Source organism: Phyllobates terribilis, unplaced genomic scaffold (assembly GCF_046119375.1).
Source record: "Phyllobates terribilis strain yellow unplaced genomic scaffold, ASM4611937v1 Scaffold_31__1_contigs__length_13893835, whole genome shotgun sequence".
Taxonomy (NCBI): Eukaryota; Metazoa; Chordata; class Amphibia; order Anura; family Dendrobatidae; genus Phyllobates; species Phyllobates terribilis.
In genome coordinates this window covers 12828912-12901000 of record NW_027362791.1, presented here as the reverse complement: position 1 = coordinate 12901000, position 72089 = coordinate 12828912, and positions in this window count along the sequence as shown.

The window sequence follows — 72089 nt, the reverse complement described above, 5'->3', positions numbered from 1 at the left end:
GAGGGAATAATATGTGTGAGGGTACCCCAGGAGAGTTCCAAATGTGTGTGGGTAGAATATATATCCCACGGGGGTAAAATTGAAAAAAGTTGAACAAAAAATTTTTTGGGGACTTAGGCATTTTTCCGGCATTTATCAGACTTTCAGATAGGGGAAATGTCAGTGAGCGTTCCGATTTCAGTTCCTGAGCGATTCGCCCAATGAGTCCTTGATATTTAGTCGTTTTCAGCCAATATTTTGGATTTTTGAAAATTTCACTTTTTTGTGAAAATATATACTAAATGAGAGAGTAATATGTGTGAGGGTACCACAGGAGAGTTCCAAATGTGTGTGGGTAGAATATACATCCCACGAGGGTAAAATTGAAAAAAGTTGAAACAATTTTTTTTTGGACTTAGTCATTTTTCCTTCGTTTATCAGACTTTCAGATAGGGGAAATGTCAGTGAGCATTCCGATTTCAGTTCCAGAGCAATTTGCCCAATGAGTCCTTGATATTTACTCATTTTCAGCCAATATTTTGGATTTTTGAAAATTTCACTTTTTTGTGAAAATATCCACTAAATGAGGGAATAATATGTGTGAGGGTACCCCAGGAGAGTTCCAAATGTGTGTGGGTAGAATATATATCCCACGGGGGTAAAATTGAAAAAAGTTGAAACAATTTTTTTTTTGGATTTAGTCATTTTTCCGGTGTTTATCAGACTTTCAGATAGGGGAAATGTCAGTGAGCATTCCGATTTCAGTTCCAGAGCGATTCGACCAATGAGTCCTTGATATTCAGTCATTTTCAGCCAATCTTCTGGATTTTTGAAAATTTCACTTTTTTGTGAAAATATCCACTAAATGAGGGAATAATATGTGTGAGGGTACCCCAGGAGAGTTCCAAATGTGTGTGGGTAGAATATATATCCCACGGGGGTAAAATTGAAAAAAGTTGAAACAATTTTTTTTTGGATTTAGTCATTTTTCTGGCGTTTATCAGACTTTCAGATAGGGGAAATGCCAGTGAGCGTTCCGATTTCAGTTCCTGAGCGATTCGCCCAATGAGTCCTTGATATTTAGTCGTTTTCAGCCAATTTTCTGGATTTTTGAAAATTTCACTTTTTTGTGAAAATATCCACTAAATGAGGGAATAATATGTGTGAGGGTACCCCAGGAGGGTTCCAAATGTGTGTGGGTAAAATATATATCCCACGGGGGTAAAATTGAAAAAAGTTAAAAAATATTTTTTTTGGACTTAGTCATTTTTCCGGCGTTTATCAGACTTTCAGATAGGGGAAATGTCAGTGAGCATTCCGATTTCAGTTCCTGAGCGATTCACCCAATGAGTCCTTGATATTTAGTTGTTTTCAGCCAATTTTCTGGATTTTTGAAAATTTCACTTTTTTGTGAAAATATCCACTAAATGAGGGAATAATATGTGTGAGGGTACCCCAGGAGAGTTCCAAATGTGTGTGGGTAGAATATATATCCCACGGGGGTAAAATTGAAAAAAGTTGAACAAAAAATTTTTTGGGGACTTAGGCATTTTTCCGGCATTTATCAGACTTTCAGATAGGGAAAATGTCAGTGAGCGTTCCGATTTCAGTTCCTGAGCGATTCGCCCAATGAGTCCTTGATATTTAGTCGTTTTCAGCCAATATTTTGGATTTTTGAAAATTTCACTTTTTTGTGAAAATATCCACTAAATGAGGGAATAATATGTGTGAGGGTACCCCAGGAGAGTTCCAAATGTGTGTGGGTAGAATATATATCCCACGGGGGTAAAATTGAAAAAAGTTGAAACAATTTTTTTTTTGGACTTGGTCATTTTTCCGGCGTTTATCAGACTTTCAGATAGGGGAAATGTCAGTGAGCGTTCCGATTTCAGTTCCTGAGCGACTCGCCCAATGAGTCCTTGATATTTAGTCGTTTTCAGCCAATTTTCTAGATTTTTGAAAATTTCACTTTTTTGTGAAAATATCCACTAAATGAGGGAATAATATGTGTGAGGGTACCCCAGGAGAGTTCCAAATGTGTGTGGGTAGAATATATCTCCCACGGGGGTAAAATTGAAAAAAGTTTAACATTTTTTTTTTTTTGGACTTAGTCATTTTTAAGGCGTTTATCAGACTTTCAGATAGGGGAAATGTCAGTGAGCATTCCGATTTCAGTTCCAGAGCGATTTGCCCAATGAGTCCTTGATATTTAGTCGTTTTCAGCCAATATTTTGGATTTTTGAAAATTTCACTTTTTTGTGAAAATATCCACTAAATGAGGGAATAATATGTGTGAGGGTACCCCAGGAGAGTTCCAAATGTGTGTGGGTAGAATATATATCCCACGGGGGTAAAATTGAAAAAAGTTGAAACAATTTTTTTTTTGGACTTAGTCATTTTTCCGGCGTTTATCAGACTTTCAGATAGGGGAAATGTCAGTGAGCGTTCCGATTTCAGTTCCAGAGCGATTCGCCCAATGAGTACTTGATATTTAGTCGTTTTCAGACAATTTTCTGGATTTTTGAAAATTTCACTTTTTTCTGAAAATATCCACTAAATGAGGGAATAATATGTGTGAGGGTACCCCAGGAGAGTTCCAAATGTGTGTAGGTAGAATATATATCCCACGGTGGTAAAATTGAAAAAAGTTGAAAAAAATTTTTTTTTGGACTTAGTCATTTTTCTGGCTTTTATCAGACTTTCAGATAGGGGAAATGTCAGTGAGCATTCCGATTTCAGTTTCTGAGCGATTCGCCCAATGAGTCCTTGATATTTAGTCGTTTTCAGCCAATTTTCTGGATTTTTGAAAATTTCACTTTTTTGTGAAAATATCCACTAAATGAGGGAATAATATGTGTGAGGGTACCCCAGGAGAGTTCCAAATGTGTGTAGGTAGAATATATATCAAACGGGGTTAAAATTGAAAAAAGTTGAACAAAAAATTTTTTTTGGACTTAGTCATTTTTCCGGCGTTTATCAGACTTTCAGATAGGGGAAATGTCAGTGAGCATTCCGATTTCAGTTCCAGAGCGATTCGCCCAATGAGTCCTTGATATTTAGTCGTTTTCAGCCAATTTTCTGGATTTTTGAAAATTTCACTTTTTTGTGAAAATATCCACTAAATGAGGGAATAATATGTGTGAGGGTACCCCAGGAGAGTTCCAAATGTGTGTGGGTAGAATATATATCCCACGGGGGTAAAATTGATAAAAGTTGAAAAAAATTTTTTTTGGACTTAGTCATTTTTCCGGTGTTTATCAGACTTTGAGATAGGGGAAATGTCAGTGAGCATTCCGATTTCAGTTCCAGAGCGATTCGACCAATGAGTCTTTGATATTTAGTAATTTTCAGCCAATCTTCTGGATTTTTGAAAATTTCACTTTTTTGAGAAAATATCCACTAAATGAGAGAATAATATATGTGAAGGTACCCCAGGAGAGTTCCAAATGTGTGTAGGTAGAATATATATCCCACGGGGGTAAAATTGAAAAAAGTTGAAAAAAATTTTTTTTGGACTTAGTTATTTTTCCGTTGTTTATCAAACTTTCAGATAGGGCAAATGTCAGTAAGCGTTCCGATTTCAGTTCCAGAGCGATTTGCCCAATGAGTCCTTGATATTTACTCGTTTTCAGCCAATATTTTGGATTTTTGAAAATTTCACTTTTTTGTGAAAATATCCACTAAATGAGGGAATAATATGTGTGAGGGTACCCCAGGAGAGTTCCAAATGTGCGTGGGTAGAATATATATCCCACGGGGGTAAAATTGAAAAAAGTTGAAACAATTTTTTTTTTGGATTTAGTCATTTTTCTGGCGTTTATCAGACTTTCAGATAGGGGAAATGTCAGTGAGCATTCCGATTTCAGTTCAGAGCGATTTACCCAATGAGACCTTGATATTTAGTCGTTTTCAGCCAATATTTTGGATTTTTGAAAATTTCACTTTTTTGTGAAAATATCCACTAAATGAGAGAATAATATGTGTGAAGGTACCCCAGGAGATTTCCAAATGTGTGTGGGTAGAATATATATCCCACGGGGGTAAAATTGAAAAAAGTTGAAAAAAATTTTTTTGGGACTTAGTTATTTTTCCGGTGTTTATCAAACTTTCAGATAGGGCAAATGTCAGTGAGCATTCCGATTTCAGTTCCAGAGCGATTCGCCCAATGAGTCCTTGATATTTACTCGTTTTCAGCCAATATTTTAGATTTTTGAAAATTTCACTTTTTTGTGAAAATATCCACTAAATGAGAGAATAATATGTGTGAGGGTACCCCAGGAGAGTTCCAAATGTGTGTGGGTAGAATATATATCCCACGGGGGTAAAATTGAAAAAAGTTGAAACAATTTTTTTTTGGATTTAGTCATTTTTCTGGCGTTTATCAGACTTTCAGATAGGGGAAATGCCAGTGAGCGTTCCGATTTCAGTTCCTGAGCGATTCGCCCAATGAGTCCTTGATATTTAGTCGTTTTCAGCCAATTTTCTGGATTTTTGAAAATTTCACTTTTTTGTGAAAATATCCACTAAATGAGGGAATAATATGTGTGAGGGTACCCCAGGAGCGTTCCAAATGTGTGTGGGTAAAATATATATCCCACGAGGGTAAAATTGAAAAATGTTGAAAACATTTTTTTTTTGGACTTAGTCATTATTCCTAAGTTTATCAGGCTTTCAGATAGGGGACATGTCAGTGAGCATTCCGATTTCAGTTCCAGAGCGATTTGCCCAATGAGTCCTTGATATTTAGTCGTTTTCAGCCAATATTTTGGATTTTTGAAAATTTCACTTTTTTGTGAAAATATCCACTAAATGAGGGAATAATATGTGTGAGGGTACCCCAGGAGGGTTCCAAATGTGTGTGGGTAGAATATATATCCCACGGGGGTAAAATTGAAAAAATTTGAAAAAAAAATATTTTTTGGACTTAGTCATTTTTCCCGCGTTTATCAGACTTTCAGATAGGGGAAATGTCAGTAAGCTTTCCGATTTCAGTTCCAGAGCGATTCGCCCAATGAGTCCTTGATATTTAGTCGTTTTCAGCCAATTTTCTGGATTTTTGAAAATTTAACTTTTTTGTGAAAATATCCACTAAATGAGAGAATAATATGTGTGAAGGTACCCCAGGAGAGTTCCAAATGTGTGTGGGTAGAATATATATCCCACGGGGGTAAAATTGAAAAAAGTTGAAAGATTTTTTTTTTTGGACTTAGTCATTTTTCCGGCGTTTATCAGACTTTCAGATAGGGGAAATGTCAGTGAGCGTTCCGATTTCATTTCCAGAGCGATTCGACCAATGAGTCCTTGATATTTAGTCATTTTCAGCCAATCTTCTGGATTTTTGAAAATTTCACTTTTTTGTGAAAATATCCACTAAATGAGGGAATAATATGTGTGAGGGTACCCCAGGAGGGTTCCAAATGTGTGTGGGTAAAATATATATCCCACGGGGGTAAAATTGAAAAAAGTTAAAAAATATTTTTTTTGGACTTAGTCATTTTTCCGGCGTTTATCAGACTTTCAGATAGGGGAAATGTCAGTGAGCATTCCGATTTCAGTTCCTGAGCGATTCACCCAATGAGTCCTTGATATTTAGTTGTTTTCAGCCAATTTTCTGGATTTTTGAAAATTTCACTTTTTTGTGAAAATATCCACTAAATGAGGGAATAATATGTGTGAGGGTACCCCAGGAGAGTTCCAAATGTGTGTGGGTAGAATATATATCCCACGGGGTAAAATTGAAAAAAGTTGAACAAAAAATTTTTTGGGGACTTAGGCATTTTTCCGGCATTTATCAGACTTTCAGATAGGGAAAATGTCAGTGAGCGTTCCGATTTCAGTTCCTGAGCGATTCGCCCAATGAGTCCTTGATATTTAGTCGTTTTCAGCCAATATTTTGGATTTTTGAAAATTTCACTTTTTTGTGAAAATATCCACTAAATGAGGGAATAATATGTGTGAGGGTACCCCAGGAGAGTTCCAAATGTGTGTGGGTAGAATATATATCCCACGGGGGTAAAATTGAAAAAAGTTGAAACAATTTTTTTTTTGGACTTGGTCATTTTTCCGGCGTTTATCAGACTTTCAGATAGGGGAAATGTCAGTGAGCGTTCCGATTTCAGTTCCTGAGCGACTCGCCCAATGAGTCCTTGATATTTAGTCGTTTTCAGCCAATTTTCTAGATTTTTGAAAATTTCACTTTTTTGTGAAAATATCCACTAAATGAGGGAATAATATGTGTGAGGGTACCCCAGGAGAGTTCCAAATGTGTGTGGGTAGAATATATCTCCCACGGGGGTAAAATTGAAAAAAGTTTAACATTTTTTTTTTTTTGGACTTAGTCATTTTTAAGGCGTTTATCAGACTTTCAGATAGGGGAAATGTCAGTGAGCATTCCGATTTCAGTTCCAGAGCGATTTGCCCAATGAGTCCTTGATATTTAGTCGTTTTCAGCCAATATTTTGGATTTTTGAAAATTTCACTTTTTTGTGAAAATATCCACTAAATGAGGGAATAATATGTGTGAGGGTACCCCAGGAGAGTTCCAAATGTGTGTGGGTAGAATATATATCCCACGGGGGTAAAATTGAAAAAAGTTGAAACAATTTTTTTTTTGGACTTAGTCATTTTTCCGGCGTTTATCAGACTTTCAGATAGGGGAAATGTCAGTGAGCATTCCGATTTCAGTTCCAGAGCGATTTGCCCAATGAGTCCTTGATATTTACTCGTTTTCAGCCAATATTTTGGATTTTTGAAAATTTCACTTTTTTGTGAAAATATACACTAAATGAGAGAATAATATGTGTGAAGGTACCCCAGGAGAGTTCCAAATGTGTGTGGGTAGAATATATATCCCACGGGGGTAAAATTGAAAAAAGTTAAAAAATATTTTTTTTTGGACTTAGTCATTTTTCCGGCGTTTATCAGACTTTCAGATAGGGGAAATGTCAGGGAGCGTTCCGATTTCAGTTCCAGAGCGATTCGCCCAATGAGTACTTGATATTTAGTCGTTTTCAGACAATTTTCTGGATTTTTGAAAATTTCACTTTTTTCTGAAAATATCCACTAAATGAGGGAATAATATGTGTGAGGGTACCCCAGGAGAGTTCCAAATGTGTGTAGGAAGAATATATATCCCACGGTGGTAAAATTGAAAAAAGTTGAAAAAAATTTTTTTTTGGACTTAGTCATTTTTCTGGCTTTTATCAGACTTTCAGATAGGGGAAATGTCAGTGAGCATTCCGATTTCAGTTTCTGAGCGATTCGCCCAATGAGTCCTTGATATTTAGTCGTTTTCAGCCAATTTTCTGGATTTTTGAAAATTTCACTTTTTTGTGAAAATATCCACTAAATGAGGGAATAATATGTGTGAGGGTACCCCAGGAGAGTTCCAAATGTGTGTAGGTAGAATATATATCAAACGGGGTTAAAATTGAAAAAAGTTGAACAAAAAATTTTTTTTGGACTTAGTCATTTTTCCGGCGTTTATCAGACTTTCAGATAGGGGAAATGTCAGTGAGCATTCCGATTTCAGTTCCAGAGCGATTCGCCCAATGAGTCCTTGATATTTAGTCGTTTTCAGCCAATTTTCTGGATTTTTGAAAATTTCACTTTTTTGTGAAAATATCCACTAAATGAGGGAATAATATGTGTGAGGGTACCCCAGGAGAGTTCCCAATGTGTGTGGGTAGAATATATATCCCACGGGGGTAAAATTGATAAAAGTTGAAAAATATTTTTTTTGGACTTAGTCATTTTTCCGGTGTTTATCAGACTTTGAGATAGGGGAAATGTCAGTGAGCATTCCGATTTCAGTTCCAGAGCGATTCGACCAATGAGTCTTTGATATTTAGTAATTTTCAGCCAATCTTCTGGATTTTTGAAAATTTCACTTTTTTGAGAAAATATCCACTAAATGAGAGAATAATATATGTGAAGGTACCCCAGGAGAGTTCCAAATGTGTGTAGGTAGAATATATATCCCACGGGGGTAAAATTGAAAAAAGTTTAAAAAAATTTTTTTTGGACTTAGTTATTTTTCCGGTGTTTATCAAACTTTCAGATAGGGCAAATGTCAGTAAGCGTTCCGATTTCAGTTCCAGAGCGATTTGCCCAATGAGTCCTTGATATTTACTCGTTTTCAGCCAATATTTTGGATTTTTGAAAATTTCACTTTTTTGTGAAAATATCCACTAAATGAGGGAATAATATGTGTGAGGGTACCCCAGTAGAGTTCCAAATGTGCGTGGGTAGAATATATATCCCACGGGGGTAAAATTGAAAAAAGTTGAAACAATTTTTTTTTGGGATTTAGTCATTTTTCTGGCGTTTATCAGACTTTCAGATAGGGGAAATGTCAGTGAGCATTCCGATTTCAGTTCAGAGCGATTTACCCAATGAGACCTTGATATTTAGTCGTTTTCAGCCAATATTTTGGATTTTTGAAAATTTCACTTTTTTGTGAAAATATCCACTAAATGAGAGAATAATATGTGTGAAGGTACCCCAGGAGATTTCCAAATGTGTGTGGGTAGAATATATATCCCACGGGGGTAAAATTGAAAAAAGTTGAAAAAAATTTTTTTTGGACTTAGTTATTTTTCCGGTGTTTATCAAACTTTCAGATAGGGCAAATGTCAGTGAGCATTCCGATTTCAGTTCCAGAGCGATTCGCCCAATGAGTCCTTGATATTTACTCGTTTTCAGCCAATATTTTAGATTTTTGAAAATTTCACTTTTTTGTGAAAATATCCACTAAATGAGAGAGTAATATGTGTGAGGGTACCACAGGAGAGTTCCAAATGTGTGTGGGTAGAATATACATCCCACGAGGGTAAAATTGAAAAAAGTTGAAACAATTTTTTTTTGGGATTTAGTCATTTTTCCGGTGTTTATCAGACTTTCAGATAGGGGAAATGTCAGTGAGCATTCCGATTTCAGTTCCAGAGCGATTCGACCAATGAGTCCTTGATATTCAGTCATTTTCAGCCAATCTTCTGGATTTTTGAAAATTTCACTTTTTTGTGAAAATATCCACTAAATGAGAGAATAATATATGTGAAGGTACCCCAGGAGAGTTCCAAATGTGTGTAGGTAGAATATATATCCCACGGGGGTAAAATTGAAAAAAGTTGAAAAAAATTTTTTTTGGACTTAGTTATTTTTCCGGTGTTTATCAAACTTTCAGATAGGGGAAATGTCAGTGAGCATTCCGATTTCAGTTCCAGAGCGATTTGCCCAATGAGTCCTTGATATTTACTCGTTTTCAGCCAATATTTTGGATTTTTGAAAATTTCACTTTTTTGTGAAAATATCCACTAAATGAGGGAATAATATGTGTGAGGGTACCCCAGGAGAGTTCCAAATGTGTGTGGGTAGAATATATATCCCACGGGGGTAAAATTGAAAAAAGTTGAAACAATTTTTTTTTGGATTTAGTCATTTTTCTGGCGTTTATCAGACTTTCAGATAGGGGAAATGCCAGTGAGCGTTCCGATTTCAGTTCCTGAGCGATTCGCCCAATGAGTCCTTGATATTTAGTCGTTTTCAGCCAATTTTCTGGATTTTTGAAAATTTCACTTTTTTGTGAAAATATCCACTAAATGAGGGAATAATATGTGTGAGGGTACCCCAGGAGCGTTCCAAATGTGTGTGGGTAAAATATATATCCCACGAGGGTAAAATTGAAAAAAGTTGAAAACATTTTTTTTTTGGACTTAGTCATTATTCCAAAGTTTATCAGGCTTTCAGATAGGGGACATGTCAGTGAGCATTCCGATTTCAGTTCCAGAGCGATTTGCCCAATGAGTCCTTGATATTTAGTCGTTTTCAGCCAATATTTTGGATTTTTGAAAATTTCACTTTTTTGTGAAAATATCCACTAAATGAGGGAATAATATGTGTGAGGGTACCCCAGGAGGTTCCAAATGTGTGTGGGTAGAATATATATCCCACGGGGGTAAAATTGAAAAAATTTGAAAAAAAAATATTTTTTGGACTTAGTCATTTTTCCCGCGTTTATCAGACTTTCAGATAGGGGAAATGTCAGTAAGCTTTCCGATTTCAGTTCCAGAGCGATTCGCCCAATGAGTCCTTGATATTTAGTCGTTTTCAGCCAATTTTCTGGATTTTTGAAAATTTAACTTTTTTGTGAAAATATCCACTAAATGAGAGAATAATATGTGTGAAGGTACCCCAGGAGAGTTCCAAATGTGTGTGGGTAGAATATATATCCCACGGGGGTAAAATTGAAAAAAATTAAAAAATATTTTTTTTGGACTTAGTCATTTTTCCGGCGTTTATCAGACTTTCAGATAGGGGAAATGTCAGTGAGCATTCCGATTTCAGTTCCTGAGCGATTCACCCAATGAGTCCTTGATATTTAGTTGTTTTCAGCCAATTTTCTGGATTTTTGAAAATTTCACTTTTTTGTGAAAATATCCACTAAATGAGGGAATAATATGTGTGAGGGTACCCCAGGAGAGTTCCAAATGTGTGTGGGTAGAATATATATCCCACGGGGGTAAAATTGAAAAAAGTTGAACAAAAAATTTTTTGGGGACTTAGGCATTTTTCCGGCATTTATCAGACTTTCAGATAGGGGAAATGTCAGTGAGCGTTCCGATTTCAGTTCCTGAGCGATTCGCCCAATGAGTCCTTGATATTTAGTCGTTTTCAGCCAATATTTTGGATTTTTGAAAATTTCACTTTTTTGTGAAAATATATACTAAATGAGAGAGTAATATGTGTGAGGGTACCACAGGAGAGTTCCAAATGTGTGTGGGTAGAATATACATCCCACGAGGGTAAAATTGAAAAAAGTTGAAACAATTTTTTTTTGGACTTAGTCATTTTTCCTTCGTTTATCAGACTTTCAGATAGGGGAAATGTCAGTGAGCATTCCGATTTCAGTTCCAGAGCAATTTGCCCAATGAGTCCTTGATATTTACTCGTTTTCAGCCAATATTTTGGATTTTTGAAAATTTCACTTTTTTGTGAAAATATCCACTAAATGAGGGAATAATATGTGTGAGGGTACCCCAGGAGAGTTCCAAATGTGTGTGGGTAGAATATATATCCCACGGGGTTAAAATTGAAAAAAGTTGAAACAATTTTTTTTTTGGATTTAGTCATTTTTCCGGTGTTTATCAGACTTTCAGATAGGGGAAATGTCAGTGAGCATTCCGATTTCAGTTCCAGAGCGATTCGACCAATGAGTCCTTGATATTCAGTCATTTTCAGCCAATCTTCTGGATTTTTGAAAATTTCACTTTTTTGTGAAAATATCCACTAAATGAGAGAATAATATATGTGAAGGTACCCCAGGAGAGTTCCAAATGTGTGTAGGTAGAATATATATCCCACGGGGGTATAATTGAAAAAAGTTTAAAAAAATTTTTTTTGGACTTAGTTATTTTTCCGGTGTTTATCAAACTTTCAGATAGGGGAAATGTCAGTGAGCATTCCGATTTCAGTTCCAGAGCGATTTGCCCAATGAGTCCTTGATATTTACTCGTTTTCAGCCAATATTTTGGATTTTTGAAAATTTCACTTTTTTGTGAAAATATCCACTAAATGAGGGAATAATATGTGTGAGGGTACCCCAGGAGAGTTCCAAATGTGTGTGGGTAGAATATATATCCCACGAGGGTAAAATTGAAAAAAGTTGAAAACATTTTTTTTTTGGACTTAGTCATTATTCCTAAGTTTATCAGGCTTTCAGATAGGGGACATGTCAGTGAGCATTCCGATTTCAGTTCCAGAGCGATTTGCCCAATGAGTCCTTGATATTTAGTCGTTTTCAGCCAATATTTTGGATTTTTGAAAATTTCACTTTTTTGTGAAAATATCCACTAAATGAGGGAATAATATGTGTGAGGGTACCCCAGGAGGGTTCCAAATGTGTGTGGGTAGAATATATATCCCACGGGGGTAAAATTGAAAAAATTTGAAAAAAAAATATTTTTTGGACTTAGTCATTTTTCCGGCGTTTATCAGACTTTCAGATAGGGGAAATGTCAGTGAGCGTTCCGATTTCAGTTCCAGAGCGATTCGACCAATGAGTCCTTGATATTTAGTCATTTTCAGCCAATCTTCTGGATTTTTGAAAATTTCACTTTTTTGTGAAAATATCCACTAAATGAGGGAATAATATGTGTGAGGGTACCCCAGGAGAGTTCCAAATGTGTGTGGGTAGAATATATATCCCACGGGGGTAAAATTGAAAAAAGTTAAAAAATATTTTTTTTGGACTTAGTCATTTTTCCGGCGTTTATCAGACTTTCAGATAGGGGAAATGTCAGTGAGCATTCCGATTTCAGTTCCTGAGCGATTCACCCAATGAGTCCTTGATATTTAGTTGTTTTCAGCCAATTTTCTGGATTTTTGAAAATTTCACTTTTTTGTGAAAATATCCACTAAATGAGGGAATAATATGTGTGAGGGTACCCCAGGAGAGTTCCAAATGTGTGTGGGTAGAATATATATCCCACGGGGGTAAAATTGAAAAAAGTTGAAACAATTTTTTTTTGGATTTAGTCATTTTTCTGGCGTTTATCAGACTTTCAGATAGGGGAAATGCCAGTGAGCGTTCCGATTTCAGTTCCTGAGCGATTCGCCCAATGAGTCCTTGATATTTAGTCGTTTTCAGCCAATTTTCTGGATTTTTGAAAATTTCACTTTTTTGTGAAAATATCCACTAAATGAGGGAATAATATGTGTGAGGGTACCCCAGGAGCGTTCCAAATGTGTTTGGGTAAAATATATATCCCACGAGGGTAAAATTGAAAAAAGTTGAAAACATTTTTTTTTTGGACTTAGTCATTATTCCTAAGTTTATCAGGCTTTCAGATAGGGGACATGTCAGTGAGCATTCCGATTTCAGTTCCAGAGCGATTTGCCCAATGAGTCCTTGATATTTAGTCGTTTTCAGCCAATATTTTGGATTTTTGAAAATTTCACTTTTTTGTGAAAATATCCACTAAATGAGGGAATAATATGTGTGAGGGTACCCCAGGAGGGTTCCAAATGTGTGTGGGTAGAATATATATCCCACGGGGGTAAAATTGAAAAAATTTGAAAAAAAAATATTTTTTGGACTTAGTCATTTTTCCCGCGTTTATCAGACTTTCAGATAGGGGAAATGTCAGTAAGCTTTCCGATTTCAGTTCCAGAGCGATTCGCCCAATGAGTCCTTGATATTTAGTCGTTTTCAGCCAATTTTCTGGATTTTTGAAAATTTAACTTTTTTGTGAAAATATCCACTAAATGAGAGAATAATATGTGTGAAGGTACCCCAGGAGAGTTCCAAATGTGTGTGGGTAGAATATATATCCCACGGGGGTAAAATTGAAAAAAGTTGAAAGATTTTTTTTTTTGGACTTAGTCATTTTTCCGGCGTTTATCAGACTTTCAGATAGGGGAAATGTCAGTGAGCGTTCCGATTTCATTTCCAGAGCGATTCGACCAATGAGTCCTTGATATTTAGTCATTTTCAGCCAATCTTCTGGATTTTTGAAAATTTCACTTTTTTGTGAAAATATCCACTAAATGAGGGAATAATATGTGTGAGGGTACCCCAGGAGAGTTCCAAATGTGTGTGGGTAGAATATATATCCCACGGGGGTAAAATTGAAAAAAATTAAAAAATATTTTTTTTGGACTTAGTCATTTTTCCGGCGTTTATCAGACTTTCAGATAGGGGAAATGTCAGTGAGCATTCCGATTTCAGTTCCTGAGCGATTCACCCAATGAGTCCTTGATATTTAGTTGTTTTCAGCCAATTTTCTGGATTTTTGAAAATTTCACTTTTTTGTGAAAATATCCACTAAATGAGGGAATAATATGTGTGAGGGTACCCCAGGAGAGTTCCAAATGTGTGTGGGTAGAATATATATCCCACGGGGGTAAAATTGAAAAAAGTTGAACAAAAAATTTTTTGGGGACTTAGGCATTTTTCCGGCATTTATCAGACTTTCAGATAGGGGAATTGTCAGTGAGCGTTCCGATTTCAGTTCCTGAGCGATTCGCCCAATGAGTCCTTGATATTTAGTCGTTTTCAGCCAATATTTTGGATTTTTGAAAATTTCACTTTTTTGTGAAAATATATACTAAATGAGAGAGTAATATGTGTGAGGGTACCACAGGAGAGTTCCAAATGTGTGTGGGTAGAATATACATCCCACGAGGGTAAAATTGAAAAAAGTTGAAACAATTTTTTTTTGGACTTAGTCATTTTTCCTTCGTTTATCAGACTTTCAGATAGGGGAAATGTCAGTGAGCATTCCGATTTCAGTTCCAGAGCAATTTGCCCAATGAGTCCTTGATATTTACTCGTTTTCAGCCAATATTTTGGATTTTTGAAAATTTCACTTTTTTGTGAAAATATCCACTAAATGAGGGAATAATATGTGTGAGGGTACCCCAGGAGAGTTCCAAATGTGTGTGGGTAGAATATATATCCCACGGGGGTAAAATTGAAAAAAGTTGAAACAATTTTTTTTTTGGATTTAGTCATTTTTCCGGTGTTTATCAGACTTTCAGATAGGGGAAATGTCAGTGAGCATTCCGATTTCAGTTCCAGAGCGATTCGACCAATGAGTCCTTGATATTCAGTCATTTTCAGCCAATCTTCTGGATTTTTGAAAATTTCACTTTTTTGTGAAAATATCCACTAAATGAGAGAATAATATATGTGAAGGTACCCCAGGAGAGTTCCAAATGTGTGTAGGTAGAATATATATCCCACGGGGGTAAAATTGAAAAAAGTTGAAAAAAATTTTTTTTGGACTTAGTTATTTTTCCGGTGTTTATCAAACTTTCAGATAGGGGAAATGTCAGTGAGCATTCCGATTTCAGTTCCAGAGCGATTTGCCCAATGAGTCCTTGATATTTACTCGTTTTCAGCCAATATTTTGGATTTTTGAAAATTTCACTTTTTTGTGAAAATATCCACTAAATGAGGGAATAATATGTGTGAGGGTACCCCAGGAGAGTTCCAAATGTGTGTGGGTAGAATATATATCCCACGGGGGTAAAATTGAAAAAAGTTAAAAAATATTTTTTTTGGACTTAGTCATTTTTCCGGCGTTTATAAGACTTTCAGATAGGGGAAATGTCAGTGAGCATTCCGATTTCAGTTCCTGAGCGATTCACCCAATGAGTCCTTGATATTTAGTTGTTTTCAGCCAATTTTCTGGATTTTTGAAAATTTCACTTTTTTGTGAAAATATCCACTAAATGAGGGAATAATATGTGTGAGGGTACCCCAGGAGAGTTCCAAATGTGTGTGGGTAGAATATATATCCCACGGGGGTAAAATTGAAAAAAGTTGAACAAAAAATTTTTTGGGGACTTAGGCATTTTTCCGGCATTTATCAGACTTTCAGATAGGGAAAATGTCAGTGAGCGTTCCGATTTCAGTTCCTGAGCGATTCGCCCAATGAGTCCTTGATATTTAGTCAATTTCAGCCAATATTTTGGATTTTTGAAAATTTCACTTTTTTGTGAAAATATCCACTAAATGAGGGAATAATATGTGTGAGGGTACCCCAGGAGAGTTCCAAATGTGTGTGGGTAGAATATATATCCCACGAGGGTAAAATTGAAAAAAGTTGAAACAATTTTTTTTTTGGACTTGGTCATTTTTCCGGCGTTTATCAGACTTTCAGATAGGGGAAATGTCAGTGAGCGTTCCGATTTCAGTTCCTGAGCGACTCGCCCAATGAGTCCTTGATATTTAGTCGTTTTCAGCCAATTTTCTAGATTTTTGAAAATTTCACTTTTTTGTGAAAATATCCACTAAATGAGGGAATAATATGTGTGAGGGTACCCCAGGAGAGTTCCAAATGTGTGTGGGTAGAATATATCTCCCACGGGGGTAAAATTGAAAAAAGTTTAACATTTTTTTTTTTTTGGACTTAGTCATTTTTAAGGCGTTTATCAGACTTTCAGATAGGGGAAATGTCAGTGAGCATTCCGATTTCAGTTCCAGAGCGATTTGCCCAATGAGTCCTTGATATTTAGTCGTTTTCAGACAATTTTCTGGATTTTTGAAAATTTCACTTTTTTCTGAAAATATCCACTAAATGAGGGAATAATATGTGTGAGGGTACCCCAGGAGAGTTCCAAATGTGTGTAGGTAGAATATATATCCCACGGTGGTAAAATTGAAAAAAGTTGAAAAAAATTTTTTTTTGGACTTAGTCATTTTTCCGGCCTTTATCAGACTTTCAGATAGGGGAAATGTCAGTGAGCATTCCGATTTCAGTTCCAAAGCGATTTGCCCAATGAGTCCTTGATATTTATTCGTTTTCAGCCAATAATTTGGATTTTTGAAAATTTCACTTTTTTGTGAAAATATCCACTAAATGAGGGAATAATATGTGTGAGGGTACCCCAGGAGGGTTCCAAATGTGTGTGGGTAGAATATATATCCCACGGGGGTAAAATTGAAAAAATTTGAAAAAAAAATTTTTTTTGGACTTAGTCATTTTTCCCGCGTTTATCAGACTTTCATATAGGGGAAATGTCAGTGAGCATTCCGATTTCAGTTCCTGAGCGATTAGCCCAATGAGTCCTTGATATTTAGTTGTTTTCAGCCAATTTTCTGGATTTTTGAAAATTTCACTTTTTTGTGAAAATATCCACTAAATGAGGGAATAATATGTGTGAGGGTACCCCAGGAGAGTTCCAAATGTGTGTGGGTAGAATATATATCCCACGGGGGTAAAATTGAAAAAAGTTGAACAAAAAATTTTTTGGGGACTTAGTCATTTTTACGGCGTTTATCAGACTTTCAGATAGGGGAAATGTCAGTGAGCATTCCGATTTCAGTTCCAGAGCGATTCGACCAATGAGTCCTTGATATTTAGTCGTTTTCAGCCAATATTTTGGATTTTTGAAAATTTCACTTTTTTGTGAAAATATCCACTAAATGAGGGAATAATATGTGTGAGGGTACCCCAGGAGGGTTCCAAATGTGTGTGGGTAGAATATATATCCCACGGGGGTATAATTGAAAAAAGTTGAAAACATTTTTTTTTTGGACTTAGTCATTATTCCTAAGTTTATCAGGCTTTCAGATAGGGGACATGTCAGTGAGCATTCCGATTTCAGTTCCAGAGCGATTTGCCCAATGAGTCCTTGATATTTAGTCGTTTTCAGCCAATATTTTGGATTTTTGAAAATTTCACTTTTTTGTGAAAATATCCACTAAATGAGGGAATAATATGTGTGAGGGTACCCCAGGAGGGTTCCAAATGTGTGTGGGTAGAATATATATCCCACGGGGGTAAAATTGAAAAAATTTGAAAAAAAATAATTTTTTGGACTTAGTCATTTTTCCCGCGTTTATCAGACTTTCAGATAGGGGAAATGTCAATAAGCTTTCCGATTTCAGTTCCAGAGCGATTCGCCCAATGAGTCCTTGATATTTAGTCGTTTTCAGCCAATTTTCTGGATTTTTGAAAATTTCACTTTTTTGTGAAAATATCCACTAAATGAGAGAATAATATGTGTGAAGGTACCCCAGGAGAGTTCCAAATGTGTGTGGGTAGAATATATATCCCACGGGGGTAAAATTGAAAAAAGTTGAAAGATTTTTTTTTTTGGACTTAGTCATTTTTCCGGCGTTTATCAGACTTTCAGATAGGGGAAATGTCAGTGAGCGTTCCGATTTCAGTTCCAGAGCGATTCGACCAATGAGTCCTTGATATTTAGGCGTTTTCAGCCAATTTTCTGGATTTTTGAAAATTTCACTTTTTTGTGAAAATATCCACTAAATGAGAGAATAATATGTGTGAGGGTACCCCAGGAGAGTTCCAAATGTGTGTGGGTAGAATATATATCCCACGGGGGTAAAATTGAAAAAAGTTGAAACAATTTTTTTTTTGGACTTAGTCATTTTTCCGGCGTTTATCAGACTTTCAGATAGGGGAAATGTCAGTGAGCGTTCCGATTTCAGTTCCAGAGCTATTAGACCAATGAGTCCTTGATATTTAGTCGTTTTCAGCCAATCTTCTGGATTTTTGAAAATTTCACTTTTTTGTGAAAATATCCACTAAATGAGGGAATAATATGTGTGAGGGTACCCCAGGAGAGTTCCAAATGTGTGTGGGTAGAATATATATCCCACGGGGGTAAAATTGAAAAAAGTTGAAACAATTTTTTTTTTGGACTTAGTCATTTTTCCGGCGTTTATCAGACTTTCAGATAGGGGAAATGTCAGTGAGCGTTCCGATTTCAGTTCCAGAGCGATTCGACCAATGAGTCCTTGATATTTAGTCGTTTTCAGCCAATCTTCTGGATTTTTGAAAATTTCACTTTTTTGTGAAAATATCCACTAAATGAGGGAATAATATGTGTGAGGCTACCCCAGGAGAGTTCCAAATGTGTGTGGGTAGAATATATATCCCACGGGGTTAAAATTGAAAAAAGTTGAACAAAAAATTTTTTTTGGACTTAGTCATTTTTCCGGCGTTTATCAGACTTTCAGATAGGGGAAATGTCAGTGAGCATTCCGATTTCAGTTCCAGAGCAATTTGCCCAATGAGTCCTTGATATTTAGTCGTTTTCAGCCAATTTTCTGGATTTTTGAAAATTTCACTTTTTTGTGAAAATATCCACTAAATGAGAGAATAATATGTGTTAAAGTACCCCAGGAGAGTTCCAAATGTGTGTGGGTAGAATATATATCCCACCGGGGTAAAATTGAAAAAAGTTGAAAAAAATTTTTTTTTGGACTTAGTCATTTTTCCGGCGTTTATCAGACTTTCAGATAGTGGAAATGTCAGTGAGCATTCCGATTTCAGTTCCAGAGCGATTTGCCCAATGAGTCCTTGATATTTAGTCGTTTTCAGCCAATATTTTGGATTTTTGAAAATTTCACTTTTTTGTGAAAATATCCACTAAATGAGGGAATAATATGTGTGAGGGTACCCAAGGAGAGTTCCAAATGTGTGTGGGTAGAATATATATCCCACGGGGGAAAAATTGAAAAAAGTTGAAAAATTTTTTTTTTGGACTTAGTCATTTTTCCGGCATTTATCAGACTTTCAGATAGGGGAAATGTCAGTGAGCATTCCGATTTCAGTTCCAGAGCAATTTGCCCAATGAGTCCTTGATATTTAGTCGTTTTCAGCCAATATTTTGGATTTTTCAAAATTTCACTTTTTTGTGAAAATATCCACTAAATGAGGGAATAATATGTGTGAGGGTACCCCAGGAGAGTTCCAAATGTGTTTGGGTAGAATATATATCCCACGGGGGAAAAATTGAAAAAAGTTGAAAAATATTTTTTTTTGGACTTAGTCATTTTTCCGGCGTTTATCAGACTTTCAGATAGAGGAAATGTCAGTGAGCATTCCGTTTTCAGTTCCAGAGCGATTCGACCAATGAGTACTTGATATTTAGTCGTTTTCAGCCAATATTTTGGATTTTTGAAAATTTCACTTTTTTGTGAAAATGTCCACTAAATGAGGGAATAATATGTGTGAGGGTACCCCAGGAGAGTTCCAATTGGGTGTGGGTAGAATATATATCCCACGGGGGTAAAATTGAAAAAAGTTGAAAAAAATTTTTTTTTGGACTTAGTAATTTTTCCGGCGTTTATCAGACTTTCAGATAGGGGAAATGTCAGTGAGCTTTCCGATTTCAGTTCCAGAGCGATTAGCCCAATGAATCCTTGTAATTTAGTCTTTTTCAGCTAATTTTCTGGATTTTTGAAAATGTCACTTTTTTGTGAAAATATCCACTAAATGAGGGAATAATATGTGTGAGGGTACCCCAGGAGAGTTCCAAATGTGTGTGGGTAGAATATAAATCCCACGTGGGTAAAATTGAAAAAAGTTGAAACAATTTTTTTTTTGGACTTAGTCATTTTTCCGGCGTTTACCAGACTTTCAGATAGGGGAAATGTCAGTGAGCTTTCCGATTTCAGTTTCAGAGCGATTCGCCCAATGAGTCCTTGATATTTAGTCATTTTCAGCCAATTTTCTGGATTTTTGAAAATTTCACTTTTTTGTGAAAATATCCACTAAATGAGGGAATAATATGTGTGAGGGTACCCCAGGAGAGTTCCAAATATGTGTGGGAAGAATATATATCCCACGGGGGTAAAATTGAAAAAAGTTGTAGAAAATTATTTTTTGGACTTAGTCATTTTTCCGGCGTTTATCAGACTTTCAGATAGGGGAAATGTCAGTGAGCTTTCCGATTTCAGTTCCAGAGCGATTAGCCCAATGAATCCTTGTAATTTAGTCTTTTTCAGCTAATTTTCTGGATTTTTGAAAATGTCACTTTTTTTGTGAAAATATCCACTAAATGAGGGAATAATATGTGTGAGGGTACCCCAGGAGAGTTCCAAATGTGTGTGGGTAGAATATATATCCCACGGGGGTAAAATTGAAAAAAGTTAAAACAAATTTTTTTTTGGACTTAGTAATTTTACCGGCGTTTATCAGACTTTCAGATAGGGCAAATGTCAGTGATCGTTCCGATTTCAGTTCCAGAGCGATTCGCCCAATGAGTCCTTGATATTTAGTTGTTTTCAGCCAATCTTCTGGATTTTTGAAAATTTAACTTTTTTGTGAAAAAATCCACTAAATGAAGGAATAATATGTGTGAGGGTACTCCAGGAGAGTTCCAAATGTGTGTGGGTAGAATATATATCCCACGGGGGTAAAATTGAAAAAATTTGAAAAAAATTTTTTTTGGACTTAGTCATTTTTCCGGCGTTTATCTGAAATTCAGATAGGGGAAATGTCAGTGAGCGTTCCGATTTCAGTTCCAGAGCGATTCGACCAATGAGTCCTTGATATTTAGTCATTTTCAGCCAATCTTCTGGATTTTTGAAAATTTCACTTTTTTGTGAAAATATCCACTAAATGAGGGCTTAATATGTGTGAGGGTACCCCAGGAGAGTTCCAAATGTGTGTGGGTAGAATATATATCCCACGGGGGTAAAATTGAAAAAAGTTGAAACAATTTTTTTTTGGACTTAGTCATTTTTCCGGCGTTTATCAGACTTTCAGATAGGGGAAATGTCAGTAAGCGTTCCGATTTCAGTTCCAGAGCGATTCGCCCAATGAGTCCTTGATATTTACTCGTTTTCAGCCAATATTTTGGATTTTTGAAAATTTCACTTTTTTGTGAAAATATCCACTAAATGAGAGAATAATATGTGTGAAGGTACCCCAGGAGAGTTCCAAATGTGTGTGGGTAGATCATATATCCCACGGGGGTAAAATTGAAAAAAGTTGAAAAAAAAATTTTTTTGGGACTTAGTCATTTTTCTGGCGTTTATCAGACTTTAAGATAGGGGAAATGTCAGTAAGTGTACCGATTTCAGTTCCAGAACGATTCGCCCAATGTGTCCTTGATATTTAGTCGTTTTCAGCCAATTTTCTGGATTTTTGAAAATTTCACTTTTTTGTGAAAATATCCACTAAATGAGAGAATAATATGTGTGAAGGTACCCCAGGAGAGTTCCAAATGTGTGTGGGTAGAATATATATCCCACGGGGGTAAAATTGAAAAAAGTTTAAAAAATTTTTTTTTGGACTTAGTCATTATTCCTAAGTTTATCAGACTTTCAGATAGGGGAAATGTCAGTGAGCATTCCGATTTCAGTTCCAGAGCGATTTGCCCAATGAGTCCTTGATATTTAGTCGTTTTCAGCCAATTTTCTGGATTTTTGAAAATTTCACTTTTTTGTGAAAATATCCACTAAATGAGGGAATAATATGTGTGAGGGTACCCCAGGAGAGTTCCAAATATGTGTGGGTAGAATATATATCCCACGTGGGTAAAATTGAAAAAAGTTGAAAAAAATTTTTTTTGGACTTAGTCATTTTTCCGGCATTTATCAGACTTTCAGATAGGGGAAATGTCAGTGAGCATTCCGATTTCAGTTCCAGAGCGATTCGCCCAATGAGTCCTTGATATTTAGTCATTTTCTGCCAATTTTCTGGATTTTTGAAAATTTCACTTTTTTGTGAAAATATCCACTAAATGAGGGAATAATATGTGTGAGGGTACCCCAGGAGAGTTGCAAATGTGTGTGGGTAGAATATATATCCCACGGGGGTAAAATTGAAAAATGTTGAAACAATTTTTTTTTGGACTTAGTCATTTTTCCGGCGTTTATCAGACTTTCAGATAGGGGAAATGTCAGTAAGTGTTCCGATTTCAGTTCCAGAGCGATTCGCCCAATGAGTCCTTGATATTTACTCGTTTTCAGCCAATATTTTGGATTTTTGAAAATTTCACTTTTTTGTGAAAATATCCACTAAATGAGAGAATAATATGTGTGAAGGAACCCCAGGAGAGTTCCAAATGTGTGTGGGTAGAATATATATCCCACGGGGGTAAAATTGAAAAAGTTGAAAAAAAAATTTTTTTGGGACTTAGTTATTTTTCTGGCGTTTATCAGACTTTAAGATAGGGGAAATGTCAGTAAGTGTACCGATTTCAGTTCCAGAACGATTCGCCCAATGAGTCCTTGATATTTAGTCGTTTTCAGGCAATTTTCTGGATTTTTGAAAATTTCACTTTTTTGTGAAAATATCCACTAAATGAGAGAATAATATGTGTGAAGGTACCCCAGGAGAGTTCCAAATGTGTGTGGGTAGAATATATATCCCACGGGGGTAAAATTGAAAAAAGTTGAAAAAAATATTTTTTGGACTTAGTCATTTTTCTGCCGTTTATCAGACTTTCAGATAGGGGAAATGTTAGTGAGCGTTCCGATTTCAGTTCCAGAGCGATTCACCCAATGAGTACTTGATATTTAGTCGTTTTCAGCCAATTTTCTGGATTTTTGAAAATTTCACTTTTTTGTGAAAATATCCACTAAATGAGAGAATAATATGTGTAAGGGTACCCCAGGAGAGTTCCAAATGTGTGTGTTTAGAATATATATCCCACGGGGGTAAAATTGAAAAAAGTTGAAACAATTTTTTTTTTGGACTTCGTCATTATTCCTAAGTTTATCAGACTTTCAGATAGGGGAAATGTCAGTGAGCGTTCCGATTTCAGTTCCTGAGCGATTCGACCAATGAGTCCTTGATATTTAGTCGTTTTCAGCCAATTTTCTGGATTTTTGAAAATTTCACTTTTTGGTGAAAATATCCACTAAATGAGAGAATAATATGTGTGAAGGTACCCCAGGAGAGTTCCAAATGTGTGTGGGTAGAATATATATCCCACGGGGGTAAAATTGAAAAAAGTTGAAAAAAATTTTTTTTGGACTTAGTCATTTTTCTGCCGTTTATCAGACTTTCAGATAGGGGAAATGTCAGTGAGCGTTCCGATTTCAGTTCCAGAGCGATTCACCCAATGAGTACTTGATATTTAGTCGTTTTCAGCCAATTTTCTGGATTTTTGAAAATTTCACTTTTTTGTGAAAATATCCACTAAATGAGAGAATAATATGTGTAAGGATACCCCAGGAGAGTTCCAAATGTGTGTGTTTAGAATATATATCCCACGGGGGTAAAATTGAAAAAAGTTAAAACAATTTTTTTTTTGGACTTAGTCATTATTCCTAAGTTTATCAGACTTTCAGATAGGGGAAATGTCAGTGAGCATTCCGATTTCAGTTCCAGAGCGATTTGCCCAATGAGTCCTTGATATTTAGTCGTTTTCAGCCAATTTTCTGGATTTTTGAAAATTTCACTTTTTTGTGAAAATGTCCACTAAATGAGGGAATAATATGTGTGAGGGTACCCCAGGAGAGTTCCAAATATGTGTGGGTAGAATATATATCCCACGGGGGTGAAAGTGAAAAAAGTTGACAAAAAAATTTTTTAGGGACTTAGTCATTTTTCCGGCGTTTATCAGACTTTCAGATAGGGGAAATGTCAGTGAGCGTTCCAATTTCAGTTCCAGAGCGATTCGACTAATGAGTCCTTGATATTTAGTCATTTTCAGCCAATTTTCTGGATTTTTGAAAATTTCACTTTTTTGTGAAAATATCCACTAAATGAGGGAATAATATGTGTGAGGTACCCCAGGAGAGTTCCAAATGTGTGTGGGTAGAATATATATCCCACGGGGGTAAAATTGAAATAAGTTGAAATAATTTATTTTTTGGACTTAGTCATTATTCCGGCGTTTATCAGACTTTCAGATAGGGGAAATGTCAGTGAGCGTTCCGATTTCAGTTCCTGAGCGATTCGACCAATGAGTCCTTGATATTTAGTCGTTTTCAGCCAATTATCTGGATTTTTGAAAATTTCACTTTTTGGTGAAAATATCCACTAAATGAGAGAATAATATGTGTGAAGGTACCCCAGGAGAGTTCCAAATGTGTGTGGGTAGAATATATATCCCACGGGGGTAAAATTGAAAAAAGTTGAAAAAAATTTTTTTGGGACTTAGTCATTTTTCTGCCGTTTATCAGACTTTCAGATAGGGGAAATGTCAGTGAGCGTTCCGATTTCAGTTCCAGAGCGATTCACCCAATGAGTACTTGATATTTAGTCGTTTTCAGCCAATTTTCTGGATTTTTGAAAATTTCACTTTTTTGTGAAAATATCCACTAAATGAGAGAATAATATGTGTAAGGGTACCCCAGGAGAGTTCCAAATGTGTGTGTTTAGAATATATATCCCACGGGGGTAAAATTGAAAAAAGTTGAAACAATTTTTTTTTTGGACTTCGTCATTATTCCTAAGTTTATCAGACTTTCAGATTGGGGAAATGTCAGTGAGCATTCCGATTTCAGTTCCAGAGCGATTTGCCCAATGAGTCCTTGATATTTAGTCGTTTTCAGCCAATTTTCTGGATTTTTGAAAATTTCACTTTTTTGTGAAAATATCCACTAAATGAGAGAATAATATGTGTAAGGATACCCCAGGAGAGTTCCAAATGTGTGTGTTTAGAATATATATCCCACGGGGGTAAAATTGAAAAAAGTTGAAACAATTTTTTTTTTGGACTTCGTCATTATTCCTAAGTTTATCAGACTTTCAGATAGGGGAAATGTCAGTGAGCGTTCCGATTTCAGTTCCTGAGCGATTCGACCAATGAGTCCTTGATATTTAATCGTTTTCAGCCAATTTTCTGGATTTTTGAAAATTTCACTTTTTGGTGAAAATATCCACTAAATGAGAGAATAATATGTGTGAAGGTACCCCAGGAGAGTTCCAAATGTGTGTGGGTAGAATATAAATCCCACGTGGGTAAAATTGAAAAAAGTTGAAACAATTTTTTTTTTGGACTTAGTCATTTTTCCGGCGTTTACCAGACTTTCAGATATGGGAAATGTCAGTGAGCTTTCCGATTTCAGTTTCAGAGCGATTCGCCCAATGAGTCCTTGATATTTAGTCGTTTTCAGCCAATTTTCTGGATTTTTGAAAATTTCACTTTTTTGTGAAAATATCCACTAAATGAGGGAATAATATGTGTGAGGGTACCCCAGGAGAGTTCCAAATATGTGTGGGTAGAATATATATCCCACGGGGGTAAAATTGAAAAAAGTTAAAACAAATTTTTTTTTGGACTTAGTAATTTTACCGGCGTTTATCAGACTTTCAGATAGGGCAAATGTCAGTGATCGTTCCGATTTCAGTTCCAGAGCAATTCGCCCAATGAGTCCTTGATATTTAGTTGTTTTCAGCCAATCTTCTGGATTTTTGAAAATTTAACTTTTTTGTGAAAATATCCACTAAATGAAGGAATAATATGTGTGAGGGTACTCCAGGAGAGTTCCAATTGTGTGTGGGTAGAATATATATCCCACGGGGGTAAAATTGAAAAAATTTGAAAAAAAATTTTTTTTTGGACTTAGTCTTTTTTCCGGCGTTTATCAGACTTTCAGATAGGGGAAATGTCAGTGAGCGTTCTGATTTCAGTTCCAGAGCGATTTGCCCAATGAGTCCTTGATATTTAGTCGTTTTCAGCCAATTTTCTGGATTTTTGAAAATTTCCCTTTTTTGTGAAAATATCCACTAAATGAGAGAATAATATGTGTGAAGGTACTCCAGGAGAGTTCCAAATGTGTGTGGGTAGAATATATATCCCACGGGGGTAAAATTGAAAAAAGTTGAAAAAAATTTTTTTTGGACTTAGTCATTTTTCCGGCGTTTATCTGAAATTCAGATAGGGGAAATGTCAGTGAGTGTTCCAATTTCAGTTCCAGAGCGATTCGACCAATGAGTCCTTGATATTTAGTCATTTTCAGCCAATCTTCTGGATTTTTGAAAATTTCACTTTTTTGTGAAAATATCCACTAAATGAGGGCTTAATATGTGTGAGGGTACCCCAGGAGAGTTCCAAATGTGTGTGGGTAGAATATATATCCCACGGGGGTAAAATTGAAAAAAGTTGAAACATTTTTTTTTTGGACTTAGTCATTTTTCCGGCGTTTATCAGACTTTCAGATAGGGGAAATGTCAGTAAGCGTTCCGATTTCAGTTCCAGAGCGATTCGCCCAATGAGTCCTTGATATTTACTCGTTTTCAGCCAATATTTTGGATTTTTGAAAATTTCACTTTTTTGTGAAAATATCCACTAAATGAGAGAATAATATGTGTGAAGGTACCCCAGGAGAGTTCCAAATGTGTGTGGGTAGATCATATATCCCACGGGGGTAAAATTGAAAAAAGTTGAAAAAAAAATTTTTTTGGGACTTAGTCATTTTTCTGGCGTTTATCAGACTTTAAGATAGGGGAAATGTCAGTAAGTGTACCGATTTCAGTTCCAGAACGATTCGCCCAATGAGTCCTTGATATTTAGTCGTTTTCAGCCAATTTTCTGGATTTTTGAAAATTTCACTTTTTTGTGAAAATATCCACTAAATGAGAGAATAATATGTGTGAAGGTACCCCAGGAGAGTTCCAAATGTGTGTGGGTAGAATATATATCCCACGGGGGTAAAATTGAAAAAAGTTTAAAAAAATTTTTTTTGGACTTAGTCATTTTTCTGCCGTTTATCAGACTTTCAGATAGGGGAAATGTTAGTGAGCGTTCCGATTTCAGTTCCAGAGCGATTCACCCAATGAGTACTTGATATTTAGTCGTTTTCAGCCAATTTTCTGGATTTTTGAAAATTTCACTTTTTTGTGAAAATATCCACTAAATGAGAGAATAATATGTGTGAGGGTACCCCAGGAGAGTTCCAAATGTGTGTGTTTAGAATATATATCCCACGGGGGTAAAATTGAAAAAAGTTGAAACAATTTTTTTTTTGGACTTAGTCATTATTCCTATGTTTATCAGACTTTCAGATAGGGGAAATGTCAGTGAGCATTCCGATTTCAGTTCCAGAGCGATTTGCCCAATGAGTCCTTGATATTTAGTCGTTTTCAGCCAATTTTCTGGATTTTTGAAAATTTCACTTTTTTGTGAAAATATCCACTAAATGAGGGAATAATATGTGTGAGGGTACCCCAGGAGAGTTCCAAATATGTGTGGGTAGAATATATATCCCACGTGGGTAAAATTGAAAAAAGTTGAAAAAAATTTTTTTTGGACTTAGTCATTTTTCCGGCATTTATCAGACTTTCAGATAGGGGAAATGTCAGTGAGCATTCTGATTTCAGTTCCAGAGCGATTCGCCCAATGAGTCCTTGATATTTAGTCATTTTCTGCCAATTTTCTGGATTTTTGAAAATTTCACTTTTTTGTGAAAATATCCACTAAATGAGGGAATAATATGTGTGAAGGTACCCCAGGAGAGTTGCAAATGTGTGTGGGTAGAATATATATCCCACGGGGGTAAAATTGAAAAAAGTTGAAAAAAAAATTTTTTTGGGACTTAGTTATGTTTCTGGCGTTTATCAGACTTTAAGATAGGGGAAATGTAAGTAAGTGTACCGATTTCAGTTCCAGAACGATTCGCCCAATGAGTCCTTGATATTTAGTCGTTTTCAGCCAATTTTCTGGATTTTTGAAAATTTCACTTTTTTGTGAAAATATCCACTAAATGAGAGAATAATATGTGTGAAGGTACCCCAGGAGAGTTCCAAATGTGTGTGGGTAGAATATATATCCCACGGGGGTAAAATTGAAAAAAGTTGAAAAAAAAATTTTTTTGGGACTTAGTTATGTTTCTGGCGTTTATCAGACTTTAAGAGAGGGGAAATGTAAGTAAGTGTACCGATTTCAGTTCCAGAACGATTCGCCCAATGAGTCCTTGATATTTAGTCGTTTTCAGCCAATTTTCTGGATTTTTGAAAATTTCACTTTTTTGTTAAAATATCCACTAAATGAGGGAATAATATGTGTGAGGGTACCCCAGGAGAGTTCCAAATGTGTGTGGGTAGAATATATATCCCACGGGGGTAAAATTGAAAAAAGTTGAAACAATTTTTTTTTTGGACTTCGTCATTATTCCTAAGTTTATCAGACTTTCAGATAGGGGAAATGTCAGTGAGCGTTCCGATTTCAGTTCCTGAGCGATTCGACCAATGAGTCCTTGATATTTAGTCGTTTTCAGCCAATTTTCTGGATTTTTGAAAATTTCACTTTTTGGTGAAAATATCCACTAAATGAGAGAATAATATGTGTGAAGGTACCCCAGGAGAGTTCCAAATGTGTGTGGGTAGAATATATATCCCACGGGGGTAAAATTGAAAAAAGTTGAAAAAAAATTTTTTTGGACTTAGTCATTTTTCTGCCGTTTATCAGACTTTCAGATAGGGGAAATGTCAGTGAGCGTTCCGATTTCAGTTCCAGAGCGATTCACCAAATGAGTACTTGATATTTAGTCGTTTTCAGCCAATTTTCTGGATTTTTGAAAATTTCACTTTTTTGTTAAAATATCCACTAAATGAGGGAATAATATGTGTGAGGGTACCCCAGGAGAGTTCCAAATGTGTGTGGGTAGAATATATATCCCACGGGGGTAAAATTGAAAAAAGTTGAAACAATTTTTTTTTTGGACTTAGTCATTATTCCTAAGTTTATCAGAATTTCAGATTGGGGAAATGTCAGTGAGCATTCCGATTTCAGTTCCAGAGCGATTTGCCCAATGAGTACTTGATATTTAGTCGTTTTCAGCCAATTTTCTGGATTTTTGAAAATTTCACTTTTTTGTGAAAATATCCACTAAATGAGAGAATAATATGTGTAAGGATACCCCAGGAGAGTTCCAAATGTGTGTGTTTAGAATATATATCCCACGGGGGTAAAATTGAAAAAAGTTGAAACAATTTTTTTTTTGGACTTAGTCATTATTCCTAAGTTTATCAGACTTTCAGATAGGGGAAATGTCAGTGAGCATTCCGATTTCAGTTCCAGAGCGATTTGCCCAATGAGTCCTTGATATTTAGTCGTTTTCAGCCAATTTTCTGGATTTTTGAAAATTTCACTTTTTTGTGAAAATGTCCACTAAATGAGGGAATAATATGTGTGAGGGTACCCCAGGAGAGTTCCAAATATGTGTGGGTAGAATATATATCCCACGGGGGTGAAAGTGAAAAAAGTTGACAAAAAATTTTTTTAGGGACTTAGTCATTTTTCCGGCGTTTATCAGACTTTCAGATAGGGGAAATGTCAGTGAGCGTTCCGATTTCAGTTCCAGAGCGATTCGACTAATGAGTCCTTGATATTTAGTCATTTTCAGCCAATTTTCTGGATTTTTGAAAATTTCACTTTTTTGTGAAAATATCCACTAAATGAGGGAATAATATGTGTGAGGTACCCCAGGAGAGTTCCAAATGTGTGTGGGTAGAATATATATCCCACGGGGGTAAAATTGAAAAAAGTTGAAACAATTTTTTTTTTGGACTTAGTCATTATTCCGGCGTTTATCAGACTTTCAGATAGGGGAAATGTCAGTGAGCGTTCCGATTTCAGTTCCTGAGCGATTCGACCAATGAGTCCTTGATATTTAGTCGTTTTCAGCCAATTATCTGGATTTTTGAAAATTTCACTTTTTGGTGAAAATATCCACTAAATGAGAGAATAATATGTGTGAAGGTACCCCAGGAGAGTTCCAAATGTGTGTGGGTAGAATATATATCCCACGGGGGTAAAATTGAAAAAAGTTGAAAAAAATTTTTTTGGGACTTAGTCATTTTTCTGCCGTTTATCAGACTTTCAGATAGGGGAAATGTCAGTGAGCGTTCCGATTTCAGTTCCAGAGCGATTCACCCAATGAGTACTTGATATTTAGTCGTTTTCAGCCAATTTTCTGGATTTTTGAAAATTTCACTTTTTTGTGAAAATATCCACTAAATGAGAGAATAATATGTGTAAGGGTACCCCAGGAGAGTTCCAAATGTGTGTGTTTAGAATATATATCCCACGGGGGTAAAATTGAAAAAAGTTGAAACAATTTTTTTTTTGGACTTCGTCATTATTCCAAAGTTTATCAGACTTTCAGATTGGGGAAATGTCAGTGAGCATTCCGATTTCAGTTCCAGAGCGATTTGCCCAATGAGTCCTTGATATTTAGTCGTTTTCAGCCAATTTTCTGGATTTTTGAAAATTTCACTTTTTTGTGAAAATATCCATTAAATGAGAGAATAATATGTGTAAGGATACCCCAGGAGAGTTCCAAATGTGTGTGTTTAGAATATATATCCCACGGGGGTAAAATTGAAAAAAGTTGAAACAATTTTTTTTTTGGACTTAGTCATTATTCCTAAGTTTATCAGACTTTCAGACAGGGGAAATGTCAGTGAGCATTCCGATTTCAGTTCCAGAGCGATTTGCCCAATGAGTCCTTGATATTTAGTCGTTTTCAGCCAATTTTCTGGATTTTTGAAAATTTCACTTTTTTGCGAAAATGTCCACTAAATGAGGGAATAATATGTGTGAGGGTACCCCAGGAGAGTTCCAAATATGTGTGGGTAGAATATATATCCCACGGGGTGAAAGTGAAAAAAGTTGACAAAAAAATTTTTTAGAGACTTAGTCATTTTTCCGGCGTTTATCAGACTTTCAGATAGGGGAAATGTCAGTGAGCGTTCCGATTTCAGTTCCAGAGCGATTCGACTAATGAGTCCTTGATATTTAGTCATTTTCAGCCAATTTTCTGGATTTTTGAAAATTTCACTTTTTTGTGAAAATATCCACTAAATGAGGGAATAATATGTGTGAGGTACCCCATGAGAGTTCCAAATGTGTGTGGGTAGAATATATATCCCACGGGGGTAAAATTGAAAAAAGTTGAAACAATTTATTTTTTGGACTTAGTCATTATTCCGGCGTTTATCAGACTTTCAGATAGGGGAAATGTCAGTGAGCGTTCCGATTTCAGTTCCTGAGCGATTCGACTAATGAGTCCTTGATATTTAGTCGTTTTCAGCCAATTATCTGGATTTTTGAAAATTTCACTTTTTGGTGAAAATATCCACTAAATGAGAGAATAATATGTGTGAAGGTACCCCAGGAGAGTTCCAAATGTGTGTGGGTAGAATATATATCCCACGGGGGTAAAATTGAAAAAAGTTGAAAAAAATTTTTTTGGGACTTAGTCATTTTTCTGCCGTTTATCAGACTTTCAGATAGGGGAAATGTCAGTGAGCGTTCCGATTTCAGTTCCACAGCGATTCACCCAATGAGTACTTGATATTTAGTCGTTTTCAGCCAATTTTCTGGATTTTTGAAAATTTCACTTTTTTGTGAAAATATCCACTAAATGAGAGAATAATATGTGTAAGGGTACCCCAGGAGAGTTCCAAATGTGTGTGTTTAGAATATATTTCCCACGGGGGTAAAATTGAAAAAAGTTGAAACAATTTTTTTTTTGGACTTCGTCATTATTCCTAAGTTTATCAGACTTTCAGATAGGGGAAATGTCAGTGAGCGTTCCGATTTCAGTTCCTGAGCGATTCGACCAATGAGTCCTTGATATTTAGTCATTTTCAGCCAATTTTCTGGATTTTTGAAAATTTCACTTTTTTGTGAAAATGTCCACTAAATGAGGGAATAATATGTGTGAGGTACCCCAGGAGAGTTCCAAATGTGTGTGGGTAGAATATATATCCCACGGGGGTAAAATTGAAAAAAGTTGAAAAAAAAATTTTTTTTGAACTTAGTCATTTTTCTGCCGTTTATCAGACTTTCAGATAGGGGAAATGTCAGTAATTGTACCGATTTCATTTCCAGAGCGATTCGCCCAATGAGTCCTTGATATTTAGTCGTTTTCAGCCAATTTTCTGGATTTTTGAAAATTTCACTTTTTTGTGAAAATATCCACTAAATGAGAGAATAATATGTGTGAAGGTACCCCAGGAGAGTTCCAAATGTGTGTGGGTAGAATATATATCCCACGGTGGTAAAATTTAAAAAAGTTGAAAAAAATTTTTTTTTGGACTTAGTCATTTTTCCGGCGTTTATCAGACTTTCAGATAGCGGAAATGTCAGTGAGCGTTCCGATTTCAGTTCCAGAGCGATTCGACCAATGAGTCCTTGATATTTAGTCATTTTCAGCCAATCTTCTGGATTTTTGAAAATTTCACTTTTTTGTGAAAATATCCACTAAATGAGAGAATAATATGTGTGAAGGTACCCCAGGAGAGTTCCAAATGTGTGTGGGTAGAATATATATCCCACGGGGGTAAAATTGAAAAAAGTTGAAAAAAATTTTTTTGGGACTTAGTCATTGTTCTGCCGTTTATCAGACTTTCAGATAGGGGAAATGTCAGTGAGCGTTCCGATTTCAGTTCCAGAGCGATTCACCCAATGAGTACTTGATATTTAGTCGTTTTCAGCCAATTTTCTGGATTTTTGAAAATTTCACTTTTTTGTGAAAATATCCACTAAATGAGAGAATAATATGTGTGAGGGTACCCCAGGAGAGTTCCAAATGTGTGTGGGTAGAATATATATCCCACGGGGGTAAAATTGAAAAAAGTTGAAACAATTTTTTTTTTGGACTTAGTCATTATTCCTAAGTTTATCAGACTTTCAGATTGGGGAAATGTCAGTGAGCATTCCGATTTCAGTTCCAGAGCGATTTGCCCAATGAGTCCTTGATATTTAGTCGTTTTCAGCCAATTTTCTGGATTTTTGAAAATTTCACTTTTTTGTGAAAATATCCACTAAATGAGAGAATAATATGTGTGAAGGTACCCCAGGAGAGTTCCAAATGTGTGTGGGTAGAATATATATCCCACGGTGGTAAAATTGAAAAAAGTTGAAAAAAATTTTTTTTTGGACTTAGTCATTTTTCCGGCGTTTATCAGACTTTCAGATAGCGGAAATGTCAGTGAGCGTTCCGATTTCAGTTCCAGAGCGATTCGACCAATGAGTCCTTGATATTTAGTCATTTTCAGCCAATCTTCTGGATTTTTGAAAATTTCACTTTTTTGTGAAAATATCCACTAAATGAGAGAATAATATGTGTGAAGGTACCCCAGGAGAGTTCCAAATGTGTGTGGGTAGAATATATATCCCACGGGGGTAAAATTGAAAAAAGTTGAAAAAAATTTTTTTGGGACTTAGTCATTGTTCTGCCGTTTATCAGACTTTCAGATAGGGGAAATGTCAGTGAGCGTTCCGATTTCAGTTCCAGAGCGATTCACCCAATGAGTACTTGATATTTAGTCGTTTTCAGCCAATTTTCTGGATTTTTGAAAATTTCACTTTTTTGTGAAAATGTCCACTAAATGAGGGAATAATATGTGTGAGGTACCCCAGGAGAGTTCCAAATGTGTGTGGGTAGAATATATATCCCACGGGGGTAAAATTGAAAAAAGTTGAAACAATTTTTTTTTTGGACTTAGTAATTTTTCCGGCGTTTATCAGACTTTCAGATAGGGGAAATGTCAGTGAGCGTTCCGATTTCAGTTCCTGAGCGATTCGACCAATGAGTCCTTGATATTTAGTCGTTTTCAGCCAATTATCTGGATTTTTGAAAATTTCACTTTTTGGTGAAAATATCCACTAAATGAGAGAATAATATGTGTGAAGGTACCCCAGGAGAGTTCCAAATGTGTGTGGGTAGAATATATATCCCACGGGGGTAAAAGTGAAAAAAGTTGATCAAAAAATTTTTTTTGAACTTAGTCATTTTTCTGCCGTTTATCAGACTTTCAGATAGGGGAAATGTCAGTAATTGTACCGATTTCATTTCCAGAGCGATTCGCCCAATGAGTCCTTGATATTTAGTCGTTTTCAGCCAATTTTCTGGATTTTTGAAAATTTCACTTTTTTGTGAAAATATCCACTAAATGAGAGAATAATATGTGTGAAGGTACCCCAGGAGAGTTCCAAATGTGTGTGGGTAGAATATATATCCCACGGTGGTAAAATTGAAAAAAGTTGAAAAAAATTTTTTTTTGGACTTAGTCATTTTTCCGGCGTTTATCAGACTTTCAGATAGCGGAAATGTCAGTGAGCGTTCCGATTTCAGTTCCAGAGCGATTCGACCAATGAGTCCTTGATATTTAGTCATTTTCAGCCAATCTTCTGGATTTTTGAAAATTTCACTTTTTTGTGAAAATATCCACTAAATGAGAGAATAATATGTGTGAAGGTACCCCAGGAGAGTTCCAAATGTGTGTGGGTAGAATATATATCCCACGGGGGTAAAATTGAAAAAAGTTGAAACAATTTTTTTTTTGGACTTAGTCATTATTCCTAAGTTTATCAGACTTTCAGATTGGGGAAATGTCAGTGAGCATTCCGATTTCAGTTCCAGAGCGATTTGCCCAATGAGTCCTTGATATTTAGTCGTTTTCAGCCAATTTTCTGGATTTTTGAAAATTTCACTTTTTTGTGAAAATATCCACTAAATGAGAGAATAATATGTGTGAAGGTACCCCAGGAGAGTTCCAAATGTGTGTGGGTAGAATATATATCCCACGGGGGTAAAAGTGAAAAAAGTTGAACAAAAAATTTTTTTTGAACTTAGTCATTTTTCCGGCATTTATCAGACTTTCAGATAGGGGAAATGTCAGTAATTGTACCGATTTCATTTCCAGAGCGATTCGCCCAATGAGTCCTTGATATTTAGTCGTTTTCAGCCAATTTTCTGGATTTTTGAAAATTTCACTTTTTTGTGAAAATATCCACTAAATGAGAGAATAATATGTGTGAAGGTACCCCAGGAGAGTTCCAAATGTGTGTGGGTACAATATATTTCCCACAGTGGTAAAATTGAAAAGATTTGAAAAAAAAAATTTTTTTGGACTTAGTCATTTTTCCGGCATTTATCAGACTTTCAGATAGGGCAAATGTCAGTAAGTGTACCGATTTCATTTCCAGAGCGATTCGCCCAATGAGTCCTTGATATTTAGTCGTTTTCAGCCAATTTTCTGGATTTTTGAAAATTTCACTTTTTTGTGAAAATATCCACTAAATGAGAGAATAATATGTGTGAAGGTACCCCAGGAGAGTTCCAAATGTGTGTGGGTAGAATATATATCCCATGGGGGTACAACTGAAAAAAGTTGAAACAATTTTTTTTTTGGACTTAGTCATTTTTCCGGCGTTTATCAGACTTTCAGATAGGGGAAATGTCAGTGAGCGTTCCGATTTCAGTTCCTGAGCGATTCGCCCAATGAGTCCTTGATATTTAGTCGTTTTCAGCCAATTTTCTGGATTTTTGAAAATTTCACTTTTTGGTGAAAATATCCACTCAATGAGGGAATAATATGTGTGAGGGTACCCCAGGAGAGTTCCAAATGTGTGTGGGTAGAATATATATCCCACGGGGTCAAAATTGAAAAAAGTTGAACAAAAAATTTTTTTTGAACTTAGTCATTTTTCCGGCATTTATCAGACTTTCAGATAGGGCAAATGTCAGTAAGTGTACCGATTTCATTTCCAGAGCGATTCGCCCAATGAGTCCTTGATATTTAGTCGTTTTCAGCCAATTTTCTGGATTTTTGAAAATTTCACTTTTTTGTGAAAATATCCACTAAATGAGAGAATAATATGTGTGAAGGTACCCCAGGAGAGTTCCAAATGTGTGTGGGTAGAATATATATCCCATGGGGGTACAACTGAAAAAAGTTGAAACAATTTTTTTTTTGGACTTAGTCATTTTTCCGGCGTTTATCAGACTTTCAGATAGGGGAAATGTCAGTGAGCGTTCCGATTTCAGTTCCTGAGCGATTCGCCCAATGAGTCCTTGATATTTAGTCGTTTTCAGCCAATTTTCTGGATTTTTGAAAATTTCACTTTTTGGTGAAAATATCCACTCAATGAGGGAATAATATGTGTGAGGGTACCCCAGGAGAGTTCCAAATGTGTGTGGGTAGAATATATATCCCACGGGGTCAAAATTGAAAAAAGTTGAACAAAAAATTTTTTTTGAACTTAGTCATTTTTCCGGCATTTATCAGACTTTCAGATAGGGCAAATGTCAGTAAGTGTACCGATTTCATTTCCAGAGCGATTCGCCCAATGAGTCCTTGATATTTAGTCGTTTTCAGCCAATTTTCTGGATTTTTGAAAATTTCACTTTTTTGTGAAAATATCCACTAAATGAGAGAATAATATGTGTGAAGGTACCCCAGGAGAGTTCCAAATGTGTGTGGGTAGAATATATATCCCATGGGGGTACAACTGAAAAAAGTTGAAACAATTTTTTTTTTGGACTTAGTCATTTTTCCGGCGTTTATCAGACTTTCAGATAGGGGAAATGTCAGTGAGCGTTCCGATTTCAGTTCCTGAGCGATTCGCCCAATGAGTCCTTGATATTTAGTCGTTTTCAGCCAATTTTCTGGATTTTTGAAAATTTCACTTTTTGGTGAAAATATCCACTCAATGAGGGAATAATATGTGTGAGGGTACCCCAGGAGAGTTCCAAATGTGTGTGGGTAGAATATATATCCCACGGGGTCAAAATTGAAAAAAGTTGAACAAAAAAATTTTTTTGGACTTAGTCATTTTTCCGGCGTTTATCAGACTTTCAGATAGGGGAAATGTCAGTGAGCATTCCGATTTCATTTCCAGAGCGATTCGCCCAATGAGTCCTTGATATTTAGTCGTTTTCAGCCAATTTTCTGGATTTTTGAAAATTTCACTTTTTTGTGAAAATATCCACTAAATGAGAGAATAATATGTGTGAAGGTACCCCAGGTGAGTTCCAAATGTGTGTGGGTAGAATATATATCCCACGGGGGTAAAATTGAAAAAAGTTGAAAAAAAATTTTTTTTGGACTTAGTCATTTTTCCGGCGTTTATCAGACTTTCAGATAGGGGAAATATCAGTGAGCGTTCCGATTTCAGTTCCTGAGCGATTCGACCAATGAGTCCTTGATATTTAGTCGTTTTCAGCCAATTATCTGGATTTTTGAAAATTTCACTTTTTGGTGAAAATATCCACTAAATGAGAGAATAATATGTGTGAAGGTACCCCAGGAGAGTTCCAAATGTGTGTGGGTAGAATATATATCCCATGGGGGTAAAAGTGAAAAAAGTTGAACAAAAATTTTTTTTTGAACTTAGTCATTTTTCTGCCGTTTATCAGACTTTCAGATAGGGGAAATGTCAGTAATGTACCGATTTCATTTCCAGAGCGATTCGCCCAATGAGTCCTTGATATTTAGTCGTTTTCAGCCAATTTTCTGGATTTTTGAAAATTTCACTTTTTTGTGAAAATATCCACTAAATGAGAGAATAATATGTGTGAAGGTACCCCAGGAGAGTTCCAAATGTGTGTGGGTAGAATATATATCCCACGGTGGTAAAATTGAAAAAAGTTGAAAAAAATTTTTTTTTGGACTTAGTCATTTTTCCGGCGTTTATCAGACTTTCAGATAGCGGAAATGTCAGTGAGCGTTCCGATTTCAGTTCCAGAGCGATTCGACCAATGAGTCCTTGATATTTAGTCATTTTCAGCCAATCTTCTGGATTTTTGAAAATTTCACTTTTTTGTGAAAATATCCACTAAATGAGAGAATAATATGTGTGAAGGTACCCCAGGAGAGTTCCAAATGTGTGTGGGTAGAATATATATCCCACGGGGGTAAAATTGAAAAAAGTTGAAACAATTTTTTTTTTGGACTTAGTCATTATTCCTAAGTTTATCAGACTTTCAGATTGGGGAAATGTCAGTGAGCATTCCGATTTCAGTTCCAGAGCGATTTGCCCAATGAGTCCTTGATATTTAGTCGTTTTCAGCCAATTTTCTGGATTTTTGAAAATTTCACTTTTTTGTGAAAATATCCACTAAATGAGAGAATAATATGTGTGAAGGTACCCCAGGAGAGTTCCAAATGTGTGTGGGTAGAATATATATCCCACGGGGGTAAAAGTGAAAAAAGTTGAACAAAAAATTTTTTTTGAACTTAGTCATTTTTCCGGCATTTATCAGACTTTCAGATAGGGGAAATGTCAGTAATTGTACCGATTTCATTTCCAGAGCGATTCGCCCAATGAGTCCATGATATTTAGTCGTTTTCAGCCAATTTTCTGGATTTTTGAAAATTTCACTTTTTTGTGAAAATATCCACTAAATGAGAGAATAATATGTGTGAAGGTACCCCAGGAGAGTTCCAAATGTGTGTGGGTACAATATATTTCCCACAGTGGTAAAATTGAAAAGATTTGAAAAAAAAAATTTTTTTGGACTTAGTCATTTTTCCGGCATTTATCAGACTTTCAGATAGGGCAAATGTCAGTAAGTGTACCGATTTCACTTCCAGAGCGATTCGCCCAATGAGTCCTTGATATTTAGTCGTTTTCAGCCAATTTTCTGGATTTTTGAAAATTTCACTTTTTTGTGAAAATGTCCACTAAATGAGAGAATAATATGTGTGAAGGTACCCCAGGAGAGTTCCAAATGTGTGTGGGTAGAATATATATCCCATGGGGGTACAACTGAAAAAAGTTGAAACAATTTTTTTTTTGGACTTAGTCATTTTTCCGGCGTTTATCAGACTTTCAGATAGGGGAAATGTCAGTGAGCGTTCCGATTTCAGTTCCTGAGCGATTCGCCCAATGAGTCCTTGATATTTAGTCGTTTTCAGCCAATTTTCTGGATTTTTGAAAATTTCACTTTTTGGTGAAAATATCCACTCAATGAGGGAATAATATGTGTGAGGGTACCCCAGGAGAGTTCCAAATGTGTGTGGGTAGAATATATATCCCACGGGGTCAAAATTGAAAAAAGTTGAACAAAAATTTTTTTTTGAACTTAGTCATTTTTCCGGCATTTATCAGACTTTCAGATAGGGCAAATGTCAGTAAGTGTACCGATTTCATTTCCAGAGCGATTCGCCCAATGAGTCCTTGATATTTAGTCGTTTTCATCCAATTTTCTGGATTTTTGAAAATTTCACTTTTTTGTGAAAATATCCACTAAATGAGAGAATAATATGTGTGAAGGTACCCCAGGAGAGTTCCAAATGTGTGTGGGTAGAATATATATCCCACGGGGGTAAAAGTGAAAAAAGTTGAACAAAAAAATTTTTTTGAACTTAGTCATTTTTCTGCCGTTTATCAGACTTTCAGATAGGGGAAATGTCAGTAATTGTACCGATTTCATTTCCAGAGCGATTCGCCCAATGAGTCCTTGATATTTAGTCTTTTTCAGACAATTCTCTGGATTTTTGAAAATTTCACTTTTTTGTGAAAATATCCACTAAATGAGAGAATAATATGTGTGAAGGTACCCCAGGAGAGTTCCAAATGTGTGTGGGTAGAATATATATCCCACGGTGGTAAAATTGAAAAAAGTTGAAAAAAATTTTTTTTTGGACTTAGTCATTTTTCCGGCGTTTATCAGACTTTCAGATAGCGGAAATGTCAGTGAGCGTTCCGATTTCAGTTCCAGAGCGATTCGACCAATGAGTCCTTGATATTTAGTCATTTTCAGCCAATCTTCTGGATTTTTGAAAATTTCACTTTTTTGTGAAAATATCCACTAAATGAGAGAATAATATGTGTGAAGGTACCCCAGGAGAGTTCCAAATGTGTGTGGGTAGAATATATATCCCACGGGGGTAAAATTGAAAAAAGTTGAAAAAAATTTTTTTTGGACTTAGTCATTTTTCTGGCGTTTATCAGACTTTCAGATAGGGGAAATGTCAGTAAGTGTACCGATTTCAGTTCCAGAGCGTTTCGCCCAATGAGTCCTTGATATTTAGTCGTTTTCAGCCAATTTTCTGGATTTTTGAAAATTTCACTTTTTTGTGAAAATATCCACTAAATGAGAGAATAATATGTGTGAAGGTACCCCAGGAGTGTTCCAAATGTGTGTGGGTACAATATATTTCCCACAGTGGTAAAATTGAAAAGATTTGAAAAAAAAAATTTTTTTGGACTTAGTCATTTTTCCGGCGTTTATCAGATTTTCAGATAGGGGAAATGTCAGTGAGCATTCCGATTTCAGTTCCAGAGCGATTCGCCCAATGAGTCCTTGATATTTAGTCGTTTTCAGCCAATTTTCTGGATTTTTGAAAATTTCACTTTTTTGTGAAAATATCCACTAAATGAGGGAATAATATGTGTGAGGGTACCCCAGGAGAGTTCCAAATGTGTGTGGGTAGAATATATATCCCATGGGGGTACAACTGAAAAAAGTTGAAACAATTTTTTTTTTGGACTTAGTCATTTTTCCGACGTTTATCAGACTTTCAGATAGGGGAAATGTCAGTGAGCGTTCCGATTTCAGTTCCTGAGCGATTCGCCCAATGAGTCCTTGATATTTAGTCGTTTTCAGCCAATTTTCTGGATTTTTGAAAATTTCACTTTTTGGTGAAAATATCCACTCAATGAGGGAATAATATGTGTGAGGGTACCCCAGGAGAGTTCCAAATGTGTGTGGGTAGAATATATATCCCACGGGGTCAAAATTGAAAAAAGTTGAACAAAAAATTTTTTTTGAACTTAGTCATTTTTCCGGCATTTATCAGACTTTCAGATAGGGCAAATGTCAGTAAGTGTACCGATTTCATTTCCAGAGCGATTCGCCCAATGAGTCCTTGATATTTAGTCGTTTTCAGCCAATTTTCTGGATTTTTGAAAATTTCACTTTTTTGTGAAAATATCCACGAAATGAGAGAATAATATGTGTGAAGGTACCCCAGGTGAGTTCCAAATGTGTGTGGGTAGAATATATATCCCACGGGGGTAAAATTGAAAAAAGTTGAAAAAAAATTTTTTTTGGACTTAGTCATTTTTCCGGCGTTTATCAGACTTTCAGATAGCGGAAATGTCAGTGAGCGTTCCGATTTCAGTACCAGAGCGATTCAACCAATGAGTCCTTGATATTTAGTCATTTTCAGCCAATCTTCTGGATTTTTGAAAATTTCACTTTTTTGTGAAAATATCCACTAAATGAGAGGATAATATGTGTGAAGGTACCCCAGGAGAGTTCCAAATGTGTGTGGGTAGAATGTATATCCCACGGGGGTAAAACTGAAAAAAGTTGAAAAAAATTTTTTTTGGACTTAGTCATTTTTCCGGCGTTTATCAGACTTTCAGATAGCGGAAATGTCAGTGAGTGTTCCGATTTCAGTTCCAGAGCGATTCGACTAATGAGTCCTTGATATTTAGTCGTTTTCAGCCAATTTTCTGGATTTTTGAAAATTTCACTTTTTTTTGAAAATATCCACTAAATGAGAGAATAATATGTGTGAGGGTACCCCAGGAGAGTTCCAAATGTGTGTGGGTAGAATATATATCCCACGGGGGTAAAATTGAAAAAAGTTGAAACAATTTTTTTTTTGGACTTAGTCATTATTCCTAAGTTTATCAGACTTTCAGATTGGGGAAATGTCAGTGAGCATTCCGATTTCAGTTCCAGAGCGATTTGCCCAATGAGTCCTTGATATTTAGTCGTTTTCAGCCAATTTTCTGGATTTTTGAAAATTTCACTTTTTTGTGAAAATATCCACTAAATGAGAGAATAATATGTGTGAAGGTACCCCAGGAGAGTTCCAAATGTGTGTGGGTAGAATATATATCCCACGGGGGTAAAAGTGAAAAAAGTTGAACAAAAAATTTTTTTTGAACTTAGTCATTTTTCCGGCATTTATCAGACTTTCAGATAGGGGAAATGTCAGTAATTGTACCGATTTCATTTCCAGAGCGATTCGCCCAATGAGTGCTTGATATTTAGTCGTTTTCAGCCAATTTTCTGGATTTTTGAAAATTTCACTTTTTTGTGAAAATATCCACTAAATGAGAGAATAATATGTGTGAAGGTACCCCAGGAGAGTTCCAAATGTGTGTGGGTAGAATATATATCCCACGGGGGTAAAATTGAAAAAAGTTGAAAAAAATTTTTTTTGGACTTAGTCATTTTTCTGGCGTTTATCAGACTTTCAGATAGGGGAAATGTCAGTAAGTGTACCGATTTCAGTTCCAGAGCGTTTCGCCCAATGAGTCCTTGATATTTAGTCGTTTTCAGCCAATTTTCTGGATTTTTGAAAATTTCACTTTTTTGTGAAAATGTCCACTAAATGAGGGAATAATATGTGTGAGGTACCCCAGGAGAGTTCCAAATGTGTGTGGGTAGAATATATATCCCACGGGGGTAAAATTGAAAAAAGTTGAAACAATTTTTTTTTTGGACTTAGTAATTTTTCCGGCGTTTATCAGACTTTCAGATAGGGGAAATGTCAGTGAGCGTTCCGATTTCAGTTCCTGAGCGATTCGACCAATGAGTCCTTGATATTTAGTCGTTTTCAGCCAATTATCTGGATTTTTGAAAATTTCACTTTTTGGTGAAAATATCCACTAAATGAGAGAATAATATGTGTGAAGGTACCCCAGGAGAGTTCCAAATGTGTGTGGGTAGAATATATATCCCACGGGGGTAAAAGTGAAAAAAGTTGAACAAAAAATTTTTTTTGAACTTAGTCATTTTTCTGCCGTTTATCAGACTTTCAGATAGGGGAAATGTCATTAATTGTACCGATTTCATTTCCAGAGCGATTCGCCCAATGAGTCCTTGATATTTAGTCGTTTTCAGCCAATTTTCTGGATTTTTGAAAATTTCACTTTTTTGTGAAAATATCCACTAAATGAGAGAATAATATGTGTGAAGGTACCCCAGGAGAGTTCCAAATGTGTGTGGGTAGAATATATATCCCACGGTGGTAAAATTGAAAAAAGTTGAAAAAAATTTTTTTTTGGACTTAGTCATTTTTCCGGCGTTTATCAGACTTTCAGATAGCGGAAATGTCAGTGAGCGTTCCGATTTCAGTTCCAGAGCGATTCGACCAATGAGTCCTTGATATTTAGTCATTTTCAGCCAATCTTCTGGATTTTTGAAAATTTCACTTTTTTGTGAAAATATCCACTAAATGAGAGAATAATATGTGTGAAGGTACCCCAGGAGAGTTCCAAATGTGTGTGGGTAGAATATATATCCCACGGGGGTAAAATTGAAAAAAGTTGAAACAATTTTTTTTTTGGACTTAGTCATTATTCCTAAGTTTATCAGACTTTCAGATTGGGGAAATGTCAGTGAGCATTCCGATTTCAGTTCCAGAGCGATTTGCCCAATGAGTCCTTGATATTTAGTCGTTTTCAGCCAATTTTCTGGATTTTTGAAAATTTCACTTTTTTGTGAAAATATCCACTAAATGAGAGAATAATATGTGTGAAGGTACCCCAGGAGAGTTCCAAATGTGTGTGGGTAGAATATATATCCCACGGGGGTAAAAGTGAAAAAAGTTGAAGAAAAATTTTTTTTTGAACTTAGTCATTTTTCCGGCATTTATCAGACTTTCAGATAGGGGAAATGTCAGTAATTGTACCGATTTCATTTCCAGAGCGATTCGCCCAATGAGTCCTTGATATTTAGTCGTTTTCAGCCAATTTTCTGGATTTTTGAAAATTTCACTTTTTTGTGAAAATATCCACTAAATGAGAGAATAATATGTGTGAAGGTACCCCAGGAGAGTTCCAAATGTGTGTGGGTAGAATATATATCCCACGGTGGTAAAATTGAAAAAAGTTGAAAAAAATTTTTTTTGGACTTAGTCATTTTTCCGGCGTTTATCAGACTTTCAGATAGGGGAAATGTCAGTGAGCGTTCCGATTTCAGTTCCTGAGCGATTCGACCAATGAGTCCTTGATATTTAGTCGTTTTCAGCCAATTATCTGGATTTTTGAAAATTTCACTTTTTGGTGAAAATATCCACTAAATGAGAGAATAATATGTGTGAAGGTACCCCAGGAGAGTTCCAAATGTGTGTGGGTAGAATATATATCCCACGGGGGTAAAAGTGAAAAAAGTTGAACAAAAAATTTTTTTTGAACTTAGTCATTTTTCTGCCGTTTATCAGACTTTCAGATAGGGGAAATGTCAGTAATTGTACCGATTTCATTTCCAGAGCGATTCGCCCAATGAGTGCTTGATATTTAGTCGTTTTCAGCCAATTTTCTGGATTTTTGAAAATTTCACTTTTTTGTGAAAATATCCACTAAATGAGAGAATAATATGTGTGAAGGTACCCCAGGAGAGTTCCAAATGTGTGTGGGTAGAATATATATCCCACGGTGGTAAAATTGAAAAAAGTTGAAAAAAATTTTTTTTTGGACTTAGTCATTTTTCCGGCGTTTATCAGACTTTCAGATAGCGGAAATGTCAGTGAGCGTTCCGATTTCAGTTCCAGAGCGATTCGACCAATGAGTCCTTGATATTTAGTCATTTTCAGCCAATCTTCTGGATTTTTGAAAATTTCACTTTTTTGTGAAAATATCCACTAAATGAGAGAATAATATGTGTGAAGGTACCCCAGGAGAGTTCCAAATGTGTGTGGGTAGAATATATATCCCACGGGGGTAAAACTGAAAAAAGTTGAAAAAAATTTTTTTTGGACTTAGTCATTTTTCCGGCGTTTATCAGACTTTCAGATAGCGGAAATGTCAGTGAGTGTTCCGATTTCAGTTCCAGAGCGATTCGACTAATGAGTCCTTGATATTTAGTCATTTTCAGCCAATTTTCTGGATTTTTGAAAATTTCACTTTTTTGTGAAAATGTCCACTAAATGAGGGAATAATATGTGTGAGGTACCCCAGGAGAGTTCCAAATGTGTGTGGGTAGAATATATATCCCACGGGGGTAAAATTGAAAAAAGTTGAAACAATTTTTTTTTTGGACTTAGTAATTTTTCCGGCGTTTATCAGACTTTCAGATAGGGGAAATGTCAGTGAGCGTTCCGATTTCAGTTCCTGAGCGATTCGACCAATGAGTCCTTGATATTTAGTCGTTTTCAGCCAATTATCTGGATTTTTGAAAATTTCACTTTTTGGTGAAAATATCCACTAAATGAGAGAATAATATGTGTGAAGGTACCCCAGGAGAGTTCCAAATGTGTGTGGGTAGAATATATATCCCACGGGGGTAAAAGTGAAAAAAGTTGAACAAAAAAATTTTTTTGAACTTAGTCATTTTTCTGCCGTTTATCAGACTTTCAGATAGGGGAAATGTCAGTAATTGTACCGATTTCATTTCCAGAGCGATTCGCCCAATGAGTCCTTGATATTTAGTCGTTTTCAGCCAATTTTCTGGATTTTTGAAAATTTCACTTTTTTGTGAAAATATCCACTAAATGAGAGAATAATATGTGTGAAGGTACCCCAGGAGAGTTCCAAATGTGTGTGGGTAGAATATATATCCCACGGGGGTAAAATTGAAAAAAATGAAAAAATTTTTTTGGGACTTAGTCATTGTTCTGCCGTTTATCAGACTTTCAGATAGGGGAAATGTCAGTGAGCATTCCGATTTCAGTTCCAGAGCGATTCACCCAATGAGTACTTGATATTTAGTCGTTTTCAGCCAATTTTCTGGATTTTTGAAAATTTCACTTTTTTGTGAAAATATCCACTAAATGAGAGAATAATATGTGTGAGGGTACCCCAGGAGAGTTCCAAATGTGTGTGGGTAGAATATATATCCCACGGGGGTAAAATTGAAAAAAGTTGAAACAATTTTTTTTTTGGACTTAGTCATTATTCCTAAGTTTATCAGACTTTCAGATTGGGGAAATGTCAGTGAGCATTCCGATTTCAGTTCCAGAGCGATTTGCCCAATGAGTCCTTGATATTTAGTCGTTTTCAGCCAATTTTCTGGATTTTTGAAAATTTCACTTTTTTGTGAAAATATCCACTAAATGAGAGAATAATATGTGTGAAGGTACCCCAGGAGAGTTCCAAATGTGTGTGGGTAGAATATATATCCCACGGGGGTAAAAGTGAAAAAAGTTGAACAAAAAATTTTTTTTGAACTTAGTCATTTTTCCGGCATTTATCAGACTTTCAGATAGGGGAAATGTCAGTAATTGTACCGATTTCATTTCCAGAGCGATTCGCCCAATGAGTGCTTGATATTTAATCGTTTTCAGCCAATTTTCTGGATTTTTGAAAATTTCACTTTTTTGTGAAAATATCCACTAAATGAGAGAATAATATGTGTGAAGGTACCCCAGGAGAGTTCCAAATGTGTGTGGGTAGAATATATATCCCACGGGGGTAAAATTGAAAAAAGTTGAAAAAAATTTTTTTTGGACTTAGTCATTTTTCTGGCGTTTATCAGACTTTCAGATAGGGGAAATGTCAGTAAGTGTACCGATTTCAGTTCCAGAGCGTTTCGCCCAATGAGTCCTTGATATTTAGTCGTTTTCAGCCAATTTTCTGGATTTTTGAAAATTTCACTTTTTTGTGAAAATATCCACTAAATGAGAGAATAATATGTGTGAAGGTACCCCAGGAGAGTTCCAAATGTGTGTGGGTACAATATATTTCACACAGTGGTAAAATTGAAAAGATTTGAAAAAAAAATTTTTTTGGACTTAGTCATTTTTCCGGCGTTTATCAGATTTTCAGATAGGGGAAATGTCAGTGAGCGTTCCGATTTCAGTTCCAGAGCGATTCGCCCAATGAGTCCTTGATATTTAGTCGTTTTCAGCCAATTTTCTGGATTTTTGAAAATTTCACATTTTTGTGAAAATATCCACTAAATGAGGGAATAATATGTGTGAGGGTACCCCAGGAGAGTTCCAAATGTGTGTGGGTAGAATATATATCCCATGGGGGTACAACTGAAAAAAGTTGAAACAATTTTTTTTTTGGACTTAGTCATTTTTCCGGCGTTTATCAGACTTTCAGATAGGGGAAATGTCAGTGAGCGTTCCGATTTCAGTTCCTGAGCGATTCGCCCAATGAGTCCTTGATATTTAGTCGTTTTCAGCCAATTTTCTGGATTTTTGAAAATTTCACTTTTTGGTGAAAATATCCACTCAATGAGGGAATAATATGTGTGAGGGTACCCCAGGAGAGTTCCAAATGTGTGTGGGTAGAATATATATCCCACGGGGTCAAAATTGAAAAAAGTTGAACAAAAAATTTTTTTTGAACTTAGTCATTTTTCCGGCATTTATCAGACTTTCAGATAGGGCAAATGTCAGTAAGTGTACCGATTTAATTTCCAGAGCGATTCGCCCAATGAGTCCTTGATATTTAGTCGTTTTCAGCCAATTTTCTGGATTTTTGAAAATTTCACTTTTTTGTGAAAATATCCACTAAATGAGAGAATAATATGTGTGAAGGTACCCCAGGAGAGTTCCAAATGTGTGTGGGTAGAATATATATCCCACGGGGGTAAAAGTGAAAAAAGTTGAACAAAAAATTTTTTTTGAACTTAGTCATTTTTCTGCCGTTTATCAGACTTTCAGATAGGGGAAATGTCAGTAATTGTACCGATTTCATTTCCAGAGCGATTCGCCCAATGAGTCCTTGATATTTAGTCGTTTTCAGCCAATTTTCTGGATTTTTGAAAATTTCACTTTTTTGTGAAAATATCCACTAAATGAGAGAATAATATGTGTGAAGGTACCCCAGGAGAGTTCCAAATGTGTGTGGGTAGAATATATATCCCACGGTGGTAAAATTGAAAAAAGTTGAAAAAAATTTTTTTTTGGACTTATTCATTTTTCCGGCGTTTATCAGACTTTCAGATAGCGGAAATGTCAGTGAGCGTTCCGATTTCAGTTCCAGAGCGATTCGACCAATGAGTCCTTGATATTTAGTCATTTTCAGCCAATCTTCTGGATTTTTGAAAATTTCACTTTTTTGTGAAAATATCCACTAAATGAGAGAATAATATGTGTGAAGGTACCCCAGGAGAGTTCCAAATGTGTGTGGGTAGAATATATTTCCCACAGTGGTAAAATTGAAAAGATTTGAAAAAAAAAATTTTTTTGGACTTAGTCATTTTTCCGGCGTTTATCAGATTTTCAGATAGGGGAAATGTCAGTGAGCGTTCCGATTTCAGTTCCAGAGCGATTCGCCCAATGAGTCCTTGATATTTAGTCGTTTTCAGCCAATTTTCTGGATTTTTGAAAATTTCACTTTTTTGTGAAAATATCCACTAAATGAGGGAATAATATGTGTGAGGGTACCCCAGGAGAGTTCCAAATGTGTGTGGGTAGAATATATATCCCATGGGGGTACAACTGAAAAAAGTTGAAACAATTTTTTTTTTGGACTTAGTCATTTTTCCGGCGTTTATCAGACTTTCAGATAGCGGAAATGTCAGTGAGCGTTCCGATTTCAGTTCCAGAGCGATTCGACCAATGAGTCCTTGATATTTAGTCATTTTCAGCCAATCTTCTGGATTTTTGAAAATTTCACTTTTTTGTGAAAATATCCACTAAATGAGAGAATAATATGTGTGAAGGTACCCCAGGAGAGTTCCAAATGTGTGTGGGTAGAATATATTTCCCACAGTGGTAAAATTGAAAAGATTTGAAAAAAAAATTTTTTTTGGACTTTGTCATTTTTCCGGCGTTTATCAGATTTTCAGATAGGGGAAATGTCAGTGAGCGTTCCGATTTCAGTTCCAGAGCGATTCGCCCAATGAGTCCTTGATATTTAGTCGTTTTCAGCCAATTTTCTGGATTTTTGAAAATTTCACTTTTTTGTGAAAATATCCACTAAATGAGGGAATAATATGTGTGAGGGTACCCCAGGAGAGTTCCAAATGTGTGTGGGTAGAATATATATCCCATGGGGGTACAACTGAAAAAAGTTGAAACAATTTTTTTTTTGGACTTAGTCATTTTTCCGGCGTTTATCAGACTTTCAGATAGGGGAAATGTCAGTGAGCGTTCCGATTTCAGTTCCTGAGCGATTCGCCCAATGAGTCCTTGATATTTAGTCGTTTTCAGCCAATTTTCTGGATTTTTGAAAATTTCACTTTTTGGTGAAAATATCCACTCAATGAAGGAATAATATGTGTGAGGGTACCCCAGGAGAGTTCCAAATGTGTGTGGGTAGAATATATATCCCACGGGGTCAAAATTGAAAAAAGTTGAACAAAAAATTTTTTTTGAACTTAGTCATTTTTCCGGCATTTATCAGACTTTCAGATAGGGCAAATGTCAGTAAGTGTACAGATTTCATTTCCAGAGCGATTCGCCCAAAGAGTCCTTGATATTTAGTCGTTTTCAGCCAATTTTCTGGATTTTTGAAAATTTCACTTTTTTGTGAAAATATCCACTAAATGAGAGAATAATATGTGTGAAGGTACCCCAGGAGAGTTCCAAATGTGTGTGGGTAGAATATAAATCCCACGGGGGTAAAAGTGAAAAAAGTTGAACAAAAAATTTTTTTTGAACTTAGTCATTTTTCTGTTGTTTATCAGACTTTCAGATAGGGGAAATGTCAGTAATTGTACCGATTTCATTTCCAGAGCGATTCGCCCAATGAGTCCTTGATATTTAGTCGTTTTCAGCCAATTTTCTGGATTTTTGAAAATTTCACTTTTTTGTGAAAATATCCACTAAATGAGAGAATAATATGTGTGAAGGTACCCCAGGAGAGTTCCAAATGTGTGTGGGTAGAATATATATCCCACGGTGGTAAAATTGAAAAAAGTTGAAAAAAATTTTTTTTTGGACTTAGTCATTTTTCCGGCGTTTATCAGACTTTCAGATAGCGGAAATGTCAGTGAGCGTTCCGATTTCAGTTCCAGAGCGATTCGACCAATGAGTCCTTGATATTTAGTCATTTTCAGCCAATCTTCTGGATTTTTGAAAATTTCACTTTTTTGTGAAAATATCCACTAAATGAGAGAATAATATGTGTGAAGGTACCCCAGGTGAGTTCCAAATGTGTGTGGGTAGAATATATATCCCACGGGGGTAAAATTGAAAAAAGTTGAAAAAAAATTTTTTTTGGACTTAGTCATTTTTCCGGCGTTTATCAGACTTTCAGATAGCGGAAATGTCAGTGAGCGTTCCGATTTCAGTTCCAGAGCGATTCGCCCAATGAGTCCTTGATATTTAGTCGTTTTCAGCCAATTTTCTGGATTTTTGAAAATTTCACTTTTTTGTGAAAATATCCACTAAATGAGGGAATAATATGTGTGAGGGTACCCCAGGAGAGTTCCAAATGTGTGTGGGTAGAATATATATCCCATGGGGGTACAACTGAAAAAAGTTGAAACGATTTTTTTTTTGGACTTAGTCATTTTTCCGGCGTTTATCAGACTTTCAGATAGGGGAAATGTCAGTGAGCGTTCCGATTTCAGTTGCTGAGCGATTCGCCCAATGAGTCCTTGATATTTAGTCGTTTTCAGCCAATTTTCTGGATTTTTGAAAATTTCACTTTTTGGTGAAAATATCCACTCAATGAGGGAATAATATGTGTGAGGGTACCCCAGGAGAGTTCCAAATGTGTGTGGGTAGAATATATATCCCACGGGGTCAAAATTGAAAAAAGTTGAACAAAAATTTTTTTTTGAACTTAGTCATTTTTCTGGCATTTATCAGACTTTCAGATAGGGCAAATGTCAGTAAGTGTACCGATTTCATTTCCAGAGCGATTCGCCCAATGAGTCCTTGATATTTAGTCGTTTTCAGCCAATTTTCTGGATTTTTGAAAATTTCACTTTTTTGTGAAAATATCCACTAAATGAGAGAATAATATGTGTGAAGGTACCCCAGGTGAGTTCCAAATGTGTGTGGTTAGAATATATATCCCACGGGGGTAAAATTGAAAAAAGTTGAAAAAAAATTTTTTTTGGACTTAGTCATTTTTCCGGCGTTTATCAGACTTTCAGATAGCGGAAATGTCAGTATGTGTACCGATTTCAGTTCCAGAGCGATTCGAACAATGAGTCCTTGATATTTAGTCATTTTCAGCCAATCTTCTGGATTTTTGAAAATTTCACTTTTTTGTGAAAATATCCACTAAATGAGGGAATAATATGTGTGAGGGTACCCCAGGAGAGTTCCAAATGTGTGTGGGTAGAATATATATCCCACGGGGGTAAAATTGAAAAAAGTTGAAACAATTTTTTTTTTGGACTTAGTCATTTTTCCTGCGTTTATCAGACTTTCAGATAGGGGAAATGTCAGTAAGTGTACCGATTTCAGTTCCAGAGCGTTTCGCCCAATGAGTCCTTGATATTTAGTCGTTTTCAGCCAATTTTCTGGATTTTTGAAAATTTCACTTTTTTGTGAAAATATCCACTAAATGAGAGAATAATATGTGTGAAGGTACCCCAGGAGAGTTCCAAATGTGTGTGGGTACAATATATTTCCCACAGCGGTAAAATTGAAAAGATTTGAAAAAAAAAATTTTTTAGGACTTAGTCATTTTTCCGGCGTTTATCAGATTTTCAGATAGGGGAAATGTCAGTGAGCGTTCCGATTTCAGTTCCAGAGCGATTCGACCAATGAGTCCTTGATATTTAGTCATTTTCAGCCAATCTTCTGGATTTTTGAAAATTTCACTTTTTTGTGAAAATATCCACTAAATGAGAGAATAATATGTGTGAAGGTACCCCAGGAGAGTTCCAAATGTGTGTGGGTAGAATATATATCCCATGGGGTAAAATTGAAAAAAGTTGAAAAAAATTTTTTTTGGACTTAGTCATTTTTCTGGCGTTTATCAGACTTTCAGATAGGGGAAATGTCAGTGAGCGTTCCGATTTCAGTTCCAGATCGATTCACCCAATGAGTACTTGATATTTAGTCGTTTTCAGCCAATCTTCTGGATTTTTGAAAATTTCACTTTTTTGTGAAAATATCCACTAAATGAGAGAATAATATGTGTGAAGGTACCCCAGGAGAGTTCCAATTGTGTGTGGGTAGAATATATATCCCACGGGGGTAAAATTGAAAAAAGTTGAAAAAAAATTTTTTGGGACTTAGTCATTTTTCTGGTGTTTATCAGACTTTCAGATAGGGGAAATGTCAGTAAGTGTACCGATTTCAGTTCCAGAGCGTTTCGCCCAATGAGTCCTTGATATTTAGTCGTTTTCAGCCAATTTTCTGGATTTTTGAAAATTTCACTTTTTTGTGAAAATATCCACTAAATGAGAGAATAATATGTGTGAAGGTACCCCAGGAGAGTTCCAAATGTGTGTGGGTACAATATATTTCCCACAGCGGTAAAATTGAAAAGATTTGAAAAAAAAAATTGTTTTGGACTTAGTCATTTTTCCGGCGTTTATCAGATTTTCAGATAGGGGAAATGTCAGTGAGCGTTCCGATTTCAGTTCCAGAGCGATTCGCCCAATGAGTCCTTGATATTTAGTCGTTTTCAGCCAATTTTCTGGATTTTTGAAAATTTCACTTTTTTGTGAAAATATCCACTAAATGAGGGAATAATATGTGTGAGGGTACCCCAGGAGAGTTCCAAATGTGTGTGGGTAGAATATATATCCCATGGGGGTACAACTGAAAAAAGTTGAAACGATTTTTTTTTTGGACTTAGTCATTTTTCCGGCGTTTATCAGACTTTCAGATAGGGGAAATGTCAGTGAGCGTTCCGATTTCAGTTCCTGAGCGATTCGCCCAATGAGTCCTTGATATTTAGTCGTTTTCAGCCAATTTTCTGGACTTTTGAAAATTTCACTTTTTGGTGAAAATATCCACTCAATGAGGGAATAATATGTGTGAGGGTACCCCAGGAGAGTTCCAAATGTGTGTGGGTAGAATATATATCCCACGGGGTCAAAATTGAAAAAAGTTGAACAAAAAATTTTTTTTGAACTTAGTCATTTTTCCGGCATTTATCAGACTTTCAGATAGGGCAAATGTCAGTAAGTGTACCGATTTCATTTCCAGAGCGATTCGCCCAATGAGTCCTTGATATTTAGTCGTTTTCAGCCAATTTTCTGGATTTTTGAAAATTTCACTTTTTTGTGAAAATATCCACTAAATGAGAGAATAATATGTGTGAAGGTACCCCAGGTGAGTTCCAAATGTGTGTGGGTAGAATATATATCCCACGGGGGTAAAATTGAAAAAAGTTGAAAAAAAATTTTTTTTGGACATAGTCATTTTTCCGGCGTTTATCAGACTTTCAGATAGCGGAAATGTCAGTATGTGTACCGATTTCAGTTCCAGAGCGATTCGAACAATGAGTCCTTGATATTTAGTCATTTTCAGCCAATCTTCTGGATTTTTGAAAATTTCACTTTTTTGTGAAAATATCCACTAAATGTGGGAATAATATGTATGAGGGTACCCCAGGAGAGTTCCAAATGTGTGTGGGTAGAATATATATCCCACGGGGGAAAAATTGAAAAAAGTTGAAACAATTTTTTTTTTGGACTTAGTCATTTTTCCTGCGTTTATCAGACTTTCAGATAGGGGAAATGTCAGTAAGTGTACCGATTTCAGTTCCAGAGCGTTTCGCCCAATGAGTCCTTGATATTTAGTCGTTTTCAGCCAATTTTCTGGATTTTTGAAAATTTCACTTTTTTGTGTGAAGGTACCCCAGGAGAGTTCCAAATGTGTGTGGGTACAATATATTTCCCACAGCGGTAAAATTGAAAAGATTTGAAAAAAAAATTTTTTTTGGACTTAGTAATTTTTCCGGCGTTTATCAGACTTTCAGATAGGGAAAATGTCAGTAAGCGTTCCGATTTCAGTTCCAGAGCGATTCGCCCAATGAGTCCTTGATATTTAGTCGTTTTCAGCCAATTTCTGGATTTTTGAAAATTTCACTTTTTTGTGAAAATATCCACTAAATGAGGGAATAATATGTGTGAGGGTACCCCAGGAGAGTTCCAAATGTGTGTGGGTAGAATATATATCGCACGGTGGTAAAATTGAAAAGATTTGAAAAAAAAATTTTTTTTGGACTTAGTCATTTTTCCGGCGTTTATCAGACTTTCAGATTGGGAAAATGTCAGTAAGCGTTCCAATTTCAGTTCCAGAGCGATTCGCCCAATGAGTCCTTGATATTTAGTCATTTTCAGCCAATCTTCTGGATTTTTGAAAATTTCACTTTTTTGTGAAAATATCCACTAAATGAGGGAATAATATGTGTGAGGGTACCCCAGGAGAGTTCCAAATGTGTGTGGGTAGAATATATATCCCACGGGGGTAAAATTGAAAAAAGTTGAAAAAATTTTTTTTTTGGACTTAGTCATTTTTCCGGCTTTTATCAGACTTTCAGATAGGGGAAATGTCAGTGAGCATTCCGATTTCAGTTCCAGAGCGATTTGCCCAATGAGTCCTTGATATTTAGTCGTTTTCAGCCAATATTTTGGATTTTTGAAAATTTCACTTTTTTGTGAAAATATCCACAAAATGAGAGAATAATATGTGTGAAGGTACCCCAGGAGAGTTCCAAATGTGTGTGGGTAGAATATATATCCCACGGGGGTAAAATTGAAAAAAGTTGAAAAAATTTTTTTTTTGGACTTAGTCATTTTTCCGGCGTTTATCAGACTTTCAGATAGGGGAAATGTCAGTAAGTGTACTGATTTCAGTTCCAGAGCGATTCGCCCAATGAGTCCTTGATATTTAGTCGTTTTCAGCCAATTTTCTGGATTTTTGAAAATTTCACTTTTTTGTGAAAATATCCACTAAATGAGAGAATAATATGTGTGAAGGTACCCCAGGAGAGTTCCAAATGTGTGTGGGTACAATATATTTCCCACAGCGGTAAAATTGAAAAGATTTGAAAAAAAAATTTTTTTTGGACTTGGTCATTTTTTCGTCGTTTATCAGACTTTCAGATAGGGGAAATGTCAGTGAGCATTCCGATTTCAGTTCCAGAGCGATTTGCCCAATGAGTCTTTGATATTTACTCGTTTTCAGCCAATATTTAGAATTTTTGAAAATTTCACTTTTTTGTGAAAATACCCACTAAATGAGAGAATAATATGTGTGAAGGTAGCCCAGGAGATTTCCAAATGTGTGTGGGTAGAATATATATCCCACGGGGGTAAAATTGAAAAAAGTTGAAAAAAATTTTTTTTCTTGGACTTAGTCATTTTTCCGGCGTTTATCAGACTTTCAGATAGGGGAAATGTCAGTGAGCGTTCCGATTTCAGTTCCAGCGCGATTCGCCCAATGAGTACTTGATATTTATTCGTTTTCAGCCAATTTTCTGGATTTTTGAAAATTTCACTTTTTTTTGAAAATATCCACTAAATGAGAGAATAATATGTGTGAAGGGACCCCTGGAGAGTTCCAAATGTGAGTGGGTAGAATATATATCCCACGGGGGTAAAATTGAAAAAAGTTGAAAAAAAATTTTTTTAGACTTAGTCATTTTTCCGGCGTTTAGCAGACTTTCAGATAGGGGAAATGTCAGTGAGCGTTCCAATTTCAGTTCCAGCGCGATTTGCCCAATGAGTACTTGATATTTATTCGTTTTCAGACAATTTTCTGGATTTTTGAAAATTTCACTTTTTTGTGAAAATATCCACTAAATGAGAGAATAATATGTGTGAAGGTACCCCTGGAGAGTTCCAAATGTGAGTGGGTAGAATATATATCCCACGGGGGTAAAATTGAAAAAAGTTGAAAAATTTTTTTTTTTGGACTTAGTCATTTTTCCGGCTTTTATCAGACTTTCAGATAGGGGAAATGTCAGTGAGCGTTCCGATTTCAGTTCCTGAGAGATTCGCCCAATGAGTCCTTGATATTTAGTCGTTTTCAGCCAATTTTCTAGATTTTTGAAAATTTCACTTTTTTGTGAAAATATCCACTAAATGAGGGAATAATATTTGTGAGGGTACCCCAGGAGAGTTCCAAATGTGTGTGGGTAGAATATATATCCCACGGGGTTAAAATTGAAAAAAGTTGAACAAAAATTTTTTTTTGGACTTAGTCATTTTTCCGGCGTTTATCAGACTTTCAGATAGGGGAAATGTCAGTGAGCGTTCCGATTTCAGTTCCAGCGCGATTCTCCCAATGAGTACTTGATATTTAGTCGTTTTCGGACAATTTTCTGGATTTTTGAAAATTTCACTTTTTTGTGAAAATATCCACTAAATGAGGGAATAATATGTGTGAGGGTACCCCAGGAGAGTTCCAAATGTGTGTGGGTAGAATATATATCCCACGGGGGTAAAATTGAAAAAAGTTTAACATTTTTTTTTTTGGACTTAGTCATTTTTCCTGCGTTTATCAGACTTTCAGATAGGGGAAATGTCAGTGAGCATTCCCATTTCAGTTCCAGAGCGATTTGCCCAATGAGTCCTTGATATTTAGTCGTTTTCAGCCAATATTTTGGATTTTTGAAAATTTCACTTTTTTGTGAAAATATCCACTAAATGAGAGAATAATATGTGTGAAGGTACCCCAGGAGATTTCCAAATGTGTGTGGGTAGAATATATATCCCACGGGGGTAAAATTGAAAAAAGTTGCAAAATTTTTTTTTTGGACTTAGTCATTTTTCCGGCGTTTATCAGACTTTCAGATAGGGGAAATGTCAGTAAGCGTTCCGATTTCAGTCCCAGAGCGATTCCCCCAATGAGTCCTTGATATTTAGTCGTTTTCAGCCAATTTTCTGGATTTTTGAAAATTTCACTTTTTTGTGAAAATATCCACTAAATGAGGGAATAATATGTGTGAGGGTACCCCAGGAGAATTCCAAATGTGTGTGGGTAGAATATATATCCCACGGGGGTAAAATTGAAAAAAGTTGAAACAATTTTTTTTTTGGACTTGGTCATTTTTTCGTCGTTTATCAGACTTTCAGATAGGGGAAATGTCAGTGAGCATTCCGATTTCAGTTCCAGAGCGATTTGCCCAATGAGTCCTTGATATTTACTCGTTTTCAGCCAATATTTAGAATTTTTGAAAATTTCACTCTTTTGTGAAAATACCCACTAAATGAGAGAATAATATGTGTGAAGGTAGCCCAGGAGATTTCCAAATGTGTGTGGGTAGAATATATATCCCACGGGGGTAAAATTGAAAAAAGTTGAAAAAAATTTTTTTGGGACTTAGTCATTTTTCCGGCGTTTATCAGACTTTCAGATAGGGGAAATGTCAGTGAGCGTTCCGATTTCAGTTCCAGCGCGATTCGCCCAATGAGTACTTGATATTTATTCGTTTTCAGCCAATTTTCTGGATTTTTGAAAATTTCACTTTTTTTTGAAAATATCCACTAAATGAGAGAATAATATGTGTGAAGGGACCCCTGGAGAGTTCCAAATGTGAGTGGGTAGAATATATATCCCACGGGGGTAAAATTGAAAAAAGTTGAACAAAAATTTTTTTTTGGACTTAGTCATTTTTCCGGCGTTTATCAGACTTTCAGATAGGGGAAATGTTAGTGAGCGTTCCGATTTCAGTTCCAGCGCGATTCGCCCAATGAGTACTTGATATTTAGTCGTTTTCGGCCAATTTTCTGGATTTTTGAAAATTTCACTTTTTTGTGAAAATATCCACTAAATGAGGGAATAATATGTGTGAGGGTACCCCAGGAGAGTTCCAAATGTGTGTGGGTAGAATATATATCCCACGGGGGTAAAATTGAAAAAAGTTTAACATTTTTTTTTTTGGACTTAGTCATTTTTCCTGCGTTTATCAGACTTTCAGATAGGGGAAATGTCAGTGAGCATTCCGATTTCAGTTCCAGAGCGATTTGCCCAATGAGTCCTTGATATTTAGTCGTTTTCAGCCAATATTTTGGATTTTTGAAAATTTCTCTTTTTTATGAAAATATCCACTAAATGAGGGAATAATATGTGTGAGGATACCCCAGGAGAGTTCCAAATGTGTGTGGGTAGAATATATATCCCACGGGGGTAAAATTGAAAAAAGTTGAAAAAAATTTTTTTTGGACTTAGTCATTTTTCCGGCGTTTATCAGACTTTCAGATAGGGGAAATGTCAGTGAGCGTTCCGATTTCAGTTCCAGAGCGATTCGCCCAATGAGTACTTGATATTTAGTCGTTTTCAGCCAATTTTCTGGATTTTTGAAAATTTCACTTTTTTGTGAAAATATCCACTAAATGAGAGAATAATATGTGTGAAGGTACCCCTGGAGAGTTCCAAATGTGAGTGGGTAGAATATATATCCCACGGGGGTAAAATTGAAAAAATTTTTTTTTTGGACTTAGTCATTTTTCCGGCTTTTGTCAGACTTTCAGATAGGGGAAATGTTAGTGAGCGTTCCGATTTCAGTTCCTGAGCGATTCGCCCAATGAGTCCTTGATATTTAGTCGTTTTCAGCCAATTTTCTAGATTTTTGAAAATTTCACTTTTTTGTGAAAATATCCACTAAATGAGAGAATAATATGTGTGAAGGTACCCCTGGAGAGTTCCAAATGTGAGTGGGTAGAATATATATCCCACGGGGGTAAAATTGAAAAAAGTTGAAAAATTTTTTTTTTTGGACTTAGTCATTTTTCCGGCTTTTATCAGACTTTCAGATAGGGGAAATGTCAGTGAGCGTTCCGATTTCAGTTCCTGAGAGATTCGCCCAATGAGTCCATGATATTTAGTCGTTTTCAGCCAATTTTCTAGATTTTTGAAAATTTCACTTTTTTGTGAAAATATCCACTAAATGAGGGAATAATATTTGTGAGGGTACCCCAGGAGAGTTCCAAATGTGTGTGGGTAGAATATATATCCCACGGGGTTAAAATTGAAAAAAGTTGAACAAAATTTTTTTTTGGACTTAGTCATTTTTCCGGCGTTTATCAGACTTTCAGATAGGGGAAATGTCAGTGAGCGTTCCGATTTCAGTTCCAGCGCGATTCGCCCAATGAGTACTTGATATTTAGTCGTTTTCGGACAATTTTCTGGATTTTTGAAAATTTCACTTTTTTGTGAAAATATCCACTAAATGAGGGAATAATATGTGTGAGGGTACCCCAGGAGAGTTCCAAATGTGTGTGGGTAGAATATATATCCCACGGGGGTAAAATTGAAAAAAGTTTAACATTTTTTTTTTTGGACTTAGTCATTTTTCCTGCGTTTATCAGACTTTCAGATAGGGGAAATGTCAGTGAGCATTCCCATTTCAGTTCCAGAGCGATTTGCCCAATGAGTCCTTGATATTTAGTCGTTTTCAGCCAATATTTTGGATTTTTGAAAATTTCACTTTTTTGTGAAAATATCCACTAAATGAGAGAATAATATGTGTGAAGGTAGCCCAGGAGATTTCCAAATGTGTGTGGGTAGAATATATATCCCACGGGGGTAAAATTGAAAAAAGTTGAAACAATTTTTTTTTTGGACTTGGTCATTCTTTCGTCGTTTATCAGACTTTCAGATAGGGGAAATGTCAGTGAGCATTCCGATTTCAGTTCCAGAGCGATTTGCCCAATGAGTCCTTGATATTTACTCGTTTTCAGCCAATATTTAGAATTTTTGAAAATTTCACTTTTTTGTGAAAATACCCACTAAATGAGAGAATAATATGTGTGAAGGTAGCCCAGGAGATTTCCAAATGTGTGTGGGTAGAATATATATCCCACGGGGGTAAAATTGAAAAAAGTTGAAAAAAATTTTTTTGGGACTTAGTCATTTTTCCGGCGTTTATCAGACTTTCAGATAGGGGAAATGTCAGTGAGCGTTCCGATTTCAGTTCCAGTGCGATTCGCCCAATGAGTACTTGATATTTATTCGTTTTCAGCCAATTTTCTGGATTTTTGAAAATTTCACTTTTTTTTGAAAATATCCACTAAATGAGAGAATAATATGTGTGAAGGGACCCCTGGAGAGTTCCAAATGTGAGTGGGTAGAATATATATCCCACGGGGGTAAAATTGAAAAAAGTTGAAAAAAATTTTTTTTAGACTTAGTCATTTTTCCGGCGTTTAGCAGACTTTCAGATTGGGGAAATGTCAGTGAGCGTTCCGATTTCAGTTTCAGCGCGATTTGCCCAATGAGTACTTGATATTTATTCGTTTTCAGCCAATTTTCTGGATTTTTGAAAATTTCACTTTTTTGTGAAAATATCCACTAAATGAGGGAATAATATGTGTGAGGGTACCTCAGGAGAGTTCCAAATGTGTGTGGGTAGAATATATATCCCACGGGGGTAAAATTGAAAAAAGTTTAACATTTTTTTTTTTTTTGGGCTTAGTCATTTTTCCTGCGTTTATCAGACTTTCAGATAGGGGAAATGTCAGTGAGCATTCCGATTTCAGTTCCACAGCGATTTGCCCAATGAGTCCTTGATATTTAGTCGTTTTCAGCCAATATTTTGGATTTTTGAAAATTTCTCTTTTTTGTGAAAATATCCACTAAATGAGGGAATAATATGTGTGAGGATACCCCAGGAGAGTTCCAAATGTGTGTGGGTAGAATATATATCCCACGGGGGTAAAATTGAAAAAAGTTGAAAAAAATTTTTTTTGGACTTAGTCATTTTTCCGGCGTTTATCAGACTTTCAGATAGGGGAAATGTCAGTGAGCGTTCCGATTTCAGTTCCAGAGCGATTCGCCCAATGAGTACTTGATATTTAGTCGTTTTCAGCCAATTTTCTGGATTTTTGAAAATTTCACTTTTTTGTGAAAATATCCACTAAATGAGAGAATAATATGTGTGAAGGTACCCCTGGAGAGTTCCAAATGTGAGTGGGTAGAATATATATCCCACGGGGGTAAAATTGAAAAAAGTTGAAAAAAATTTTTTTTAGACTTAGTCATTTTTCCGTCGTTTAGCAGACTTTCAGATAGGGGAAATGTCAGTGAGCGTTCCGATTTCAGTTTCAGCGCGATTTGCCCAATGAGTACTTGATATTTATTCGTTTTCAGCCAATTTTCTGGATTTTTGAAAATTTCACTTTTTTGTGAAAATATCCACTAAATGAGGGAATAATATGTGTGAGGGTACCTCAGGAGAGTTCCAAATGTGTGTGGGTAGAATATATATCCCACGGGGGTAAAATTGAAAAAAGTTTAACATTTTTTTTTTTTGGACTTAGTCATTTTTCCTGCGTTTATCAGACTTTCAGATAGGGGAAATGTCAGTGAGCATTCCGATTTCAGTTCCAGAGCGATTTGCCCAATGAGTCCTTGATATTTAGTCGTTTTCAGCCAATATTTTGGATTTTTGAAAATTTCTCTTTTTTGTGAAAATATCCACTAAATGAGGGAATAATATGTGTGAGGATACCCCAGGAGAGTTCCAAATGTGTGTGTGTAGAATATATATCCCACGGGGGTAAAATTGAAAAAAGTTGAAAAAAATTTTTTTTGGACTTAGTCATTTTTCCGGCGTTTATCAGACTTTCAGATAGGGGAAATGTCAGTGAGCGTTCCGATTTCAGTTCCAGAGCGATTCGCCCAATGAGTACTTGATATTTAGTCGTTTTCAGCCAATTTTCTGGATTTTTGAAAATTTCACTTTTTTGTGAAAATATCCACTAAATGAGAGAATAATATGTGTGAAGGTACCCCTGGAGAGTTCCAAATGTGAGTGGGTAGAATATATATCCCACGGGGGTAAAATTGAAAAAAGTTGAAAAAATTTTTTTTAGACTTAGTCATTTTTCCGGCGTTTAGCAGACTTTCAGATAGGGGAAATGTCAGTGAGCGTTCCGATTTCAGTTTCAGCGCGATTTGCCCAATGAGTACTTGATATTTATTCGTTTTCAGCCAATTTTCTGGATTTTTGAAAATTTCACTTTTTTGTGAAAATATCCACTAAATGAGGGAATAATATGTGTGAGGGTACCTCAGGAGAGTTCCAAATGTGTGTGGGTAGAATATATATCCCACGGGGGTAAAATTGAAAAAAGTTTAACATTTTTTTTTTTTGGACTTAGTCATTTTTCCTGCGTATATCAGACTTTCAGATAGGGGAAATGTCAGTGAGCATTCCGATTTCAGTTCCAGAGCGATTTGCCCAATGAGTCCTTGATATTTAGTCGTTTTCAGCCAATATTTTGGATTTTTGAAAATTTCTCTTTTTTGTGAAAATATCCACTAAATGAGGGAATAATATGTGTGAGGATACCCCAGGAGAGTTCCAAATGTGTGTGGGTAGAATATATATCCCACGGGGGTAAAATTGAAAAAAGTTGAAAAAAATTTTTTTTGGACTTAGTCATTTTTCCGGCGTTTATCAGACTTTCAGATAGGGGAAATGTCAGTGAGCGTTCCGATTTCAGTTCCAGAGCGATTCGCCCAATGAGTACTTGATATTTAGTCGTTTTCAGCCAATTTTCTGGATTTTTGAAAATTTCACTTTTTTGTGAAAATATCCACTAAATGAGAGAATAATATGTGTGAAGGTACCCCTGGAGAGTTCCAAATGTGAGTGGGTAGAATATATATCCCACGGGGGTAAAATTGAAAAAATTTTTTTTTTTGACTTAGTCATTTTTCCGGCTTTTATCAGACTTTCAGATAGGGGAAATGTTAGTGAGCGTTCCGATTTCAGTTCCTGAGCGATTCGCCCAATGAGTCCTTGATATTTAGTCATTTTCAGCCAATTTTCTAGATTTTTGAAAATTTCACTTTTTTGTGAAAATATCCACTAAATGAGAGAATAATATGTGTGAAGGTACCCCTGGAGAGTTCCAAATGTGAGTGGGTAGAATATATATCCCACGGGGGTAAAATTGAAAAAAGTTGAAAAATTTTTTTTTTTGGACTTAGTCATTTTTCCGGCTTTTATCAGACTTTCAGATAGGGGAAATGTCAGTGAGCGTTCCGATTTCAGTTCCTGAGAGATTCGCCCAATGAGTCCTTGATATTTAGTCGTTTTCAGCCAATTTTCTAGATTTTTGAAAATTTCACTTTTTTGTGAAAATATCCACTAAATGAGGGAATAATATTTGTGAGGGTACCCCAGGAGAGTTCCAAATGTGTGTGGGTAGAATATATATCCCACGGGGTTAAAATTGAAAAAAGTTGAACAAAATTTTTTTTTGGACTTAGTCATTTTTCCGGCGTTTATCAGACTTTCAGATAGGGGAAATGTCAGTGAGCGTTCCGATTTCAGTTCCAGCGCGATTCGCCCAATGAGTACTTGATATTTAGTCGTTTTCGGACAATTTTCTGGATTTTTGAAAATTTCACTTTTTTGTGAAAATATCCACTAAATGAGGGAATAATATGTGTGAGGGTACCCCAGGAGAGTTCCAAATGTGTGTGGGTAGAATATATATCCCACGGGGGTAAAATTGAAAAAAGTTTAACATTTTTTTTTTTGGACTTAGTCATTTTTCCTGCGTTTATCAGACTTTCAGATAGGGGAAATGTCAGTGAGCATTTCCATTTCAGTTCCAGAGCGATTTGCCCAATGAGTCCTTGATATTTAGTCGTTTTCAGCCAATATTTTGGATTTTTGAAAATTTCACTTTTTTGTGAAAATATCCACTAAATGAGAGAATAATATGTGTGAAGGTAGCCCAGGAGATTTCCAAATGTGTGTGGGTAGAATATATATCCCACGGGGGTAAAATTGAAAAAAGTTGAAACAATTTTTTTTTTGGACTTGGTCATTTTTTCGTCGTTTATCAGACTTTCAGATAGGGGAAATGTCAGTGAGCATTCCGATTTCAGTTCCAGAGCGATTTGCCCAATGAGTCCTTGATATTTACTCGTTTTCAGCCAATATTTAGAATTTTTGAAAATTTCACTTTTTTGTGAAAATACCCACTAAATGAGAGAATAATATGTGTGAAGGTAGCCCAGGAGATTTCCAAATGTGTGTGGGTAGAATATATATCCCACGGGGGTAAAATTGAAAAAAGTTGAAAAAAATTTTTTTGGGACTTAGTCATTTTTCCGGCGTTTATCAGACTTTCAGATAGGGGAAATGTCAGTGAGCGTTCCGATTTCAGTTCCAGCGCGATTCGCCCAATGAGTACTTGATATTTATTCGTTTTCAGCCAATTTTCTGGATTTTTGAAAATTTCACTTTTTTTTGAAAATATCCACTAAATGAGAGAATAATATGTGTGAAGGGACCCCTGGAGAGTTCCAAATGTGAGTGGGTAGAATATATATCCCACGGGGGTAAAATTGAAAAAAGTTGAAAAAAATTTTTTTTAGACTTAGTCATTTTTCCGGCGTTTAGCAGACTTTCAGATAGGGGAAATGTCAGTGAGCGTTCCGATTTCAGTTTCAGCGCGATTTGCCCAATGAGTACTTGATATTTATTCGTTTTCAGCCAATTTTCTGGATTTTTGAAAATTTCACTTTTTTGTGAAAATATCCACTAAATGAGGGAATAATATGTGTGAGGGTACCTCAGGAGAGTTCCAAATGTGTGTGGGTAGAATATATATCCCACGGGGGTAAAATTGAAAAAAGTTTAACATTTTTTTTTTTTGGACTTAGTCATTTTTCCTGCGTTTATCAGACTTTCAGATAGGGGAAATGTCAGTGAGCATTCCGATTTCAGTTCCAGAGCGATTTGCCCAATGAGTCCTTGATATTTAGTCGTTTTCAGCCAATATTTTGGATTTTTGAAAATTTCTCTTTTTTGTGAAAATATCCACTAAATGAGGGAATAATATGTGTGAGGATACCCCAGGAGAGTTCCAAATGTGTGTGGGTAGAATATATATCCCACGGGGGTAAAATTGAAAAAAGTTGAAAAAAAATTTTTTGGGACTTAGTCATTTTTCCGGCGTTTATCAGACTTTCAGATAGGGGAAATGTCAGTGAGCGTTCCGATTTCAGTTCCAGCGCGATTCGCCCAATGAGTACTTGATATTTATTCGTTTTCAGCCAATTTTCTGGATTTTTGAAAATTTCACTTTTTTTTGAAAATATCCACTAAATGAGAGAAAAATATGTGTGAAGGGACCCCTGGAGAGTTCCAAATGTGAGTGGGTAGAATATATATCCCACGGGGGTAAAATTGAAAAAAGTTGAAAAAAATTTTTTTTAGACTTAGTCATTTTTCCGCGTTTAGCAGACTTTCAGATAGGGGAAATGTCAGTGAGCGTTCCGATTTCAGTTTCAGCGCGATTTGCCCAATGAGTACTTGATATTTATTCGTTTTCAGCCAATTTTCTGGATTTTTGAAAATTTCACTTTTTTGTGAAAATATCCACTAAATGAGGGAATAATATGTGTGAGGGTACCTCAGGAGAGTTCCAAATGTGTGTGGGTAGAATATATATCCCACGGGGGTAAAATTGAAAAAAGTTTAACATTTTTTTTTTTTGGACTTAGTCATTTTTCCTGCGTTTATCAGACTTTCAGATAGGGGAAATGTCAGTGAGCATTCCGATTTCAGTTCCAGAGCGATTTGCCCAATGAGTCCTTGATATTTAGTCGTTTTCAGCCAATATTTTGGATTTTTGAAAATTTCTCTTTTTTGTGAAAATATCCACTAAATGAGGGAATAATATGTGTGAGGATACCCCAGGAGAGTTCCAAATGTGTGTGGGTAGAATATATATCCCACGGGGGTAAAATTGAAAAAAGTTGAAAAAAATTTTTTTTGGACTTAGTCATTTTTCCGGCGTTTATCAGACTTTCAGATAGGGGAAATGTCAGTGAGCGTTCCGATTTCAGATCCAGAGCGATTCGCCCAATGAGTACTTGATATTTAGTCGTTTTCAGCCAATTTTCTGGATTTTTGAAAATTTCACTTTTTTGTGAAAATATCCACTAAATGAGAGAATAATATGTGTGAAGGTACCCCTGGAGAGTTCCAAATGTGAGTGGGTAGAATATATATCCCACGGGGGTAAAATTGAAAAAAATTTTTTTTTGGACTTAGTCATTTTTCCGGCTTTTATCAGACTTTCAGATAGGGGAAATGTTAGTGAGCGTTCCGATTTCAGTTCCTGAGCGATTCGCCCAATGAGTCCTTGATATTTAGTCGTTTTCAGCCAATTTTCTAGATTTTTGAAAATTTCACTTTTTTGTGAAAATATCCACTAAATGAGGGAATAATATGTGTGAGGGTACCCCAGGAGAGTTCCAAATGTGTGTGGGTAGAATATATATCCCACGGGGTTAAAATTGAAAAAAGTTGAACAAAAATTTTTTTTTGGACTTAGTCATTTTTCCGGCGTTTATCAGACTTTCAGATAGGGGAAATGTCAGTGAGCGTTCCGATTTCAGTTCCAGCACGGTTCGCCCAATGAGTACTTGATATTTATTCGTTTTCAGCCAATTTTCAGGATTTTTGAAAATTTCACTTTTTTGTGAAAATATCCACTAAATGAGAGAATAATATGTGTGAAGGTACCCCTGGAGAGATCCAAATGTGAGTGGGTAGAATATATATCCCACGGGGGTAAAATTGAAAAAAGTTGAAACAATTTTTTTTTTGGACTTGGTCATTTTTTCGTCGTTTATCAGACTTTCAGATAGGGGAAATGTCAGTGAGCATTCCGATTTCAGTTCCAGAGCGATTTGCCCAATGAGTCCTTGATATTTACTCGTTTTCAGCCAATATTTAGAATTTTTGAAAATTTCACTTTTTTGTGAAAATACCCACTAAATGAGAGAATAATATGTGTGAAGGTAGCCCAGGAGATTTCCAAATGTGTGTGGGTAGAATATATATCCCACGGGGGTAAAATTGAAAAAAGTTGAAAAAAATTTTTTTGGGACTTAGTCATTTTTCCGGCGTTTATCAGACTTTCAGATAGGGGAAATGTCAGTGAGCGTTCCGATTTCAGTTCCAGCGCGATTCGCCCAATGAGTACTTGATATTTATTCGTTTTCAGCCAATTTTCTGGATTTTTGAAAATTTCACTTTTTTTTGAAAATATCCACTAAATGAGAGAATAATATGTGTGAAGGGACCCCTGGAGAGTTCCAAATGTGAGTGGGTAGAATATATATCCCACGGGGGTAAAATTGAAAAAAGTTGAAAAAATTTTTTTTTAGACTTAGTCATTTTTCCGCGTTTAGCAGACTTTCAGATAGGGGAAATGTCAATGAGCGTTCCGATTTCAGTTTCAGCGCGATTTGCCCAATGAGTACTTGATATTTATTCGTTTTCAGCCAATTTTCTGGATTTTTGAAAATTTCACTTTTTTGTGAAAATATCCACTAAATGAGGGAATAATATGTGTGAGGGTACCTCAGGAGAGTTCCAAATGTGTGTGGGTAGAATATATATCCCACGGGGGTAAAATTGAAAAAAGTTTAACATTTTTTTTTTTTGGACTTAGTCATTTTTCCGGCTTTTATCAGACTTTCAGATAGGGGAAATGTCAGTGAGCGTTCCGATTTCAGTTCCTGAGCGATTCGCCCATTGAGTCCTTGATATTTACTCGTTTTCAGCCAATTTTCTGGATTTTTGAAAATTTCACTTTTTTGTGAAAATATCCACTAAATGAGAGAGTAATATGTGTGAGGGTACCACAGGAGAGTTCCAAATGTGTGTGGGTAGAATATATATCCCATGGGGGTAAAATTGAAAAAAGTTGAAACAATTTTTTTTTTGGACTTAGTCATTTTTCCTGCGTTTATCAGACTTTCAGATAGGGGAAATGTCAGTGAGCATTCCGATTTCAGTTCCAGAGCGATTTGCCCAATGAGTCCTTGATATTTACTCGTTTTCAGCCAATATTTTGGATTTTTGAAAATTTCACTTTTTTGTGAAAATATCCACTAAATGAGGGAATAATATGTGTGAGGGTACCCCAGGAGAATTCCAAATATGTGTGGGTAGAATATATATCCCACGGGGGTAGAATTGAAAAAAATTAAAAAAAAAATTTTTTTTGGACTTAGTCATTTTTCCGGCGTTTATCAGACTTTCAGATAGGGGAAATGTCAGTAAGCGTTCCGATTTCAGTCCCAGAGCGATTCCCCCAATGAGTCCTTGATATTTAGTCGTTTTCAGCCAATTTTCTGGATTTTTGAAAATTTCACTTTTTTGTGAAAATATCCACTAAATGAGGGAATAATATGTGTGAGGGTACCCCAGGAGAATTCCAAATGTGTGTGGGTAGAATATATATCCCACGGGGGTAAAATTGAAAAAAGTTGAAACAATTTTTTTTTTGGACTTGGTCATTTTTCCGTCGTTTATCAGACTTTCAGATAGGGGAAATGTCAGTGAGCATTCCGATTTCAGTTCCAGAGCGATTTGCCCAATGAGTCCTTGATATTTACTCGTTTTCAGCCAATATATAGAATTTTTGAAAATTTCACTTTTTTGTGAAAATACCCACTAAATGAGAGAATAATATGTGTGAAGGTAGCCCAGGAGATTTCCAAATGTGTGTGGGTAGAATATATATCCCACGGGGGTAAAATTGAAAAAAGTTGAAAAAAATTTTTTTTAGACTTAGTCATTTTTCCGGCTTTTAGCAGACTTTCAGATAGGGGAAATGTCAGTGAGCGTTCCGATTTCAGTTCCAGCGCGATTTGCCCAATGAGTACTTGATATTTATTCGTTTTCAGCCAATTTTCTGGATTTTTGAAAATTTCACTTTTTTGTGAAAATATCCACTAAATGAGAGAATAATATGTGTGAAGGTACCCCTGGAGAGTTCCAAATGTGAGTTGGTAGAATATATATCCCACGGGGGTAAAATTGAAAAATTTTTTTTTTTGGACTTAGTCATTTTTCCGGCTTTTATCAGACTTTCAGATAGGGGAAATGTTAGTGAGCGTTCCGATTTCAGTTCCTGAGCGATTCGCCCAATGAGTCCTTGATATTTAGTCGTTTTCAGCCAATTTTCTAGATTTTTGAAAATTTCACTTTTTTGTGAAAATATCCACTAAATGAGGGAATAATATGTGTGAGGGTACCCCAGGAGAGTTCCAAATGTGTGTGGGTAGAATATATCTCCCACGGGGGTAAAATTGAAAAAAGTTTAACATTTATTTTTTTTTGGACTTAGTCATTTTTCCGGCGTTTATCAGACTTTCAGATAGGGGAAATGTCAGTGAGCATTCCGATTTCAGTTCCAGAGCGATTTGCCCAATGAGTCCTTGATATTTAGTCGTTTTCAGCCAATATTTTGGATTTTTGAAAATTTCACTTTTTTGTGAAAATATCCACTAAATGAGGGAATAATATGTGTGAGGGTACCCCAGGAGAGTTCCAAATGTGTGTGGGTAGAATGTATATCCCACGGGGTTAAAATTGAAAAAAGTTGAACAAAAATTTTTTTTTGGACTTAGTCATTTTTAAGGCGTTTATCAGACTTTCAGGTAGGGGAAATGTCAGTGAGCATTCCGATTTCAGTTCCAGAGCGATTTGCCCAATGAGTCCTTGATATTTACTCGTTTTCAGCCAATATTTTGGATTTTTGAAAATTTCACTTTTTTGTGAAAATATACACTAAATGAGAGAATAATATGTGTGAAGGTACCCCAGGAGAGTTCCAAATGTGTGTGGGTAGAATATATATCCCACGGGGGTAAAATTGAAAAAAGTGGAAACAATTTTTTTTTTGGACTTAGTCATTTTTCCGGCGTTTATCAGACTTTCAGATAGGGCAAATGTCAGTAAGCGTTCCGATTTCAGTTCCAGAGCGATTCGCCCAATGAGTCCTTGATATTTAGTCGTTTTCAGCCAATTTTCTGGATTTTTGAAAATTTCACTTTTTTGTGAAAATATCCACTAAATGAGAGAGTAATATGTGTGAGGGTACGACAGGAGAGTTCCAAATGTGTGTGGGTAGAATATATATCCCACGGGGGTAAAATTGAAAAAAGTTGAAACAATTTTTTTTTGGACTCAGTCATTTTTCCTTCGTTTATCAGACTTTCAGATAGGGGAAATGTCAGTGAGCATTCCGATTTCAGTTCCAGAGCGATTTGCCCAATGAGTCCTTGATATTTACTCGTTTTCAGCCAATATTTTGGATTTTTGAAAATTTCACTTTTTTGTGAAAATATCCACTAAATGAGGGAATAATATGTGTGAGGGTACCCCAGGAGAGTTCCAAATGTGTGTGGGTAGAATATATATCCCACGGGGGTAAAATTGAAAAAAGTTGAAACAATTTTTTTTTGGGATTTAGTCATTTTTCTGGCGTTTATCAGACTTTCAGATAGGGGAAATGTCAGTGAGCATTCCGATTTCAGTTCCAGAGCGATTTGCCCAATGAGTCCTTGATATTTATTCGTTTTCAGCCAATTTTCTGGATTTTTGAAAATTTCACTTTTTTGTGAAAATATCCACTAAATGAGAGAGTAATATGTGTGAGGGTACGACAGGAGAGTTCCAAATGTGTGTGGGTAGAATATATATCCCACGGGGGTAAAATTGAAAAAAGTTGAAACAATTTTTTTTTGGACTCAGTCATTTTTCCTTCGTTTATCAGACTTTCAGATAGGGGAAATGTCAGTGAGCATTCCGATTTCAGTTCCAGAGCGATTTGCCCAATGAGTCCTTGATATTTACTCGTTTTCAGCCAATATTTTGGATTTTTGAAAATTTCACTTTTTTGTGAAAATATCCACTAAATGAGGGAATAATATGTGTGAGGGTACCCCAGGAGAGTTCCAAATGTGTGTGGGTAGAATATATATCCCACGGGGGTAAAATTGAAAAAAGTTGAAACAATTTTTTTTTGGGATTTAGTCATTTTTCTGGCGTTTATCAGACTTTCAGATAGGGGAAATGTCAGTGAGCATTCCGATTTCAGTTCCAGAGCGATTTGCCCAATGAGTCCTTGATATTTACTCGTTTTCAGCCAATATTTTGGATTTTTGAAAATTTCACTTTTTTGTGAAAATATCCACTAAATGAGAGAGTAATATGTGTGAGGGTACCACAGGAGAGTTCCAAATGTGTGTGGGTAGAATATATATCCCACGGGGGTAAAATTGAAAAAAGTTGAAACAATTTTTTTTTTGGACCTAGTCATTTTTCCGGTGTTTATCAGACTTTCAGATAGGGGAAATGTCAGTAAGCGTTCCGATTTCAGTTCCAGAGCGATTCGCCCAATGAGTCCTTGATATTTAGTCGTTTTCAGCCAATTTTCTGGATTTTTGAAAATTTCACTTTTTTGTGAAAATATCCACTAAATGAGAGAGTAATATGTGTGAGGGTACGACAGGAGAGTTCCAAATGTGTGTGGGTAGAATATATATCCCACGGGGGTAAAATTGAAAAAAGTTGAAACAATTTTTTTTTGGACTCAGTCATTTTTCCTTCGTTTATCAGACTTTCAGATAGGGGAAATGTCAGTGAGCATTCCGATTTCAGTTCCAGAGCGATTTGCCCAATGAGTCCTTGATATTTACTCGTTTTCAGCCAATATTTTGGATTTTTGAAAATTTCACTTTTTTGTGAAAATATCCACTAAATGAGAGAGTAATATGTGTGAGGGTACCACAGGAGAGTTCCAAATGTGTGTGGGTAGAATATATATCCCACGGGGGTAAAATTGAAAAAAGTTGAAACAATTTTTTTTTTGGACCTAGTCATTTTTCCGGTGTTTATCAGACTTTCAGATAGGGGAAATGTCAGTGAGCATTCCGATTTCAGTTCAGAGCGATTTGCCCAATGAGTCCTTGATATTTACTCGTTTTCAGCCAATATTTTGGATTTTTGAAAATTTCACTTTTTTGTGAAAATATCCACTAAATGAGAGAATAATATATGTGAAGGTACCCCAGGAGAGTTCCAAATGTGTGTGGGTAGAATATATATCCCACGGGGGTAAAATTGAAAAAAGTTGAAAAAATTTTTTTTTTGGACTTAGTCATTTTTCCGGTGTTTATCAGACTTTCAGATAGGGGAAATGTCAGTGAGCATTCCGATTTCAGTTCCAGAGCGATTCGACCAATGAGTCCTTGGTATTTAGTCATTTTCAGCCAATCTTCTGGATTTTTGAAAATTTCACTTTTTTGTGAAAATATCCACTAAATGAGGGAATAATATGTGTGATTGTACCCCAGGAGAGTTCCAAATGTGTGTGGGTAGAATATATATCCCACGGGGGTAAAATTGAAAAAAGTTGAAACAAATTTTTTTTTTGACTTGGTCATTTTTCCGGCGTTTATCAGACTTTCCGATAGGTGAAATGTCAGTGAGCATTCCGATTTCATTTCCAGAGCGATTTGCCCAATGTGTCCTTGATATTTACTCGTTTTCAGCAAATATTTTGGATTTTTGAAAATTTCTCTTTTTTGTGAAAATATCCA